We start from the raw sequence: 71,779 nt of genomic DNA on the forward strand, positions 1-71,779 counted from the left end.
GGGCAGGCAGGGCCCAGTGTGGATCTGGCTCTGTCCACTCACCCACGGAAGACGGGCAGGCAGGGCGCAGTGCGGATCTGGCTGTGTCCACTCTCCAACGGGAGACGGGCAGGGAAGGCACAGTGCGGATCAGGCTGTGTCCACTCACCCACGGGAGACGGGCAGGCAGGGCGCAGTGTGGATCTGGCTGTGTCCACTCACCCACGGCAGATGGTCAGGCAGGGCGCAGTGCGGATCTGGCTGTGTCCACTCACCCACGGGAGACGGGCAGGCAGGGCGCAGTGTGGATCTGGCTGTGTCCACTCACCCACGGAAGACGGGCAGGCAGGGCGCAGTGCGGATCTGGCTGTGTCCACTCTCCAACGGGAGACGGGCAGGGAAGGCACAGTGCGGATCTGGCTGTGTCCTCTCACCCTTGGGAGACGGGCAGGCAGGGCGCAGTGCGGATCTGGATGTGTCCACTCACCCACGGGAGACGGGCAGGCAGGGCGCAGTGTGGATCTGGCTGTGTCCACTCACCCACGGGAGACGGGCAGGCAGGGCGCAGTGTGGATCTGGCTGTGTCCACTCACCCACGGAAGACGGGCAGGCAGGGCGCAGTGCGGATCTGGCTGTGTCCACTCTCCAACGGGAGACGGGCAGGGAAGGCACAGTGCGGATCTGGCTGTGTCCTCTCACCCTTGGGAGACGGGCAGGCAGGGCGCAGTGCGGATCTGGCTGTGTCCACTCACCCACGGGAGACGGGCAGGCAGGGCGCAGTGCGGATCTGGCTGTGTCCACTCACCCACGGGAGACGGGCAGAGAGGGTGCTGTGTGGATATGGCTATGTCCACTGACCCAGGGCAGACGGGCAGGCAGGGCGCAGTGCGGATCTGGCTTTGTCCACTCACCCACGGCAGAAGGTCTGGCAGGGTGCAGTGCGGATATGGCTATGTCCACTGACCCACGGCAGACGGGCCGGCAGGGCGCAGTGCGGATCTGGCTGTGTCAACTCACCCACGGCAGACGGTCAGGCAGGGTGCAGTGCGGATCTGGCTGTGTCCACTCACCCACGGCAGACGGGCAGGCAGGGCGCAGTGCGGATCTGGCTGTGTCCACTCATCCACGGCAGATGGTCAGGCAGGGCGCAGTGCGGATCTGGCTGTGTCCACTCACCCACGGCAGACGGGCAGGCAGGGAGCAGTGCAGATCTGGCTTTGTCCACTCACCCACGGCAGACGGTCAGGCAGGGAGCAGTGCAGATCTGGCTGTGTCCACTCACCCACGGCAGACGGGCTGGCAGGGCGCAGTGCGGATCTGGCTGTGTCCACTCACCCATGGCAGATGGTCAGGCAGGGCGCAGTGCGGATCTGGCTGTGTCAACTCGCCCACGGGAGACGGGCAGGCAGGGCGCAGTGCGGATCTGGCTGTCTCCACTCACCCATAGCAGTCCGTCAGGCAGGGTGCAGTGCGGATCTGGCTGTGTCCACTCACCCATGGCAGACCGTCAGGCAGGGCACAGTGCGGATGTGGCTTTGTCCACTCACCCACGGCAGACGGTCAGGCAGGGTGCAGTGCGGATATGGCTATGTCCACTGACCCACGGCAGACGGGCAGGCAGGGCGCAGTGCGGATCTGGCTTTGTCCACTCACCCATGGCAGACGGTCAGGCAGGGTGCAGTGCGGATCTGGCTGTGTCCACTCACCCACGGCAGACGGGCAGGCAGGGCGCAGTGCGGATCTGGCTGTGTCCGCTCACCCACGGCAGACGGGCAGGCAGGGCGCAGTGCGGATCTGGCTGTGTCCACTCGCCCACGGGAGACGGGCAGGCAGGGCGCAGTGCGGATCTGGCTGTCTCCACTCACCCATAGCAGGCCGTCAGGCAGGGCGCAGTGCGGATCTGGCTGTGTCCACTCACCCAAGGCAGACGGTCAGGCAGGGCGCAGTGCATATCTGGCTGTGTCCACTCACCCACGGAAGACGGGCAGGCAGGGCGCAGTGTGGATCTGGCTGTGTCCACTCACCCACGGCAGACGGTCAGGCAGGGCGCAGTGCGGATCTGGCTGTGTCCACTCACCCACGGCAGACGGGCAGGCAGGGCGCTGTGCGGATCTGGCTTTGTCCACTCGCCCACGGGAGACGGGCAGACAGGGCGCAGTGCGGATCTGCTGTGTCCACTCACCCACGGGACACGGGCAGGGAAGGTGCAGTGCGGATCTGCCTGTGTCCACTCACCCACGGGAGATAGGCAGGCAGCGCGCAGTGCGGATCCGGCTGTGTACACTCACCCACTAACCCTAACCCTAACCCTAACCCTAACCCTAACCCTAACCCCCTAACCCTAACCCTAACCCTAACGCTAACCCTAACCCTAACCCTCTAACCCTAACCCTAACCTTAACCCTAAACCTAACCCTAACCCTAACCCTAACCCTAACCCTCTAACCCTAACCCTAACCCTAATCCTAACCCTAACCCTAACCCTAACCCTAAACCTAACCCTATACCCTACGGCAGACGGGCAGGCAGGGCGCAGTGCGGATCTGGCTGTGTCCACTCACCCACGGCAGACGGTCAGGCAGGACACAGTGCGGATCTTGCTGTGTCCACTCACCCACAGGAGACGGGCAGGCAAGGCGCAGTGCGGATCTGCCTGTGTCCACTCACCCACGGGAGACGGGCAGGCAGGGCGCAGTGCGGATCTGGCTGTGTCCACTCGCCCACGGGAGACGGGCAGGCAGGGCGCAGTGAGGATCTGGCTGTGTCCACTCACCCACGAGAGACGGCCAGAGAGGGTGCTGTGTGGATATGGCTATGTCCACTGACCCACGGTAGACGGGCAGGCAGGGCGCAGTGCGGATCTGGCTGTGTCCACTCACCCACGGCAGACGGTCAGGCAGGGTGCAGTGCGGATCTGGCTGTGTCCACTCACTGACGGGAGATGGGCAGGCAGGGCGCAGTGCGGATCTGGCTGTGTCCACTCACCACCGTGAGACGGGCAGGCAAGGCGCAGTGCGGATCTGGCTGTGTCCACTCACCCACGGGAGACGGGCAGGCAGGGCGCAGTACGTATCTGGCTGTGTCCACTCACCCACGGCAGGCGGTCAGGCTGGGCGCAGTGTGGATCTGGCTGTGTCCACTCACCCACGGCAGGCGGTCAAGAAGGGCGCAGTGCGGATCTGGCTGTGTCCACTCACCCACGGCAGAAGGGCAGGCAGGTCGTAGTGCAGATCTGGCTGTGTCCACTCGCCCACGGGAGACGGGCAGGCAGGGCGCAGTGCGGATCTAGCTGTTTCCACTCGCCCACGGGAGCCGGGCAGGCAGGGCGCAGTGCGGATCTGGCTGTGTCCACTCTCCGACGGGAGACGGGCAGGCAAGGGGCAGTGCGGATCTGGCTGTGTCCTCTCACCCACGGGAGACGGGCAGGCAGGGCGCAGTGCTGATCTGGCTGTGTCCACTCACCCACGGGAGACGGGCCGGCAGGGCGCAGTGCGGATATGGCTGTGTCCACTCACCCACGGCAGACGGTCAGGTAGTGCGCAGTCCGGATGTGGCTGTGTCCACTCACCCACGGCAGACGGGCAGGCAGGGCGCAGTGCGGATCTGGCTGTGACCACTGGCCCATGGGAGACGGGCAGGCAGGGCGCAGTGCGGATACGGCTGTGTCCACTCACCCACGGAGGATGGGCAGAGACGGTGCTGTGTGGATCTGGCTATGTCCACTGACCTACGGCAGACGGGCAGGCAGGGCGCAGTGCGGAGCTGGCTATGTCCACTCACACACGGCAGTCGGTCAGGCAGGGCGCAGTGCGGATCTGGCTGTGTCCACTCACCCACGGCAGACGGGCAGGCAGGGCGCAGTGCGGATCTGGCTGTGTCCGCTCACCCACGGCAGACGGGCAGGCAGGGCGCAGTGCGGATCTGGCTGTGTCCACTCGCCCACGGGAGACGGGCAGGCAGGGCGCAGTGCGGATCTGGCTGTCTCCACTCACCCATAGCAGGCCGTCAGGCAGGGCGCAGTGCGGATCTGGCTGTGTCCACTCACCCAAGGCAGACGGTCAGGCAGGGCGCAGTGCATATCTGGCTGTGTCCAATCACCCACGGAAGACGGGCAGGCAGGGCGCAGTGTGGATCTGGCTGTGTCCACTCACCCACGGCAGACGGTCAGGCAGGGCGCAGTGCGGATCTGGCTGTGTCCACTCACCCACGGCAGACGGGCAGGCAGGGCGCTGTGCGGATCTGGCTTTGTCCACTCGCCCACGGGAGACGGGCAGGCAGGGCGCAGTGCGGATCTGCTGTGTCCACTCACCCACGGGACACGGGCAGGGAAGGTGCAGTGCGGATCTGCCTGTGTCCACTCACCCACGGGAGATAGGCAGGCAGCGCGCAGTGCGGATCCGGCTGTGTACACTCACCCACTAACCCTAACCCTAACCCTAACCCTAACCCTAACCCTAACCCTAACCCCCTAACCCTAACCCTAACCCTAACGCTAACCCTAACCCTAACCCTCTAACCCTAACCCTAACCTTAACCCTAAACCTAACCCTAACCCTAACCCTAACCCTAACCCTCTAACCCTAACCCTAACCCTAATCCTAACCCTAACCCTAACCCTAACCCTAAACCTAACCCTAACCCTACGGCAGACGGGCAGGCAGGGCGCAGTGCGGATCTGGCTGTGTCCACTCACCCACGGCAGACGGTCAGGCAGGACACAGTGCGGATCTTGCTGTGTCCACTCACCCACAGGAGACGGGCAGGCAAGGCGCAGTGCGGATCTGCCTGTGTCCACTCACCCACGGGAGACGGGCAGGCAGGGCGCAGTGCGGATCTGGCTGTGTCCACTCGCCCACGGGAGACGGGCAGGCAGGGCGCAGTGAGGATCTGGCTGTGTCCACTCACCCACGGGAGACGGCCAGAGAGGGTGCTGTGTGGATATGGCTATGTCCACTCACCCACGGGAGACGGGCAGGCAGGGCGCAGTGCGGAACTGGCTGTGTCCACTCACCAACGGCAGACGGTCAGATAGGGTGCAGTGCGGATCTGGCTGTGTCCACTCACCCATGGGAGACGGGCAGGCAGGGCGCAGTGCGGATCTGGCTGTGTCCACTCACCCACGTGAGACGGGCAGGCAAGGCACAGTGCGGATCTGGCTGTGTCCACTCACCCACGGGAGACGGGCAGGCAGGGCGCAGTGCGGATCCGGCTGTGTCCACTCACCCACGGGAGATGGGCAGAGACGGTGCTGTATGGATCTGGCTATGTCCACTGACCCACGGCACACGGGCAGGCAGGGCACAGTATGGATCTGGCTGTGTCCACTCACCCACGGCAGGCGGTCAGTCAGGGCGTAGTGCGGATCTGACTGTGTCCACTCACCAACGGCAGACGGTCAGGCAGGGCGCAGTGCGGATCTGGCTGTGTCCACTCACCCACGGCAGACGGGCAGGCAGGGCGCAGTGCGGATCTGGCTGTGTCCACTCACCCACGGCAGGCGGTCACGCAGGGCGCAGTGCGAATCTGGCTGTGTCCACTCACCCACGGGAGACGGGCAGGCAGGGCGCAGTGCGGATCCGGCTGTGTCCACTCACCCACGGGAGATGGGCAGAGACGGTGCTGTGTGGATCTGGCTATGTCCACTGACCCACGGCAGACGGGCAGGCAGGGCCAAAACGGATCTGGCTGTGTCCACTCACCCACGGCAGGCGGTCAGGCAGGGCGCAGTGCAGATCTGGCTGTGTACACTCACCCACAGCAGGCTGTCAGGCAGGGCGCAGTGCGGATCTGGCTGTGTCCACTCACCCACGGCAGACGGTCAGGCACTGCCCAGTGCGGATCTGGCTGTGTCCAATCACCCACGGCAGACGGGCAGGCAGGGCGCAGTGTGGATCTGGCTGTGTCCACTCACCCACGGCAGATGGTCAGGCAGGGCGCACTGCGGATCTGGCTGTGTCCACTCACCCAGGGGAGACGGGCAGGCAGGGCCCAGTGTGGATCTGGCTCTGTCCACTCACCCACGGAAGACGGGCAGGCAGGGCGCAGTGCGGATCTGGCTGTGTCCACTCTCCAACGGGAGACGGGCAGGGAAGGCACAGTGCGGATCAGGCTGTGTCCACTCACCCACGGGAGACGGGCAGGCAGGGCGCAGTGTGGATCTGGCTGTGTCCACTCACCCACGGCAGATGGTCAGGCAGGGCGCAGTGCGGATCTGGCTGTGTCCACTCACCCACGGGAGACGGGCAGGCAGGGCGCAGTGCGGATCCGGCTGTGTCCACTCACCCACGGGAGATGGGCGGAGACGGTGCTGTATGGATCTGGCTATGTCCACTGACCCACGGCACACGGGCAGGCAGGGCGCAGTGCGGATCTGGCTGTGTTCACATACCCATGGCAGACGGGCAGGCAGGGCGCAGTGCAGATCTGGCTGTGTCCACTCACCCACGGGAGACGGGCAGGCAAGGCGCAGTGTGGATCTGGTTGTGTCCACTCACCCACGGGAGACGGGCAGAGAGGGTGCTGTGTGGATCTGGCTATGTCCACTGACCCACGGCAGACGGGCAGGCAGGGCGCAGTGCGGAGCTGGCTATGTCCACTCACACACGGCAGGCGGTCAGGCAGGGCTTAGTGCGGATCTGGCTGTGTCCACTCACCCACGGCAGACGTTCAGGCAGGGTGCAGTGCGGATCTGGCTGTGTCCACTCACCACCGTGAGACGGGCAGGCAAGGCGCAGTGCGGATCTGGCTGTGTCCACTCGCCCACGGGAGCCGGGCAGGCAGGGCGCAGTGCGGATCCGGCTGTGTCCACTCACCCACGGCAGACGTTCAGGCAGGGTGCAGTGCGGATCTGGCTGTGTCCACTCACCCATGGGAGACGGGCAGGCAGGGCGCAGTGCGGATCTGGCTGTTTCCACTCACCCACGGGAGACGGGCAGGCAGGGCGCAGTGCGGATCTGGCTGTGTCCACTCACTGACGGGAGATGGGCAGGCAGGGCGCAGTGCGGATCTGGCTGTGTCCACTCACCACCGTGAGACGGGCAGGCAAGGCGCAGTGCGGATCTGGCTGTGTCCACTCACCCACGGGAGACGGGCAGGCAGGGCGCAGTGCGGATCCGGCTGTGTCCACTAACCCACGGGAGATGGGCAGAGACGGTGCTGTGTGGATCTGGCTGTGTCCACTGACCCACGGCAGACGGGCAGGCAGGGCGCAGTACGTATCTGGCTGTGTCCACTCACCCATGGCAGGCGGTCAGGCTGGGCGCAGTGTGGATCTGGCTGTGTCCACTCACCCACGGCAGGCGGTCAAGAAGGGCGCAGTGCGGATCTGGCTGTGTCCACTCACCCACGGGAGACGGGCAGGCAGGGCGCAGTGCGGATCCGGCTGTGTCCACTCACCCACGGGAGATGGGCAGAGACGGTGCTGAGTGGATCTTGCTATGTCCACTGACCCACGGCAGACGGGCAGGCAGGGCCAAAACGGATCTGGCTGTGTCCACTCACCCACGTGAGACGGGCAGGCAAGGCGCAGTGCAGATCTGGCTGTGTCCACTCACCCACGGGAAACGGGCAGGCAGGGGGCAGGGCGGATCTGGCTGTGTCCACTCACCCACGGGAGATGGGCAGAGACGGTGCTGTGTGGATCTGGCTATGTCCACTTACCCATGGCAGACGGGCAGGCAGGGCGCAGTACGGATCTGGCCGTGTCCACTCACCCACGGGAGACGGGCAGGCGGGGCGCAGTGCGGATCTGGCTGTGTCCACTCACCCACGGGAGACGGGCAGGCAAGGCACAGTGTGGATCTGGCTGTGTCCACTCACCCACAGGAGACGAGCATAGAGGATGCTGTGTGGATATGGCTATGTCCACTGACCCACGGCAGACGGGCAGGCAGCGCTCAGTGCGGATTCGGCTGTCTCCACTCACCCACGGGAGATGGGCAGAGACGGTGCTGTGTGGATCTGGCTATGTCAACTGACCTACGGCAGACGGGCAGGCAGGGCGCAGTGCGGATCTGGCTGTGTCCACTCACCCACAGCAGGCTGTCAGGCAGGGCGCAGTGCGGATCTGGCTGTGTCCACTCACCCACGGCAGATGGTCAGGCACGGCCCAGTGCGGATCTGGCTGTGTCCAACCACCCACGGCAGACGGGCAGGCAGGGCGCAGTGTGGATCTGGCTGTGTCCACTCACCCACGGCAGATGGTCAGGTAGGGCGCACTGCGGATCTGGCTGTGTCCACTAACCCACGGGAGACGGGCAGGCAGGGCCCAGTGTGGATCTGGCTCTGTCCACTCACCCACGGAAGACGGGCAGGCAGGGCGCAGTGCGGATCTGGCTGTGTCCACTCTCCAACGGGAGACGGGCAGGGAAGGCACAGTGTGGATCAGGCTGTGTCCACTCACCCACGGGAGACGGGCAGGCAGGGCGCAGTGTGGATCTGGCTGTGTCCACTCACCCACGGCAGATGGTCAGGCAGGGCGCAGTGCGGATCTGGCTGTGTCCACTCACCCAAAAAAGACGGGCAGGCAGGGCGCAGTGCGGATCTGGCTGTCTCCACTCACCCACGGAAGACGGGCAGGCAGGGCGCAGTGCGGATCTGGCTGTGTCCACTCTCCAACGGGAGACGGGCAGGGAAGGCACAGTGCGGATCTGGCTGTGTCCTCTCACCCTTGGGAGACGGGCAGGCAGGGCGCAGTGCGGATCTGGCTGTGTCCACTCACCCACGGGAGACGGGCAGGCAGGGCCCAGTGTGGATCTGGCTCTGTCCACTCACCCACGGAAGACGGGCAGGCAGGGCGCAGTGCGGATCTGGCTGTGTCCACTCTCCAACGGGAGACGGGCAGGGAAGGCACAGTGCGGATCAGGCTGTGTCCACTCACCCACGGGAGACGGGCAGGCAGGGCGCAGTGTGGATCTGGCTGTGTCCACTCACCCACGGCAGATGGTCAGGCAGGGCGCAGTGCGGATCTGGCTGTGTCCACTCACCCACGGGAGACGGGCAGGCAGGGCGCAGTGTGGATCTGGCTGTGTCCACTCAACCACGGAAGACGGGCAGGCAGGGCGCAGTGCTGATCTGGCTGTGTCCACTCTCCAACGGGAGACGGGCAGGGAAGGCACAGTGCGGATCTGGCTGTGTCCTCTCACCCTTGGGAGACGGGCAGGCAGGGCGCAGTGCGGATCTGGCTGTGTCCACTCACCCACGGGAGACGGGCAGGCAGGGCGCAGTGTGGATCTGGCTGTGTCAAATCACCCACGGCAGACGGTCAGGCAGGGTGCAGTGCGGATCTGGCTGTGTCCACTCACCCACGGCTGACGGGCAGGCAGGGCGCAGTGCGGATCTGGCTGTGTCCACTCACCGACGGGAGACGGGCAGGCAAGGCGCAGTGCGGATCTGGCTGTGTCCACTCACCCACCGGAGACGAGCAGGTAGGGCGCAGTGCGGATCTGGCTGTGTCCACTCACCCACGGGAGACGGGCAGGCAGGGCGCAGTGCGGATCAGGCTGTGTCCACTCACCCACGGGAGACGGGCAGGCAGGGCGCAGTGCGGATCTGGCTGTGTCCACTCATCAGGGGAGACGGGCAGGCAAGGCGCAGTGTGGATCTGGCTGTGTCCACTCACCCACGGGAGACGGGCAGAGAGGGTGCTGTGTGGATATGGCTATGTCCACTGACCCACGGTAGACGGGCAGGCAGGGCGCAGTGCGGATCTGGCTGTGTCCACTCACCCACGGCAGACGGTCAGGCAGGGTGCAGTGCGGATCTGGCTGTGTCCACTCACCCACGGGAGACGGGCAGGTAGGGCGCAGTGTGGATCTGGCTGTGTCCACTCACCCACGTGAGACGGACAGGCAAGGCGCAGTGCAGATCTGGCTGTGTCCACTCACCCACGGGAAACGGGCAGGCAGGGCGCAGGGCGGATCTGGCTGTGTCCACTCACCCACGGGAGATGGGCAGAGACGGTGCTGTGTGGATCTGGCTATGTCCACTGACCCATGGCAGACGGGCAGGCAGGGCGCAGTACGGATCTGGCCGTGACCACTCACCCACGGGAGACGGGCAGGCGGGGCGCAGTGCGGATCTGGCTGTGTCCACTCACCCACGGGAGACGGGCAGGCAAGGCACAGTGTGGATCTGGCTGTGTCCACTCACCCACAGGAGACGAGCAGAGAGGATGCTGTGTGGATATGGCTATGTCCACTGACCCACGGCAGACGGGCAGGCAGCGCTCAGTGCGGATTCGGCTGTGTCCACTCACCCACGGGAGATGGGCAGAGACGGTGCTGTGTGGATCTGGCTATGTCAACTGACCTACGGCAGACGGGCAGGCAGGGCGCAGTGCGGATCTGGCTGTGTCCACTCACCCACGGCAGGCGGTCAGGCAGGGCGCAGTGCGAATCTGGCTGTGTCCACTCACCCACGGGAGACGGGCAGGCAGGGCGCAGTGCGGATCCGGCTGTGTCCACTCACCCACGGGAGATGGGCAGAGACGGTGCTGTGTGGATCTGGCTATGTCCAATGACCCACGGCAGACGGGCAGGCAGGGCCAAAACGGATCTGGCTGTGTCCACTCACCCACGGCAGGCTGTCAGGCAGGGCGCAGTGCGGATCTGGCTGTGTCCACTCACCCACGGCAGACGGTCAGGCACGGCCCAGTGCGGATCTGGCTGTGTCCAATCACCCACGGCAGACGGACAGGAGGGGCGCAGTGTGGATCTGGCTGTGTCCACTCACCCACGGCAGATGGTCAGGCAGGGTGCACTGCGGATCTGGCTGTGTCCACTCACCCACGGGAGACGGGCAGGCAGGGCCCAGTGTGGATCTGGCTCTGTCCACTCACCCACGGAAGACGGGCAGGCAGGGCGCAGTGCGGATCTGGCTGTGTCCACTCTCCAACGGGAGACGGGCAGGGAAGGCACAGTGCGGATCAGGCTGTGTCCACTCACCCACGGGAGACGGGCAGGCAGGGCGCAGTGTGGATCTGGCTGTGTCCACTCACCCACGGCAGATGGTCAGGCAGGGCGCAGTGCGGATCTGGCTGTGTCCACTCACCCACGGGAGACGGGCAGGCAGGGCGCAGTGTGGATCTGGCTGTGTCCACTCACCCACGGAAGACGGGCAGGCAGGGCGCAGTGCGGATCTGGCTGTGTCCACTCTCCAACGGGAGACGGGCAGGGAAGGCACAGTGCGGATCTGGCTGTGTCCTCTCACCCTTGGGAGACGGGCAGGCAGGGCGCAGTGCGGATCTGGATGTGTCCACTCACCCACGGGAGACGGGCAGGCAGGGCGCAGTGTGGATCTGGCTGTGTCCACTCACCCACGGGAGACGGGCAGGCAGGGCGCAGTGTGGATCTGGCTGTGTCCACTCACCCACGGAAGACGGGCAGGCAGGGCGCAGTGCGGATCTGGCTGTGTCCACTCTCCAACGGGAGACGGGCAGGGAAGGCACAGTGCGGATCTGGCTGTGTCCTCTCACCCTTGGGAGACGGGGAGGCAGGGCGCAGTGCGGATCTGGCTGTGTCCACTCACCCACGGGAGACGGGCAGGCAGGGCGCAGTGCGGATCTGGCTGTGTCCACTCACCCACGGGAGACGGGCAGAGAGGGTGCTGTGTGGATATGGCTATGTCCACTGACCCAGGGCAGACGGGCAGGCAGGGCGCAGTGCGGATCTGGCTTTGTCCACTCACCCACGGCAGACGGTCTGGCAGGGTGCAGTGCGGATATGGCTATGTCCACTGACCCACGGCAGACGGGCCGGCAGGGCGCAGTGCGGATCTGGCTGTGTCAACTCACCCACGGCAGACGGTCAGGCAGGGTGCAGTGCGGATCTGGCTGTGTCCACTCACCCACGGCAGACGGGCAGGCAGGGCGCAGTGCGGATCTGGCTGTGTCCACTCATCCACGGCAGATGGTCAGGCAGGGCGCAGTGCGGATCTGGCTGTGTCCACTCACCCACGGCAGACGGGCAGGCAGGGCGCAGTGCGGATCTGGCTGTGTCCACTCGCCCACGGGAGACGGGCAGAGAGGGTGCTGTGTGGATAAGGCTATGTCCACTGACCCAAGGTAGACGGGCAGGCAGGGCGCAGTGCGGATCTGGCTTTGTCCACTCGCCCACGGCAGACGGTCAGGCAGGGTGCAGTGCGGATATGGCTATGTCCACTGACCCACGGCCGACGGGCAGGCAGGGCGCAGTGCGGATCTGGCTTTGTCCACTCACCCACGGCAGACGGTCAGGCAGGGAGCAGTGCAGATCTGGCTGTGTCCACTCACCCACGGCAGACGGGCTGGCAGGGCGCAGTGCGGATCTGGCTGTGTCCACTCACCCATGGCAGATGGTCAGGCAGGGCGCAGTGCGGATCTGGCTGTGTCAACTCGCCCACGGGAGACGGGCAGGCAGGGCGCAGTGCGGATCTGGCTGTCTCCACTCACCCATAGCAGTCCGTCAGGCAGGGTGCAGTGCGGATCTGGCTGTGTCCACTCACCCATGGCAGACCGTCAGGCAGGGCACAGTGCGGATGTGGCTTTGTCCACTCACCCACGGCAGACGGTCAGGCAGGGTGCAGTGCGGATATGGCTATGTCCACTGACCCACGGCAGACGGGCAGGCAGGGCGCAGTGCGGATCTGGCTTTGTCCACTCACCCATGGCAGACGGTCAGGCAGGGTGCAGTGCGGATCTGGCTGTGTCCACTCACCCACGGCAGACGGGCAGGCAGGGCGCAGTGCGGATCTGGCTGTGTCCGCTCACCCACGGCAGACGGGCAGGCAGGGCGCAGTGCGGATCTGGCTGTGTCCACTCGCCCACGGGAGACGGGCAGGCAGGGCGCAGTGCGGATCTGGCTGTCTCCACTCACCCATAGCAGGCCGTCAGGCAGGGCGCAGTGCGGATCTGGCTGTGTCCACTCACCCAAGGCAGACGGTCAGGCAGGGCGCAGTGCATATCTGGCTGTGTCCACTCACCCACGGAAGACGGGCAGGCAGGGCGCAGTGTGGATCTGGCTGTGTCCACTCACCCACGGCAGACGGTCAGGCAGGGCGCAGTGCGGATCTGGCTGTGTCCACTCACCCACGGCAGACGGGCAGGCAGGGCGCTGTGCGGATCTGGCTTTGTCCACTCGCCCACGGGAGACGGGCAGGCAGGGCGCAGTGCGGATCTGCTGTGTCCACTCACCCACGGGACACGGGCAGGGAAGGTGCAGTGCGGATCTGCCTGTGTCCACTCACCCACGGGAGATAGGCAGGCAGCGCGCAGTGCGGATCCGGCTGTGTACACTCACCCACTAACCCTAACCCTAACCCTAACCCTAACCCTAACCCTAACCCTAACCCCCTAACCCTAACCCTAACCCTAACGCTAACCCTAACCCTAACCCTCTAACCCTAACCCTAACCTTAACCCTAAACCTAACCCTAACCCTAACCCTAACCCTAACCCTCTAACCCTAACCCTAACCCTAATCCTAACCCTAACCCTAACCCTAACCCTAAACCTAACCCTATACCCTACGGCAGACGGGCAGGCAGGGCGCAGTGCGGATCTGGCTGTGTCCACTCACCCACGGCAGACGGTCAGGCAGGACACAGTGCGGATCTTGCTGTGTCCACTCACCCACAGGAGACGGGCAGGCAAGGCGCAGTGCGGATCTGCCTGTGTCCACTCACCCACGGGAGACGGGCAGGCAGGGCGCAGTGCGGATCTGGCTGTGTCCACTCGCCCACGGGAGACGGGCAGGCAGGGCGCAGTGAGGATCTGGCTGTGTCCACTCACCCACGGGAGACGGCCAGAGAGGGTGCTGTGTGGATATGGCTATGTCCACTGACCCACGGTAGACGGGCAGGCAGGGCGCAGTGCGGATCTGGCTGTGTCCACTCACCCACGGCAGACGGTCAGGCAGGGTGCAGTGCGGATCTGGCTGTGTCCACTCACTGACGGGAGATGGGCAGGCAGGGCGCAGTGCGGATCTGGCTGTGTCCACTCACCACCGTGAGACGGGCAGGCAAGGCGCAGTGCGGATCTGGCTGTGTCCACTCACCCACGGGAGACGGGCAGGCAGGGCGCAGTGCGGATCCGGCTGTGTCCACTAACCCACGGGAGATGGGCAGAGACGGTGCTGTGTGGATCTGGCTGTGTCCACTGACCCACGGCAGACGGGCAGGCAGGGCGCAGTACGTATCTGGCTGTGTCCACTCACCCACGGCAGGCGGTCAGGCTGGGCGCAGTGTGGATCTGGCTGTGTCCACTCACCCACGGCAGGCGGTCAAGAAGGGCGCAGTGCGGATCTGGCTGTGTCCACTCACCCACGGCAGAAGGGCAGGCAGGGCGCAGTGCAGATCTGGCTGTGTCCACTCGCCCACGGGAGACGGGCAGGCAGGGCGCAGTGCGGATCTAGCTGTTTCCACTCGCCCACGGGAGCCGGGCAGGCAGGGCGCAGTGCGGATCTGGCTGTGTCCACTCTCCGACGGGAGACGGGCAGGCAAGGGGCAGTGCGGATCTGGCTGTGTCCTCTCACCCACGGGAGACGGGCAGGCAGGGCGCAGTGTTGATCTGGCTGTGTCCACTCACCCACGGGAGACGGGCCGGCAGGGCGCAGTGCGGATCTGGCTGTGTCCACTCACCCACGGCAGACGGTCAGGTAGTGCGCAGTGCGGATGTGGCTGTGTCCACTCACCCACGGCAGACGGGCAGGCAGGGCGCAGTGCGGATCTGGCTGTGACCACTGGCCCATGGGAGACGGGCAGGCAGGGCGCAGTGCGGATCCGGCTGTGTCCACTCACCCACGGAGGATGGGCAGAGACGGTGCTGTGTGGATCTGGCTATGTCCACTGACCCACGGCAGACGGGCAGGCAGGGCGCAGTGCGGAGCTGGCTATGTCCACTCACACACGGCAGTCGGTCAGGCAGGGCGCAGTGCGGATCTGGCTGTGTCCACTCACCCACGGCAGACGTTCAGGCAGGGTGCAGTGCGGATCTGGCTGTGTCCACTCACCCACGGGAGACGGGCAGGCAGGGCGCAGTGCGGATCTGGCTGTGTCCACTCACCCACGGGAGACGGGCAGGCAGGGCGCAGTGCGGATCTGGCTGTGTCCACTCACTGACGGGAGATGGGCAGACAGGGTGCAGTGCGGATCTGGCTGTGTCCACTCACCACTGTGAGACGGGCAGGCAAGGCGCAGTGCGGATGTGGCTGTGTCCACTAACCCACGGGAGACGGGCAGAGAGGGTGCTGTGTGGATATGGATATGTCCAATGACCCACGGCAGACGGGCAGGCAGGGCGCAGTGCGGATCTGGCTGTGTCCACTAACCCACGGGAGACAGGCAGAGAGGGTGCTGTGTGGATCTGCCTATGTCCACTGACCCACGGCAGATGGGCAGGCAGGGCGCAGTGCGGATCTGGCTGTGTCCACTCACCAACGGGATTCGGGCAGGCAGGGCGCAGTGCGGATCTGGCTGTGTCGACACACCCACGGGAGACGGGCCGGCAGGGCGCAGTGCGGATCTCGCTGTGTCCACTCACCCAGGAGAGACGGGCAGGCAAGGCGCAGTGCGGATCTGGCTGTGTCCACTCACCCACGGCAGACGGTCAAGCAGGGTGCAGTGCGGATCTGGCTGTGTCCACTCACCCACGGGTGACGGGCAGGCAGGGCGCAGTGCGGATCTGGCTGTGACCACTCACCCACGTGAGACGGGAAGGCAGGGCGCAGTGCGGATCTGGCTGTGTCCACTCACCCACGGCTGGCGGTCAGGCAGGGCGCAGTGCGGATCTGGCTGTGTCCACTCACCCACGAGAGACGGGCCGGCAGGGCGCAGTGCGGATCTGGCTGTGTCCACTCACCCACGGCAGACGGTCAGGTAGTGCGCAGTGCGGATCTGGCTGTGTCCACTCACCCACGGCAGACGGGCAGGCAGGGCGCAGTGCGGATCTGGCTGTGTCCACTGGCCCATGGGAGACGGGCAGACAGGGCGCAGTGCGGATCCGGCTGTGTCCACTCACCTACGGAGGATGGGCAGAGACGGTGCTGTGTGGATCTGGCTATGTCCACTGACCCACGGCAGACGGGCAGGCAGGGCGCAGTGCGGAGCTGGCTATGTCCACTCACACACGGCAGTCGGTCAGGCAGGGCGCAGTGCGGATCTGGCTGTGTCCACTCACCCACGGCAGACGTTCAGGCAGGGTGCAGTGCGGATCTGGCTGTGTCCACTCACCCACGGGAGACGGGAAGGCAGGGCGCAATGCGGATCTGGCTGTGTCCACTCACTGACGGGAGATGGGCAGGCAGGGCACAGTGCGGATCTGGCTGTGTCCACTCACCACCGTGAGACGGGCAGGCAACGCGCAGTGCGGATCTGGCTGTGTCCACTCACCCACGGGAGACGGGCAGGCAGGGCGCAGTGCGGATCCGGCTGTGTCCACTAACCCACGGGAGATGGGCAGAGACGGTGCTGTGTGGATCTGGCTGTGTCCACTGACCCACGGCAGACGGGCAGGAAGGGCGCAGTACGTATCTGGCTGTGTCCACTCACCCACGGCAGGCGGTCAGGCTGGGCGCAGTGCGGATCTGGCTGTGTCCACTCACCCACGGCAGGCGGTCAAGGAGGGCGCAGTGCGGATCTGGCTGTGTCCACTCGCCCACGGGAGCCGGGCAGGCAGGGCTCAGTGCGGATCTGGCTGTGTCCACTCTCCGACGGGAGACGGGCAGGCAAGGGGCAGTGCGGATCTGGCTGTGTCCTCTCACCCACGGGAGACGGGCAGGCAGGGCGCAGTGCGGATCTGGCTGTGTCCACTCACCCACGGCAGATGGTCAGGCAGGGCGCACTGCGGATCTGGCTGTGTCCACTCACCCACGGGAGACGGGCAGGCAGGGCCCAGTGTGGATCTGGCTGTGTCCACTCACCCACGGAAAGTGGGCAGGCAGGGCGCAGTGCGGATCTGGCTGTGTCCACTCTCCAACGGGAGACGGGCAGGGAAGGCACAGTGCGGATCAGGCTGTGTCCACTCACCCACGGGAGTCGGGCAGGCAGGGCGCAGTGTGGATCTGGCTGTGTCCACTCACCCACGGCAGATGGTCAGGCAGGGCGCAGTGCGGATCTGGCTGTGTCCACTCACCCACGGGACACGGGAAGGCAGGGCGCAGTGTGGATCTGGCTGTGTCCACTCACCCACGGAAGACGGGCAGGCAGGGCGCCTTGCGGATCTGGCTGTGTCCACTCTCCAACGGGAGACGGGCAGGGAAGGCACAGTGCGGATCTGGCTGTGTCCACTCACCCACGGGAGACGGGCCGGCAGGGCGCAGTGCGGATCTGGCTGTGTCCTCTCACCCTTGGGAGACGGACAGGAAGGGCGCAGTGCGGATCTGGCTGTGTCCACTCACCCACGGGAGACGGGCAGGCAGGGCGCAGTGTGGATCTGGCTGTGTCCACTCACCCACGGGAGACGGGCAGGCAGGGCGCAGTGCGGATCTGGCTGTGTCCACTCACCCACGGGAGACGGGCAGGCAGGGCGCAGTGAGGATCTGGCTGTGTCCACTCACCCACGGGAGACGGGCAGGCAGGGCGCAGTGCGGATCTGGCTGTGTCCACTCACCCACGGGAGACGGGCAGGCAGGGCGCAGTGCGGATCTGGCTTTGTCCACTCGCCCACGGGAGACGGGCAGGCAGGGCGCAGTGCGGATCTGGCTGTGTCCACTCACCCACGGCAGACGGTCAGGCAGGGTGCAATGCGGATCTGGCTGTGTCCACTCACTGACGGGAGACGGGCAGGCAAGGCGCAGTGCGGATCTGGCTGTGTCCACTCACCCACGGGAGACGGGCAGGCAGGGCGCAGTGCGGATCTGGCTGTGTCCACTCACCCACGGCAGACGGGCAGGCAGGGCACAGTGCGGATCTGGCTTTGTTCACTCGCCCACGGGAGTCGGGCAGGCAGGGCGCAGTGCGGATCTGGCTGTGTCCACTCACCCACGGCAGACGGTCAGGCAGGGTGCAGTGCGGATCTGGCTGTGTGCACTCACCCACGGGAGACGGGCAGGCAGGGCGCAGTGCGGATCTGGCTGTGTCCACTCACCCACGGAAGACGGGCAGAGAGGGTGCTGTGTGGATATGGCTATGTCCACTGACCCACGGCAGACGGGCAGGCAGGGCGCAGTGCGGATCTGGCTTTGTCCACTCACCCACGGCAGACGGTCTGGCAGGGTGCAGTGCGGATATGGCTATGTCCACTGACCCACGGCAGACGGGCAGGCAGGGCGCAGTGCGGATCTGGCTTTGTCCACTCACCCACGGCAGACGGTCAGGCAGGGCGCAGTGCGGATCTGGCTGTGTCCACTCGCCCACGGGAGACGGGCAGGCAGGGCGCAGTGCGGATCTGGCTGTCTCCACTCACCCATAGCAGTCCGTCAGGCAGGGTGCAGTGCGGATCTGGCTGTGTCCACTCACCCACAGCAGACGGGCAGGCAGGGCGCTGTGCGGATCTGGCTTTGTCCACTCGCCAACGGGAGACGGGCAGGCAGGGCGCAGTGCGGATCTGGCTGTGTCCACTCACCCATGGCAGACGGTCAGGCAGGGTGCAGTGCGGATCTGGCTGTGTCCACTCACCCACGGGACACGGGCAGGGAAGGCGCAGTGCGGATCTGCCTGTGTCCACTCACCCACCGGAGATAGGCAGGCAGCGCGCAGTGCGGATCTGGCTGTGTCCACTCACCCACGGGACACGGGCAGGGAAGGCGCAGTGCGGATCTGCCTGTGTCCACTCACCCACGGGAGATAGGCAGGCCGCGCGCAGTGCGGATCCGGCTGTGTCCACTCACCCACTAACCCTAACCCTAACCCTAACCTTAACCCTAACCCTAACCCTAATCCTAACCCTAACCCTAACCCTAACCCTAAACCTAACCCTAACCCTACGGCAGACGGGCAGGCAGGGCGCAGTGCGGATCTGGCTGTGTCCACTCACCCACGGCAGACGGTCACGCAGGACACAGTGCGGATTTGGCTGTGTCCACTCACCCACAGGAGACGGGCAGGCAAGGCGCAGTGCGGATCTGCCTGTGTCCACTCACCCACGGGAGACGGGCAGGCAGGGCGCAGTGCGGATCTGGCTGTGTCCACTCGCCCACGGGAGACGGGCAGGCAGGGCGCAGTGAGGATCTGGCTGTGTCCACTCACCCACGGGAGACGGGCAGGCAGGGCGCAGTGCGGATCTGGCTTTGTCCACTCGCCCAAGGGAGACGGGCAGGCAGGGCGCAGTGCGGATCTGGCTGTGTCCACTCACCCACGGCAGACGGTCAGGCAGGGTGCAGTGCGGATCTGGCTGTGTCCACTCACCCACGGGAGACGGGCAGAGAGGGTGCTGTGTGGATCTGGCTATGTCCACTGACCCACGGCAGACGGGCAGGCAGGGCGCAGTGCGGAGCTGGCTATGTCCACTCACACACGGCAGGCGGTCAGGCAGGGCTCAGTGCGGATCTGGCTGTGTCCACTCACCCACGGCAGACGTTCAGGCAGGGTGCAGTGCGGATCTGGCTGTGTCCACTCACCCACGGGAGACGGGCAGGCAGGGCACAGTGCGGATCTGGCTGTGTCCACTCACCCACGGGAGACGGGCAGGCAGGGCGCAGTGCGGATCTGGCTGTGTCCACTCACTGACGGGAGATGGGCAGGCAGGGCGCAGTGCGGATCTGGCTGTGTCCACTCGCCCACGGGAGCCGGGCAGGCAGGGCGCAGTGCGGATCCGGCTGTGTCCACTCACCCACGGCAGACGTTCAGGCAGGGTGCAGTGCGGATCTGGCTGTGTCCACTCACCCATGGGAGACGGGCAGGCAGGGCGCAGTGCGGATCTGGCTGTTTCCACTCACCCACGGGAGACGGGCAGGCAGGGCGCAGTGCGGATCTGGCTGTGTCCACTCACTGACGGGAGATGGGCAGGCAGGGCGCAGTGCGGATCTGGCTGTGTCCACTCACCACCGTGAGACGGGCAGGCAAGGCGCAGTGCGGATCTGGCTGTGTCCACTCACCCACGGGAGACGGGCAGGCAGGGCGCAGGGCGGATCCGGCTGTGTCCACTAACCCACGGGAGATGGGCAGAGACGGTGCTGTGTGGATCTGGCTGTGTCCACTGACCCACGGCAGACGGGCAGGCAGGGCGCAGTACGTATCTGGCTGTGTCCACTCACCCACGGCAGGCGGTCAGGCTGGGCGCAGTGTGGATCTGGCTGTGTCCACTCACCCACGGGAGACGGGCAGAGAGGGTGCTGTGTGGATATGGATATGTCCAATGACCCACGGCAGACGGGCAGGCAGGGCGCAGTGCGGATCTGGCTGTGTCCACTAACCCACGGGAGACGGGCAGAGAGGGTGCTGTGTGGATCTGCCTATGTCCACTGACCCACGGCAGATGGGCAGGCAGGGCGCAGTGCGGATCTGGCTGTGTCCACTCACCAACGGGATTCGGGCAGGCAAGGCGCAGTGCGGATCTGGCTGTGTCGACACACCCACGGGAGACGGGCCGGCAGGGCGCAGTGCGGATCTCGCTGTGTCCACTCACCCAGGAGAGACGGGCAGGCAAGGCGCAGTGCGGATCTGGCTGTGTCCACTCACCCACGGCAGACGGTCAAGCAGGGTGCAGTGCGGATCTGGCTGTGTCCACTCACCCACGGGTGACGGGCAGGCAGGACGCAGTGCGGATCTGGCTGTGACCACTCACCCACGTGAGTCGGGAAGGCAGGGCGCAGTGCGGATCTGGCTGTGTCCACTCACCCACGGCTGGCGGTCAGGCAGGGCGCAGTGCGGATCTGGCTGTGTCCACTCACCCACGAGAGACGGGCCGGCAGGGCGCAGTGCGGATCTGGCTGTGTCCACTCACCCACGGCAGACGGTCAGGTAGTGCGCAGTGCGGATCTGGCTGTGTCCACTCACCCACGGCAGACGGGCAGGCAGGGCGCAGTGCGGATCTGGCTGTGTCCACTGGCCCATGGGAGACGGGCAGACAGGGCGCAGTGCGGATCCGGCTGTGTCCACTCACCTACGGAGGATGGGCAGAGACGGTGCTGTGTGGATCTGGCTATGTCCACTGACCCACGGCAGACGGGCAGGCAGGGCGCAGTGCGGAGCTGGCTATGTCCACTCACACACGGCAGTCGGTCAGGCAGGGCGCAGTGCGGATCTGGCTGTGTCCACTCACCCACGGCAGACGTTCAGGCAGGGTGCAGTGCGGATCTGGCTGTGTCCACTCACCCACGGGAGACGGGCAGGCAGGGCGCAGTGCGGATCTGGCTGTGTCCACTCACCCACGGGAGACGGGCAGGCAGGGCGCAGTGCAGATCTGGCTGTGTCCACTCACTGACGGGAGATGGGCAGGCAGGGCGCAGTGCGGATCTGGCTGTGTCCACTCACCACCGTGAGACGGGCAGGCAACGCGCAGTGCGGATCTGGCTGTGTCCACTCACCCACGGGAGACGGGCAGGCAGGGCGCAGTGCAGATCCGGCTGTGTCCACTAACCCACGGGAGATGGGCAGAGACGGTGCTGTGTGGATCTGGCTGTGTCCACTGACCCACGGCAGACGGGCAGGAAGGGCGCAGTACGTATCTGGCTGTGTCCACTCACCCACGGCAGGCGGTCAGGCTGGGCGCAGTGCGGATCTGGCTGTGTGCACTCACCCACGGAAGACGGGCAGGCAGGGCGCAGTGCGGATCTGGCTGTGTCCACTCACCCACGGAAGACGGGCAGGCAGGGCGCAGTGCGGATCTGGCTGTGTCCACTCTCCAACGGGAGACGGGCAGGGAAGGCACAGTGCGGATCTGGCTGTGTCCACTCACCCACGGGAGACGGGCCGGCAGGGCGCAGTGCGGATCTGGCTGTGTCCTCTCACCCTTGGGAGACGGACAGGAAGGGCGCAGTGCGGATCTGGCTGTGTCCACTCACCCACGGGAGACGGGCAGGCAGGGCGCAGTGTGGATCTGGCTGTGTCCACTCACCCACGGCAGACGGGCAGGCAGGGTGCAGTGCGGATCTGGCTGTGTCCACTCACCCACGGGAGACGGGCAGGCAGGGCGCAGTGAGGATCTGGCTGTGTCCACTCACCCTCGGGAGACGGGCAGGCAGGGCGCAGTGCGGATCTGGCTGTGTCCACTCACCCACGGGAGACGGGCAGGCAGGGCGCAGTGCGGATCTGGCTGTGTCCACTCACCCACGGCAGACGGGCAGGCAGGGCACAGTGCGGATCTGGCTTTGTTCACTCGCCCACTGGAGACGGGCAGGCAGGGCGCAGTGCGAATCTGGCTGTGTCCACTCACCCACGGCAGACGGTCAGGCAGGGTGCAGTGCGGATCTGGCTGTGTGCACTCACCCACGGGAGACGGGCAGGCAGGGCGCAGTGCGGATCTGGCTGTGTCCACTCACCCACGGAAGACGGGCAGAGAGGGTGCTGTGTGGATATGGCTATGTCCACTGACCCACGGCAGACGGGCAGGCAGGGCGCAGTGCGGATCTGGCTTTGTCCACTCACCCACGGCAGACGGTCTGGCAGGGTGCAGTGCGGATATGGCTATGTCCACTGACCCACGGCAGACGGGCAGGCAGGGCGCAGTGCGGATCTGGCTTTGTCCACTCACCCACGGCAGACGGTCAGGCAGGGCGCAGTGCGGATCTGGCTGTGTCCACTCGCCCACGGGAGACGGGCAGGCAGGGCGCAGTGCGGATCTGGCTGTCTCCACTCACCCATAGCAGTCCGTCAGGCAGGGTGCAGTGCGGATCTGGCTGTGTCCACTCACCCACGGCAGACGGTCAGGCAGTGCGCAGTGCGGATGTGGCTTTGTCCACTCACCCACGGCAGACGGTCAGGCAGGGTGCAGTGCGGATATGGATATGTCCACTGACCCACGGCAGAGGGGCAGGCAGGGCGCAGTGCGGATCTGGCTTTGTCCACTCACCCACGGCAGACGGTCAGGCAGGGTGCAGTGCGGATCTGGCTGTGTCCACTCACCCACGGCAGACGGGCAGGCAGGGCGCAGTGCGGATCTGGCTGTGTCCACTCACCCACGGCAGATGGTCAGGCAGGGCGCAGTGCGGATCTGGCTGTGTCCGCTCACCCACGGCAGACGGGCAGGCAGGGCGCAGTGCGGATCTGGCTGTGTCCACTCGCCCACGGGAGACGGGCAGGCAGGGTGCAGTGCGGATCTGGCTGTCTCCACTCACCCATAGCAGGCCGTCAGGCAGGGCGCAGTGCGGATCTTGCTGTGTCCACTCACCCAAGGCAGACGGTCTGGGTGGGCGCAGTGCGGTTCTGGCTGTGTCCACTCACCCACGGAAGACGGGCAGGCAGGGCGCAGTGTGGATCTGGCTGTGTCCACTCACCCACGGCAGACGGTCAGGCAGGGCGCAGTGCGGATCTGGCTGTGTCCACTCACCCACGGCAGACGGGCAGGCAGGGCGCTGTGCGGATCTGGCTTTGTCCACTAGCAAACGGGAGACGGGCAGGCAGGGCGCAGTGCGGATCTGGCTGTGTCCACTCACCCATGGCAGACGGTCAGGCAGGGTGCAGTGCGGATCTGGCTGTGTCCACTCACCCACGGGACACGGGCAGGGAAGGCGCAGTGCGGATCTGCCTGTGTCCACTCACCCACCGGAGATAGGCAGGTAGCGCGCAGTGCGGATCTGGCTGTGTCCACTCACCCACGGGACACGGGAAGGGAAGGCGCAGTGCGGATCTGCCTGTGTCCACTCACCCACGGGAGATAGGCAGGCAGCGCGCAGTGCGGATCCGGCTGTGTCCACTCACCCACTAACCCTAACCCTAACCCTAACCCTAACCCTAACCCTAATCCTAACCCTAACCCTAACCCTAACCCTAAACCTAACCCTAACCCTACGGCAGACGGGCAGGCAGGGCGCAGTGCGGATCTGGCTGTGTCCACTCACCCACGGCAGACGGTCACGCAGGACACAGTGCGGATTTGGCTGTGTCCACTCACCCACGGGAGACGGGCAGGCAAGGCGCAGTGCGGATCTGCCTGTGTCCACTCACCCACGGGAGACGGGCAGGCAGGGCGCAGTGCGGATCTGGCTGTGTCCACTCGCCCACGGGAGACGGGCAGGCAGGGCGCAGTGAGGATCTGGCTGTGTCCACTCACCCACGGGAGACGGGCAGGCAGGGCGCAGTGCGGATCTGGCTTTGTCCACTCGCCCAAGGGAGACGGGCAGGCAGGGCGCAGTGCGGATCTGGCTGTGTCCACTCACCCACGGCAGACGGTCAGGCAGGGTGCAGTGCGGATCTGGCTGTGTCCACTCACCCACGGGAGACGGGCAGAGAGGGTGCTGTGTGGATCTGGCTATGTCCACTGACCCACGGCAGACGGGCAGGCAGGGCGCAGTGCGGAGCTGGCTATGTCCACTCACACACGGCAGGCGGTCAGGCAGGGCTCAGTGCGGATCTGGCTGTGTCCACTCACCCACGGCAGACGTTCAGGCAGGGTGCAGTGCGGATCTGGCTGTGTCCACTCACCCACGGGAGACGGGCAGGCAGGGCACAGTGCGGATCTGGCTGTGTCCACTCACCCACGGGAGACGGGCAGGCAGGGCGCAGTGCGGATCTGGCTGTGTCCACTCACTGACGGGAGATGGGCAGGCAGGGCGCAGTGCGGATCTGGCTGTGTCCACTCACCACCGTGAGACGGGCAGGCAAGGCGCAGTGCGGATCTGGCTGTGTCCACTCACCCACGGGAGACGGGCAGGCAGGGCGCAGTGCGGATCCGGCTGTGTCCACTAACCCACGGGAGATGGGCAGAGACGGTGCTGTGTGGATCTGGCTGTGTCCACTGACCCACGGCAGACGGGCAGGCAGGGCGCAGTACGTATCTGGCTGTGTCCACTCACCCACGGCAGGCGGTCAGGCTGGGCGCAGTGTGGATCTGGCTGTGTCCACTCACCCACGGCAGGTGGTCAAGAAGGGCGCAGTGCGGATCTGGCTGTGTCCACTCACCCACGGCAGAAGGGCAGGCAGGGCGCAGTGCAGATCTGGCTGTGTCCACTCCCCCACGGGAGACGGGCAGGCAGGGCGCAGTGCGGATCTAGCTGTGTCCACTCGCCCACGGGAGCCGGGCAGGCAGGGCGCAGTGCGGATCTGGCTGTGTCCACTCTCCGACGGGAGACGGGCAGGCAAGGGGCAGTGCGGATCTGGCTGTGTCCTCTCACCCACGGGAGACGGGCAGGCAGGGCGCAGTGCTGATCTGGCTGTGTCCACTCACCCACGGGAGACGGGCCGGCAGGGCGCAGTGCGGATCTGGCTGTGTCCACTCACCCACGGCAGACGGTCAGGTAGTGCGCAGTGCGGATCTGGCTGTGTCCACTCACCCACGGCAGACGGGCAGGCAAGGCGCAGTGCGGATCTGGCTGTGTCCACTGGCCCATGGGAGACGGGCAGGCAGGGCGCAGTGCGGATCCGGCTGTGTCCACTCACCCACGGCAGGCGGTCAGGCAGGGCGCAGTGCGGATCTGGCTGTGTCCACTCACCCACGGCAAACGGTCAGTCAGGGCGCAGTGCGGATCTGGCTGTGTCCACTCACCCACGGCAGACGGGCAGGCAGGGCGCAGTGTGGATCTGGCTGTGTTCACTCACCCACGGCAGACGGTCAGGCAGGGCGCAGTGCGGATCTGGCTGTGTCCACTCACCCACGGCAGACGGGTAGGCAAGGCGCAGGGCGGATCTGGCTGTGTCCACTCACCCACGGGAGATGGGCAGAGACGGTGCTGTGTGGATCTGGCTATGTCCACTGACCCACGGTAGACGGGCAGGCAGGGCGCAGTGCGGATCTGGCTGTGTCCACTCACCCACGGCAGACGGGCAGGCAGGGCGCAGTGCGGATCTGGCTGTGTCCACTCGCCCACGGGAGACGGGCAGGCACGGTGCAGTGCGGATCTGCCTGTGTCCACTCACCCACGGGAGACGGGCAGGCAGGGCGCAGTGCGGATCTGGCTGTGTCCACTCGCCCACGGGAGACGGGCAGGCAGGGCGCAGTGAGGATCTGGCTGTGTCCACTCACCCACGGGAGACGGGCAGGCAGGGCGCAGTGCGGATCTGGCTTTGTCCACTCGCCCAAGGGAGACGGGCAGGCAGGGCGCAGTGCGGATCTGGCTGTGTCCACTCACACACGGCAGACGGTCAGGCAGGGTGCAGTGCGGATCTGGCTGTGTCCGCTCACCCACGGGAGACGGGCAGAGAGGGTGCTGTGTGGATCTGGCTATGTCCACTGACCCACGGCAGACGGGCAGGCAGGGCGCAGTGCGGATCTGGCTGTGTCCACTCACCCACGGCAGACGTTCAGGCAGGGTGCAGTGCGGATCTGGCTGTGTCCACTCAGCCACGGGAGACGGGCAGGCAGGGCACAGTGCGGATCTGGCTGTGTCCACTCACCCACGGGAGACGGGCAGGCAGGGCGCAGTGCGGATCTGGCTGTGTCCACTCACTGACGGGAGATGGGCAGGCAGGGCGCAGTGCGGATCTGGCTGTGTCCACTCACCACCGTGAGACGGGCAGGCAAGGCGCAGTGCGGATCTGGCTGTGTCCACTCACCCACGGGAGACGGGCAGGCAGGGCGCAGTGCGGATCCGGCTGTGTCCACTAACCCACGGGAGATGGGCAGAGACGGTGCTGTGTGGATCTGGCTGTGTCCACTGACCCACGGCAGACGGGCAGGCAGGGCGCAGTTCGTATCTGGCTGTGTCCACTCACCCACGGCAGGCGGTCAGGCTGGGCGCAGTGTGGATCTGGCTGTGTCCACTCACCCACGGCAGGTGGTCCAGAAGGGCGCAGTGCGGATCTGGCTGTGTCCACTCACCCACGGCAGAAGGGCAGGCAGGGCGCAGTGCAGATCTGGCTGTGTCCACTCCCCCACGGGAGACGGGCAGGCAGGGCGCAGTGCGGATCTAGCTGTGTCCACTCGCCCACGGGAGCCGGGCAGGCAGGGCGCAGTGCGGATCTGGCTGTGTCCACTCTCCGACAAGAGACGGGCAGGCAAGGGGCAGTGCGGATCTGGCTGTGTCCTCTCACCCACGGGAGACGGGCAGGCAGGGCGCAGTGCTGATCTGGCTGTGTCCACTCACCCACGGGAGACGGGCCGGCAGGGCGCAGTGCGGATATGGCTGTGTCCACTCACCCACGGCAGACGGTCAGGTAGTGCGCAGTGCGGATCTGGCTGTGTCCACTCACCCACGGCAGACGGGCAGGCAGGGCGCAGTGCGGATCTGGCTGTGTCCACTGGCCCATGGGAGACGGGCAGGCAGGGCGCAGTGCGGATCCGGCTGTGTCCACTCACCCACGGCAGGCGGTCAGGCAGGGCGCAGTGCGGATCTGGCTGTGTCCACTCACCCACGGCAAACGGTCAGTCAGGGCGCAGTGCGGATCTGGCTGTGTCCACTCACCCACGGCAGACGGGCAGGCAGGGCGCAGTGTGGATCTGGCTGTGTTCACTCACCCACGGCAGACGGTCAGGCAGGGCGCAGTGCGGATCTGGCTGTGTCCACTCACCGACGGCAGACGGGCAGGCAAGGCGCAGGGCGGATCTGGCTGTGTCCACTCACCCACGGGAGATGGGCAGAGACGGTGCTGTGTGGATCTGGCTATGTCCACTGACCCACGGTAGACGGGCAGGCAGGGCGCAGTGCGGATCTGGCTGTGTCCACTCACCCACGGCAGACGGGCAGGCAGGGCGCAGTGCGGATCTGGCTGTGTCCACTCGCCCACGGGAGACGGGCAGGCACGGTGCAGTGCGGATCGGGCTGTGTCCACTCACCCATGGGAGATGGGCAGGCAGGGCGCAGTACGGATCTGGCTGTGTCCACTCACGCAGGGGAGAAGGGCAGACAAGGCGCAGTGTGGATCTGGCTGTGTCCACTCACCCACGGGAGACGGGCAGAGTGGGTGATGTGTGGATCTGGCTATGTCCACTGACCCACGGCAGACGGGCAGGCAGGGCGCAGTGCGGATCTGGCTGTGTCCACTCACCCACGGCAGACGGGCAGGCAGGGCGCAGTGCGGATCTGGCTGTGTCCACTCACCCACGGGAGGCGGTCATCCAAGGCGCAGTGGGGATCTGGCTGTGTCCACTCACCCACGGGACACGGGCAGAGAGGGTGCTGTGTGGATCTGGCTATGTCCACTGATCCACGGCAGACGGTCAGGCAGGGTGCAGTGCAGATCTGGCTGTGTCCACTCACCCACGGGACACGGGCAGGCAAGGCGCAGTGCGGATCTGGCTGTGTGCACTCACCCACGGGAGATAGGCAAGCAGCGCGCAGTGCGGATCCGGCTGTGTCCACTCACCCACTAACCCTAACCCTAACCCTAACCCTAACCCTAACCCAAACCCTAACCCTAACCCTCTAACCCTAACCCTAACCCTAACCCTAACCCTAACCCTAACCCTAACCCTCTATCACTAACCCTAACCCTAACCCTAACCCTAACCCTAACCCTAACCCTAACAACCCTAACCCTAACCCTAACCCTAACCCTAACCCTAACCGTAACCCTAACCCTAACCCTACGGCAGACGGGCAGGCAGGGCGCAGTGCGGATCTGGCTGTGTCCACTAACCCACGGCAGACGGGCAGAGAGGGTGCTGTGTGGATCTGGCTATGTCCACTGACCCACGACAGACGGGCAGGCAGGGCGCAGTGCGGATCTGGCTGTGTCCACTCACCCACGGGAGACGGGCAGGCAGGGCGAAGTGCGGATCTGGCTGTGTCCACTCACCCACGGGAGACGGGCAGGCAGGGCGAAGTGCGGATCTGGCTGTGTCCACTCACCCACGGGAGACGGGCAGGCAAGGCGCAGTGCGGATCTGGCTGTGTCCACTCACCCACGGGAGACGGGCAGGCACTGCGCAGTGCAGATCTGGCTGTGTCCACTCACCCATGGGAGATGGGCAGGCAGGGCGCAGTGCGGATCTGGCTGTGTCCACTCACGCAGGGGAGACGGGCAGGCAAGGCGCAGTGTGGATCTGGCTGTGTCCACTCACCAACGGGAGACGGGCAGAGTGGGTGCTGTGTGGATATGGCTATGTCCACTGACCCACGGCAGACGGGCAGGCAGGGCGCAGTGCGGATCTGGCTGTGTCCACTCACCCACGGGAGACGGGCAGGCAGGGCGCAGTGCGGATCTGGCTGTGTCCACTCACCCACGGGAGACGGGCAGGCAAGGCGCTGTGTGGATCTTATTCTGTACACTCACCCAGCGGAGATGGGCAGAGAGGGTGCTGTGTGGATCTGGCTATGTCCACTGACCCACGGCAGACGGCCAGGCAGGGCGCAGTGCGGATCTGGTTGTGTCCACTCACCCACGGGAGACAGGCAGGCAGGGCACAGTCTGGATCTAGCTGTGTCCACTCACCCACGGGAGACAAGTAGGCAGGGCGCCGTGTGGATCTGGCTGTGTCCACACACCCACGGGAGATGGGCAGTGAGGGCCAAGTGTGGATCTGACTGTGTCCACTCACCCACGGGAGACCAGCAGTGAGGGCTCAGTGTGGATCTGGCTGTGTCCACCCTCCCACGGGAGACAGGCAGGCAGGGCGCAGTGCGGATCTGGCTGTGTCCAATCACCCACGGGAGACGGGCAGGCAGGGCGCAGTGAGTATCTGGCTGTGTCCACTCGCACACCGGAGACGGGCAGGCAGGGTGCAGTGCGGATCTGGCTGTCTCCACTCACCCATAGCAGGCCGTCAGGCAGGGCGCAGTGCGGATCTTGCTGTGTCCACTCACCCAAGGCAGACGGTCTGGGTGGGCGCAGTGCGGATCTGGCTGTGTCCACTCACCCACGGAAGACGGGCAGGCAGGGCGCAGTGTGGATCTGGCTGTGTCCACTCACCCACGGCAGACGGTCAGGCAGGGCGCAGTGCGGATCTGGCTGTGTCCACTCACCCACGGCAGACGGGCAGGCAGGGCGCTGTGCGGATCTGGCTTTGTCCACTCGCCAACGGGAGACGGGCAGGCAGGGCGCAGTGCGGATCTGGCTGTGTCCACTCACCCATGGCAGACGGTCAGGCAGGGTGCAGTGCGGATCTGGCTGTGTCCACTCACCCACGGGACACGGGCAGGGAAGGCGCAGTGCGGATCTGCCTGTGTCCACTCACCCACCGGAGATAGGCAGGTAGCGCGCAGTGCGGATCTGGCTGTGTCCACTCACCCACGGGACACGGGCAGGGAAGGCGCAGTGCGGATCTGCCTGTGTCCACTCACCCACGGGAGATAGGCAGGCAGCGCGCAGTGCGGATCCGGCTGTGTCCACTCACCCACTAACCCTAACCCTAACCCTAACCCTAACCCTAACCCTAATCCTAACCCTAACCCTAACCCTAACCCTAAACCTAACCCTAACCCTACGGCAGACGGGCAGGCAGGGCGCAGTGCGGATCTGGCTGTGTCCACTCACCCACGGCAGACGGTCACGCAGGACACAGTGCGGATTTGGCTGTGTCCACTCACCCACAGGAGACGGGCAGGCAAGGCGCAGTGCGGATCTGCCTGTGTCCACTCACCCACGGGAGACGGGCAGGCAGGGCGCAGTGCGGATCTGGCTGTGTCCACTCGCCCACGGGAGACGGGCAGGCAGGGCGCAGTGAGGATCTGGCTGTGTCCACTCACCCACGGGAGACGGGCAGGCAGGGCGCAGTGCGGATCTGGCTTTGTCCACTCGCCCAAGGGAGACGGGCAGGCAGGGCGCAGTGCGGATCTGGCTGTGTCCACTCACCCACGGCAGACGGTCAGGCAGGGTGCAGTGCGGATCTGGCTGTGTCCACTCACCCACGGGAGACGGGCAGAGAGGGTGCTGTGTGGATCTGGCTATGTCCATCGACCCACGGCAGACGGGCAGGCAGGGTGCAGTGCGGAGCTGGCTATGTCCACTCACACACGGCAGGCGGTCAGGCAGGGCTCAGTGCGGATCTGGCTGTGTCCACTCACCCACGGCAGACGTTCAGGCAGAGTGCAGTGCGGATCTGGCTGTGTCCACTCACCCACGGGAGACGGGCAGGCAGGGCACAGTGCGGATCTGGCTGTGTCCACTCACCCATGGGAGACGGGCAGGCAGGGCGCAGTGCGGATCTGGCTGTGTCCACTCACTGACGGGAGATGGGCAGGCAGGGCGCAGTGCGGATCTGGCTGTGTCCACTCACCCACGGGAGACGGGCAGGCAGGGCGCAGTGCGGATCCGGCTATGTCCACTAACCCACGGGAGATGGGCAGAGACGGTGCTGTGTGGATCTGGCTGTGTCCACTGACCCACGGCAGACGGGCAGGCAGGGCGCAGTACGTATCTGGCTGTGTCCACTCACCCACGGCAGGCGGTCAGGCTGGGCGCAGTGTGGATCTGGCTGTGTCCACTCACCCACGGCAGGTGGTCAAGAAGGGCGCAGTGCGGATCTGGCTGTGTCCACTCACCCACGGCAGAAGGGCAGGCAGGGCGCAGTGCAGATCTGGCTGTGTCCACTCCCCCACGGGAGACGGGCAGGCAGGGCGCAGTGCGGATCTAGCTGTGTCCACTCGCCCACGGGAGCCGGGCAGGCAGGGCGCAGTGCGGATCTGGCTGTGTCCACTCTCCGACGGGAGACGGGCAGGCAAGGGGCAGTGCGGATCTGGCTGTGTCCTCTCACCCACGGGAGACGGGCAGGCAGGGCGCAGTGCTGATCTGGCTGTGTCCACTCACCCACGGGAGACGGGCCGGCAGGGCGCAGTGCGGATCTGGCTGTGTCCACTCACCCACGGCAGACGGTCAGGTAGTGCGCAGTGCGGATCTGGCTGTGTCCACTCACCCACGGCAGACGGGCAGGCAGGGCGCAGTGCGGATCTGGCTGTGTCCACTGGCCCATGGGAGACGGGCAGGCAGGGCGCAGTGCGGATCCGGCTGTGTCCACTCACCCACGGCAGGCGGTCAGGCAGGGCGCAGTGCGGATCTGGCTGTGTCCACTCACCCACGGCAAACGGTCAGTCAGGGCGCAGTGCGGATCTGGCTGTGTCCACTCACCCACGGCAGACGGGCAGGCAGGGCGCAGTGTGGATCTGGCTGTGTTCACTCACCCACGGCAGACGGTCAGGCAGGGCGCAGTGCGGATCTGGCTGTGTCCACTCACCGACGGCAGACGGGCAGGCAAGGCGCAGGGCGGATCTGGCTGTGTCCACTCACCCACGGGAGATGGGCAGAGACGGTGCTGTGTGGATCTGGCTATGTCCACTGACCCACGGTAGACGGGCAGGCAGGGCGCAGTGCGGATCTGGCTGTGTCCACTCACCCACGGCAGACGGGCAGGCAGGGCGCAGTGCGGATCTGGCTGTGTCCACTCGCCCACGGGAGACGGGCAGGCACGGTGCAGTGCGGATCGGGCTGTGTCCACTCACCCATGGGAGATGGGCAGGCAGGGCGCAGTACGGATCTGGCTGTGTCCACTCACGCAGGGGAGAAGGGCAGACAAGGCGCAGTGTGGATCTGGCTGTGTCCACTCACCCACGGGAGACGGGCAGAGTGGGTGATATGTGGATCTGGCTATGTCCACTGACCCACGGCAGACGGGCAGGCAGGGCGCAGTGCGGATCTGGCTGTGTCCACTCACCCACGGCAGACGGGCAGGCAGGGCGCAGTGCGGATCTGGCTGTGTCCACTCACCCACGGGAGGCGGTCATCCAAGGCGCAGTGGGGATCTGGCTGTGTCCACTCACCCACGGGACACGGGCAGAGAGGGTGCTGTGTGGATCTGGCTATGTCCACTGATCCACGGCAGACGGTCAGGCAGGGTGCAGTGCAGATCTGGCTGTGTCCACTCACCCACGGGACACGGGCAGGCAAGGCGCAGTGCGGATCTGGCTGTGTGCACTCACCCACGGGAGATAGGCAAGCAGCGCGCAGTGCGGATCCGGCTGTGTCCACTCACCCACTAACCCTAACCCTAACCCTAACCCTAACCCAAACCCTAACCCTAACCCTCTAACCCTAACCCTAACCCTAACCCTAACCCTAACCCTAACCCTCTATCACTAACCCTAACCCTAACCCTAACCCTAACCCTAACCCTAACCCTAACCCTAACAACCCTAACCCTAACCCTAACCCTAACCCTAACCCTAACCGTAACCCTAACCCTAACCCTACGGCAGACGGGCAGGCAGGGCGCAGTGCGGATCTGGCTGTGTCCACTCACCCACGGCAGAGGGGCAGAGAGGGTGCTTTGTGGATCTGGCTATGTCCACTGACCCACGGCAGACGGGCAGGCAGGGCGCAGTGCGGATCTGGCTGTGTCCACTCACCCACGGGAGACGGGCAGGCAGGGCGAAGTGCGGATCTGGCTGTGTACACTCACCCACGGGAGACGGGCAGGCAAGGCGCAGTGCGGATCTGGCTGTGTCCACTCACCCACGGGAGATGGGCAGGCACTGCGCAGTGCGGATCTGGCTGTGTCCACTCACCCATGGGAGATGGGCAGGCAGGGCGCAGTGCGGATCTGGCTGTGTCCACTCACGCAGGGGAGACGGGCAGGCAAGGCGCAGTGTGGATCTGGCTGTGTCCACTCACCAACGGGAGACGGGCAGAGTGGGTGCTGTGTGGATATGGCTATGTCCACTGACCCACGGCAGACGGGCAGGCAGGGCGCAGTGCAGATCTGGCTGTGTCCAATCACCCACGGCAGTCGGGCTGGCAGGGTACAGTGAGGATCTGGCTGTGTCCACTCACCCACGGCAGACGGGCAGGCAGGGCGCAGTGCGGATCTGGCTGTGTCCACTCACCCACGGGAGACGGGCAGGCAAGGCGCTGTGTGGATCTTATTCTGTACACTCACCCAGCGGAGATGGGCAGAGAGGGTGCTGTGTGGATCTGGCTATGTCCACTGACCCACGGCAGACGGCCAGGCAGGGCGCAGTGCGGATCTGGTTGTGTCCACTCACCCACGGGAGACAGGCAGGCAGGGCACAGTCTGGATCTAGCTGTGTCCACTCACCCACGGGAGACAAGTAGGCAGGGCGCCGTGTGGATCTGGCTGTGTCCACACACCCACGGGAGATGGGCAGTGAGGGCCAAGTGTGGATCTGACTGTGTCCACTCACCCACGGGAGACCGGCAGTGAGGGCTCAGTGCGGATCTGGCTGTGTCCACAAACGCAGGGGTGACGGGCAGGCAAGGCGCAGTGTGGATCTGGCTGTGTCCACTCACCAACGGGAGACGGGCAGAGTGGGTGCTGTGTGGATATGGCTATGTCCACTGACCCACGGCAGACGGGCAGGCAGGGCGCAGTGCGGATCTGGCTGTGTCCAATCACCCACGGGAGACGGGCAGGCAGGGCGCAGTGTGTATCTGGCTGTGTCCACTCACCCACGGGAGACAGGCAGGCAGGGCGCAGTGCGGATCTGGCTGTGTCCACTCACCCATGGCAGGCGGTCAGGCAGGGCGCAGTGCGGATCTGGCTGTGTCCACTCACCCACGGCAGACGGTCAGGCAGGGCGCAGTGCGTATCTGGCTGTGTCCACTCACCTACGGCAGACGGGCAGGCAGAGCGCAGTGCGGATCTGGCTGTGTCCACTCACCCACGGTAGACGGGCAGGCAAGGCGCAGTGCGGATCTGGCTGTGTCCACTCACCCACGGGAGACGGGCAGGCACTGCGCAGTGCGGATCTGGCTGTGTCCACTCACCCATGGCAGGCGGTCAGGCAGGGCGCAGTACGGATCTGGCTGTGTCCACTCACGCAGGGGAGACGGGCAGGCAAGGCGCAGTGTGGATCTGGCTGTGTCCACTCACCAACGGGAGACGGGCAGAGTGGGTGCTGTGTGGATATGGCTATGTCCACTGACCCACGGCAGACGGGCAGGCAGGGCGCAGTGCGGATCTGGCTGTGTCCACTCACCCATGGCGGACGGGCAGGCAGGGCGCAGTGCGGATCTGGCTGTGTCCACTCACGCACGGGAGGCGGTCAGGCAAGGCGCAGTGGGGATCTGGCTGTGTCCACTCACCCACGGGAGATGGGCAGAGAGGGTGCTGTGTGGATCTGGCTATGTCCACTGACCCACGGGAGATGGGCAGGCAGGGCGCAGTGCGGATCTGGCTGTGTCCACTCACCCACGGCAGACGGGCAGGCAGGGCGCAGTGCGGATCTGGCTGTGTCCACTCACCCACGGGAGACGGGCAGGCAGGGCGAAGTGCGGATCAGGCTGTGTCCACTCACCCAACGAAGACGGGCAGGCAAGGCGTAGTGTGGATCTGGTTGTGTCCACTCACCCACGGGAGACGGGCAGAGAGGGTGCTGTGTGGATCTGGCTATGTCCACTGACCAACGGCAGACGGGCAGGCAGGGCGCAGTGCAGATCTGGCTGTGTCCACTCACCCACGGCAGACGGGCAGGCAGGGCGCAGTGCGGATCTGGCTGTGTCCACTCACCCACGGGAGACGGGCAGGCAAGGCGCTGTGTGGATCTTATTCTGTACACTCACCCAGCGGAGATGGGCAGAGAGGGTGCTGTGTGGATCTGGCTATGTCCACTGACCCACGGCAGACGGCCAGGCAGGGCGCAGTGCGGATCTGGCTGTGTCCACTTACCCACGGGAGACAGGCAGGCAGGGCGCAGTGCGGATCTGGCTGTGTCCACTCACCCATGGCGGACGGGCAGGCAGGGCGCAGTGCGGATCAGGCTGTGTCCACTCACGCACGGGAGGCGGTCAGGCAAGGCGCAGTGGGGATCTGGCTGTGTCCACTCACCCACGGGAGATGGGCAGAGAGGGTGCTGTGTGGATCTGGCTATGTCCACTGACCCACGGGAGACGGGCAGGCAGGGCGCAGTGCGGATCTGGCTGTGTCCACTCACCCACGGCAGACGGGCAGGCAGGGCGCAGTGCGGATCTGGCTGTGTCCACTCACCCACGGGAGACGGGCAGGCAGGGCGAAGTGCGGATCAGGCTGTGTCAACTCACCCACCGGAGACGGGCAGGCAAGGAGTAGTGTGGATCTTGTTGTGTCCACTCACCCACGGGAGACGCGCAGAGAGTGTGCTGTGTGGATCTGGCTATGTCCACTGACCCACGGCAGACGGGCAGGCAGGGCGCAGTGCAGATCTGGCTGTGTCCAATCACCCACGGCAGTCGGGCAGGCAGGGTACAGTGAGGATCTGGCTGTGTCCACTCACCCACGGCAGACGGGCAGGCAGGGCGCAGTGCGGATCTGGCTGTGTCCACTCACCCACGGGAGACGGGCAGGCAAGGCGCTGTGTGGATCTTATTCTGTACACTCACCCAGCGGAGATGGGCAGAGAGGGTGCTGTGTGGATCTGGCTATGTCCACTGACCCACGGCAGACGGCCAGGCAGGGCGCAGTGCGGATCTGGCTGTGTCCACTCACCCACGGGAGACAGGCAGGCAGGGCACAGTCTGGATCTAGCTGTGTCCACTCACCCACGGGAGACAAGTAGGCAGGGCGCCGTGTGGATCTGGCTGTGTCCACACACCCACGGAAGATGGGCAGTGAGGGCCCAGTGTGGATCTGACTGTGTCCACTCACCCACGGGAGACCGGCACTGAGGGCTCAGTGTGGATCTGGCTGTGTCCACCCTCTCACGGGAGACAGGCAGGCAGGGCGCAGTGCGGATCTGGCTGTGTCCAATCACCCACGGGAGACGGGCAGGCAGGGCGCAGTGAGTATCTGGCTGTGTCCACTCACCCACGGGAGACGGGCAGGCAGGGCGCAGAGCGGATCTGGCTGTGTCCACTCACCCACGGCAGGCGGTCAGGCAGGGCGCAGTGCGGATCTGGCTGTGTCCACTCACCCACGGCAGACGGTCAGGCAGGGCGCAGTGCGTATCTGGCTGTGTCCACTCACCCACTGCAGACGGGCAGGAAGAGCGCAGTGCGGATCTGGCTGTGTCCACTCACCCACGGCAGACGGTCAGGCAGGGCGCAGTGCGGATCTGGCTGTGTCCACTCACCCACGGCAGACGGGCAGGCAGGGCGCAGTGCGGATCTGGCTGTGTCCACTCGCCCACGGGAGATGGGCAGGCAGGACGCAGTGCGGATCCGGCTGTGTCCACTCACCGATGGGAGACGGGCAGGCAAGGCGCAGTGCGAATCTGGCTGTGTCTACTCACCCACGGGAGACGGGCAGGCAGGGCACAGTGCGGATCTGGCTGTGTCCACTCACCCACGGGACACGGGCAGGCAAGGCGCAGTGCGGATCTGGCTGTGTGCACTCACCCACGGGAGATAGGCAGGCAGCGCGCAGTGCGGATCCGGCTGTGTCCACTCACCCACTAACCCTAACCCTAACCCTAACCCTAACCCTAACCCTAACCCTAACCCTCTAACACTAACCCTAACCCTAACCCTAACCCTAAGCCTAACCCTAACCCTAACCCTAACAACTCTAACCCTAACCCTAACCCTAACCCTAACCCTAACCCTAACCCTAACCGTAACCCTAACCCTAACCCTACGGCAGACGGGCAGGCACTGCGCAGTGCGGATCTGGCTGTGTCCACTCACCCATGGGAGATGGGCAGGCAGGGCGCAGTGCGGATCTGGCTGTGTCCACTCACGCAGGGGAGACGGGCAGGCAAGGCGCAGTGTGGATCTGGCTGTGTCCACTCACCCACGGGAGACGGGCAGAGAGGGTGCTGTGTGGATCTGGCTATGTCCACTGACCCACGGCAGACGGGCAGGCAGGGCGCAGTGCGGATCTGGCTGTGTCCAATCACCCACGGGAGACAGGCAGGCAGGGCACAGTGAGTATCTGGCTGTGTCCACTCACCCACGGGAGACGGGCAGGCAGGGCGCAGTGCGGATCTGGCTGTGTCCACTCACCCACGGCAGGCGGTCAGGCAGGGCGCAGTGCGGATCTGGCTGTGTCCACTCACCCACGGCAGACGGTCAGGCAGGGCGCAGTGCGTATCTGGCTATGTCCACTCACCCACGGCAGACGGGCAGGCAGAGCGCAGTGCGGATCTCGCTGTGTCCACTCACCCACGGCAGACGGGCAGGCAGGGTGCAGTGCGGATCTGGCTGTGTCCACTCACCCACGGCAGACGGGCAGGCAGGGCGCAGTACGGATCTGTCTGTGTCCACTCGTCCACGGGAGATAGGCAGGCAGCGCGCAGTGCGGATCTGGCTGTGTCCACTCACCCACTAACCCTAACCCTAACCCTAACCCTAACCCTAACCCTAACCCTCTAACCCTAACCTTAACCCTAACCCTAACCTTAACCCTAACCCTCTAACACTAACCCTAACCCTAACCCTACCGTAACCCTAACCCTAACCCTAACCCTAACCCTAACCCTAACAACCCTAACCCTAACCCTAACCCTAACCCTAACCGTAACCCTAACCCTAACCCTACGGCAGACGGGCAGGCAGGGTGCAGTGCAGATCTGGCTGTGTCCACTCACCCACGGGACAGGGGCAGGCAAGGCGCAGTGCGGATCTGGCTGTGTGCACTCACCCACGGGAGATAGGCAGGCAGCGCGCAGTGCGGATCCGGCTGTGTCCACTCACCCACTAACCCTAACCCTAACCCTAACCCTAACCCTAACCCTAACCCTAACCCTAACCCTCTAACACTAACCCTAACCCTAACCCTAACCCTAACCCTAACAACCCTAACCCTAACCCTAACCCTAACCCTAACCCTAACCCTAACCCTAACCCTAACCCTAACAACCCTAACCCTAACCCTAACCCTAACCCTAACCGTAACCCTAACCCTAACCCTACGGCAGACGGGCAGGCAGGGCGCAGTGCGGATCTGGCTGTGTCCACTCACCCACGGCAGACGGGCAGAGAGGGTGCTGTGTGGATCTGGCTATGTCCACTGACCCACAGCAGACGGGCAGGCAGGGCGCAGTGCGGATCTGGCTGTGTCCACTCACCCAAGGGAGACGGGCAGGCAGGGCGAAGTGCGGATCTGGCTGTGTCCACTCACCCACGGGAGACGGGCAGGCAAGGCGCAGTGCGGATCTGGCTGTGTCCAATCACCCACGGGAGACGGGCAGGCACTGCGCAGTGCGGATCTGGCTGTGTCCACTCACCCATGGGAGATGGGCAGGCAGGGCGCAGTGCGGATCTGGCTGTGTCCACTCAAGCAGGGGAGACGGGCAGGCAAGGCGCAGTGTGGATCTGGCTGTGTCCACTCACCAACGGGAGACGGGCAGACTGGGTGCTGTGTGGATATGGCTATGTCCACTGACCCACGGCAGACAGGCAGGCAGGGCGCAGTGCGGATCTGGCTGTGTCCACTCACCCATGGCGGACGGGCAGGCAGGGCGCAGTGCGGATCTGGCTGTGTCCACTCACGCACGGGAGGCGGTCAGGCAAGGCGCAGTGGGGATCTGGCTGTGTCCACTCACCCACGGGAGATGGGCAGAGAGGGTGCTGTGTGGATCTGGCTATGTCCACTGACCCACGGGAGACGGGCAGGCAGGGCGCAGTGCGGATCTGGCTGTGTCCACTCACCCACGGCAGACGGGCAGGCAGGGCGCAGTGCGGATCTGGCTGTGTCCACTCACCCACGGGGGACGGGCAGGCAGGGCGAAGTGCGGATCAGGCTGTGTCCACTCACCCACCGGAGACGGGCAGGCAAGGAGTAGTGTGGATCTTGTTGTGTCCACTCACCCACGGGAGACGGGCAGAGAGGGTGCTGTGTGGATCTGGCTATGTCCACTGACCCACGGCAGACGGGCAGGCAGGGCGCAGTGCAGATCTGGCTGTGTCCAATCACCCACGGCAGTCGGGCAGGCAGGGTACAGTGAGGATCTGGCTGTGTCCACTCACCCACGGCAGACGGGCAGGCAGGGCGCAGTGCGGATCTGGCTGTGTCCACTCACCCACGGGAGACGGGCAGGCAAGGCGCTGTGTGGATCTTATTCTGTACACTCACCCAGCGGAGATGGGCAGAGAGGGTGCTGTGTGGATCTGGCTATGTCCACTGACCCACGGCAGACGGCCAGGCAGGGCGCAGTGCGGATCTGGCTGTGTCCACTCACCCACGGGAGACAGGCAGGCAGGGCACAGTCTGGATCTAGCTGTGTCCACTCACCCACGGGAGACAAGTAGGCAGGGCGCCGTGTGGATCTGGCTGTGTCCACACACCCACGGGAGATGGGCAGTGAGGGCCCAGTGTGGATCTGACTGTGTCCACTCACCCACGGGAGACCGGCACTGAGGGCTCAGTGTGGATCTGGCTGTGTCCACCCTCTCACGGGAGACAGGCAGGCAGGGCGCAGTGCGGATCTGGCTGTGTCCAATCACCCACGGGAGACGGGCAGGCAGGGCGCAGTGAGTATCTGGCTGTGTCCACTCACCCACGGGGGACGGGCAGGCAGGGCGCAGAGCGGATCTGGCTGTGTCCACTCACCCACGGCAGGCGGTCAGGCAGGGCGCAGTGCGGATCTGGCTGTGTCCACTCACCCACGGCAGACGGTCAGGCAGGGCGCAGTGCGTATCTGGCTGTGTCCACTCACCCACGGCAGACGGGCAGGAAGAGCGCAGTGCGGATCTGGCTGTGTCCACTCACCCACGGCAGACGGTCAGGCAGGGCGCAGTGCGGATCTGGCTGTGTCCACTCACCCACGGCAGACGGGCAGGCAGGGCGCAGTGCGGATCTGGCTGTGTCCACTCGCCCACGGGAGATGGGCAGGCAGGACGCAGTGCGGATCCGGCTGTGTCCACTCACCGACGGGAGACGGGCAGGCAAGGCGCAGTGCGAATCTGGCTGTGTCTACTCACCCACGGGAGACGGGCAGGCAGGGCACAGTGCGGATCTGGCTGTGTCCACTCACCCACGGGACACGGGCAGGCAAGGCGCAGTGCGGATCTGGCTGTGTGCACTCACCCACGGGAGATAGGCAGGCAGCGCGCAGTGCGGATCCGGCTGTGTCCACTCACCCACTAACCCTAACCCTAACCCTAACCCTAACCCTAACCCTAACCCTAACCCTCTAACACTAACCCTAACCCTAACCCTAACCCTAACCCTAACCCTAACCCTAACCCTTACAACCCTAACCCTAACCCTAACCCTAACCCTAACCCTAACCCTAACCCTAACCGTAACCCTAACCCTAACCCTACGGCAGACGGGCAGGCACTGCGCAGTGCGGATCTGGCTGTGTCCACTCACCCATGGGAGATGGGCAGGCAGGGCGCAGTGCGGATCTGGCTGTGTCCACTCACGCAGGGGAGACGGGCAGGCAAGGCGCAGTGTGGATCTGGCTGTGTCCACTCACCCACGGGAGACGGGCAGAGAGGGTGCTGTGTGGATCTGGCTATGTCCACTGACCCACGGCAGACGGGCAGGCAGGGCGCAGTGCGGATCTGGCTGTGTCCAATCACCCACGGGAGACAGGCAGGCAGGGCGCAGTGAGTATCTGGCTGTGTCCACTCACCCACGGGAGACGGGCAGGCAGGGCGCAGTGCGGATCTGGCTGTGTCCACTCACCCACGGCAGGCGGTCAGGCAGGGCGCAGTGCGGATCTGGCTGTGTCCACTCACCCACGGCAGACGGTCAGGCAGGGCGCAGTGCGTATCTGGCTGTGTCCACTCACCCACGGCAGACGGGCAGGCAGAGCGCAGTGCGGATCTCGCTGTGTCCACTCACCCACGGCAGACGGTCAGGCAGGGTGCAGTGCGGATCTGGCTGTGTCCACTCACCCACGGCAGACGGGCAGGCAGGGCGCAGTACGGATCTGTCTGTGTCCACTCGTCCACGGGAGATAGGCAGGCAGCGCGCAGTGCGGATCCGACTGTGTCCACTCACCCACTAACCCTAACCCTAACCCTAACCCTAACCCTAACCCTAACCCTAACCCTAACCCTCTAACCCTAACCTTAACCCTAACCCTAACCCTAACCCTAACCCTCTAACACTAACCCTAACCCTAACCCTAACCCTAACCCTAACCCTAACCCTAACCCTAACCCTAACAACCCTAACCCTAACCCTAACCCTAACCCTAACCGTAACCCTAACCCTAACCCTACGGCAGACGGGCAGGCAGGGTGCAGTGCAGATCTGGCTGTGTCCACTCACCCACGGGACACGGGCAGGCAAGGCGCAGTGCGGATCTGGCTGTGTGCACTCACCCACGGGAGATAGGCAGGCAGCGCGCAGTGCGGATCCGGCTGTGTCCACTCACCCACTAACCCTAACCCTAACCCTAACCCTAACCCTAACCCTAACCCTCTAACACTAACCCTAACCCTAACCCTAACCCTAACCCTAACAACCCTAACCCTAACCCTAACCCTAACCCTAACCCTAACACTAACCCTAACCCTAACCCTCTAACAATAACCCTAACCCTAACCCTAACCCTAACCCTAACCCTAACCCTAACCCTAACCCTAACAACCCTAACCCTAACCCTAACCCTAACCCTAACCGAAACCCTAACCCAAAACCTACGGCAGACGGGCAGGCAGGGCGCAGTGCGGATCTGGCTGTGTCCACTCACCCACGGCAGACGGGCAGAGAGGGTGCTGTGTGGATCTGGCTATGTCCACTGACCCACGACAGACGGGCAGGCAGGGCGCAGTGCGGATCTGGCTGTGTCCACTCACCCACGGGAGACGGGCAGGCAGGGCGAAGTGCGGATCTGGCTGTGTCCACTCACCCACGGGAGACGGGCAGGCAAGGCGCAGTGCGGATCTGGCTGTGTCCACTCACCCACGGGAGACGGGCAGGCACTGCGCAGTGCGGATCTGGCTGTGTCCACTCACCCATGGGAGATGGGCAGGCAGGGCGCAGTGCGGATCTGGCTGTGTCCACTCACGCAGGGGAGACGGGCAGGCAAGGCGCAGTGTGGATCTGGCTGTGTCCACTCACCAACGGGAGACGGGCAGAGTGGTTGCTGTGTGGATATGGCTATGTCCACTGACCCACGGCAGACGGGCTGGCAGGGCGCAGTGCGGATCTGGCTGTGTCCACTCACCCACGGCAGACGGGCAGGCAGGGCGCAGTGCGGATCTGGCTGTGTCCACTCACCCACGGGAGACGGGCAGGCAAGGCGTAGTGTGGATCTGGTTGTGTCCACTCACCCATGGGAGACGGGCAGGCAGGGCGCAGTGCAGATCTGGCTGTGTCCTTTCACCCACGGCAGTCGGGCAGGCAGGGTACAGTGAGGATCTGGCTGTGTCCACTCACCCACGGCAGACGGGCAGGCAGGGCGCAGTGCGGATCTGGCTGTGTCCACTCACCCACGGGAGACGGGCAGGCAAGGCGCTGTGTGGATCTTATTCTGTACACTTACCCAGCGGAGATGGGCAGAGAGGGAGCTGTGTGGATCTGGCTATGTCCACTGACCCACGGCAGACGGCCAGGCAGGGCGCAGTGCGGATCTGGCTGTGTCCACTCACACACGGGAGACGGGCAGGCAGGGCGCAGTGCGGATCTGGCTGTGTCCACTCACCCACGGCAGACGGTCAGGCAGGGCGCAGTGCGGATCTGGCTGTGTCCACTCACCGACGGGAGACGGGCAGGCAAGGCGCAGTGCGGATCTGGCTGTGTCCACTCACCCACCGGAGACGAGCAGGTAGGGCGCAGTGCGGATCTGGCTGAGTCCACTCACCCACGGGAGACGGGCAGGCAAGGCGCAGTGTGGATCTGGCCCTGTCCACTCACCTACGGGAGACGGGCAGAGAGTGTGCTGTGTGGATATGGCTATGTCCACTGACCCATGCCAGACGGGCATGCAGGGCGCAGTGCAGATCTGGCTGTGTCCAATCACCCACGGCCGTCGGGCAGGCAGGGTACAGTGAGGATCTGTCTGTGTCCACTCACCCACGGCAGACGGGCAGGCAGGGCGCAGTGCAGATCTGGGTGTGTCCACTCACCCACGGGAGACGGGCAGGCAAGGCGCAGTGTGGATCTTATTCTGTACACTCACCCACCGGAGACGAGCAGGTAGGGCGCAGTGCGGATCTGGCTGTGTCCACTCACCCACGGGAGACGGGCAGGCAAGGCGCAGTGTGGATCTGGCTATGTCCACTGACCCACGGCAGACGGCCAGGCAGGGCGCAGTGAGTATCTGGCTGTGTCCACTCACCCACGGGAGACGGGCAGGCAGGGCGCAGTGCGGATCTGGCTGTGTCCACTCACCCACGGCAGACGGTCAGGCAGGGCGCAGTGCGGATCTGGCTGTGTCCACTCACCCACGGCAGACAGGCAGGCAGGGCGCAGTACGGATCTGGCTGTGTCCACTCACCCACGGGAGATGGGCAGGCAGGACGCAGTGAGGATCTGGCTGTGTCCACTCACCCACGGCAGACGGGCAGGCAGGGCGCAGTGCGGATGTGGCTGTGTCCACTCACCCACGGGACACGGGCAGGCAAGGCGCAGTGCGGATCTGGCTGTGTGCACTCACCCACGGGAGATAGGCAGGCAGCGCGCAGTGCGGATCCGGCTGTGTCCACTCACCCACTAACCCTAACCCTAACCCTAACCCTAACCCTAACCCTAACCCTCTAACCCTAACCCTAACCCTAACCCTAACCCTAACACTCTAACACTAACCCTAAACCTAACCCTAACCCTAACCCTAACCCTAACCCAAACCCTAACCCTAACCCTAACCCTAACCCTACGGCAGACGGGCAGGCAGGGCGCAGTGCGGATCTGGCTGTGTCCACTCACCCACGGCAGACGGGCAGAGAGGGTGCTGTGTGGATCTGGCTATGTCCACTGACCCACGGCAGACGGGCAGGCAGGGCGCAGTGCGGATCTGGCTGTGTCCACTCACCCACGGGAGACGGGCAGGCAGGGCGAAGTGCGGATCTGGCTGTGTCCACTCACCCACGGGAGACGGGCAGGAAAGGCACAGTGCGGATCTGGCTGTGTCCACTCACCCACGGGAGACGGGCAGGCTCTGCGCAGTGCGGATCTGGCTGTGTCCACTCACCCATGGGAGATGGGCAGGCAGGGCGCAGTGCGGATCTGGCTGTGTCCACTCACGCAGGGGAGACGGGCAGGCAAGGCGCAGTGTGGATCTGGCTGTGTCCACTCACCAACGGGAGACGGGCAGAGTGGGTGCTGTGTGGATATGGCTATGTCCACTGACCCATGGCAGACGGGCAGGCAGGGCGCAGTGCGGATCTGGCTGTGTCCACTCACCCACGGCGGACGGGCAGGCAGGGCGCAGTGCGGATCTGGCTGTGTCCACTCACCCACGGGAGGCGGTCAGGCAGGGCGCAGTGTGGATCTGGCTGTGTCCACTCACCCACGGCAGACGGGCAGGCAGGGCGCAGTGTGGATATGGCTGTGATCACTCACCCACGGCAGACGGTCAGGCAGGGCGCAGTGCGGATCTGGCTGTGTCCACTCACCCAAGGCGGACGGGCAGGCAGGGCGCAGTGCGGATCTGGCTGTGTCCACTCACCCACGGGAGGCGGTCAGGCAAGGCGCAGTGGGGATCTGGCTGTGTCCACTCACCCACGGGAGACGGGCAGAGAGGGTGCTGTGTGGATCTGGCTATCTCCACTGACCCACGGCAGACGGGAAGGCAGGGCGCAGTGCGGATCTGGCTGTGTCCACTCACCCACGGCAGACGGGCAGGCAGGGCGCAGTGCGGATCTGGCTGTATCCACTCACCCACGGGAGATGGGCAGGCAGGACGCAGTGCGGATCTGGCTGTGTCCACTCACCGACGGGAGACGGGCAGGCAAGGCGCAGTGCGGATCTGGCTGTGTCCACTCACCCACGGGAGACGGGCAGGCAGGGCGCAGTGCGGATCTGGCTGTGTCCACTCACCCACGGGAGACGGGCAAGCGGGGCGCAGTGCTGATCCGGCTGTGTCCACTCACCCAGGGGAGATGGGCAGGCAAGGTGCAGTGTGGATCTGGCTGTGTCCACTCACCCACGGCAGACGGGCAGGCAGGGCGCAGTGCGGATCTGGCTGTGTCCACTCGCCCACGGCAGACGGGCAGGCAGGGTGCAGTGCGGATCTGGCTGTGTCCACTCACCCACGGGAGACGGGCAGGCAGGGCGCAGTGCGGATCTGGCTGTGTCCACTCACCCACGGGGGACGGGCAGGGAAGGCCCAGTGCCGATCTGTCTGTGTCCACTCACCCACGAGAGACGGGCAGGCAGGGCGCAGTGCGGTTCTGGCTGTGTCCACTCACCCACGGAAGACGGGCAGGCAGGGCGCAGTGCGGATCTGGCTGTGTCCACTCACCCACGGCAGACGGGCAGGCAGGGCGCAGTACGGATCTGTCTGTGTCCACTCGTCCACGGGAGATAGGCAGGCAGCGCGCAGTGCGGATCCGGCTGTGTCCACTCACCCACTAACCCTAACCCTAACCCTAACCCTAACCCTAACCCTAACCCTAACCGTAACCCTAACCCTAACCCTACGGCAGACGGGCAGGCAGGGTGCAGTGCAGATCTGGCTGTGTCCACTCACCCACGGGACACGGGCAGGCAAGGCGCAGTGCGGATCTGGCTGTGTGCACTCACCCACGGGAGATAGGCAGGCAGCGCGCAGTGCGGATCCGGCTGTGTCCACTCACCCACTAACCCTAACCCTAACCCTAACCCTAACCCTAACCCTAACCCTCTAACACTAACCCTAACCCTAACCCTAACCCTAACCCTAACAACCCTAACCCTAACCCTAACCCTAACCCTAACCCTAACCCTAACCCTAACCCTCTAACACTAACCCTAACCCTAACCCTAACCCTAACCCTAACCCTAACCCTAACCCTAACAACCCTAACCCTAACCCTAACCCTAACCCTAACCGAAACCCTAACCCAAAACCTACGGCAGACGGGCAGGCAGGGCGCAGTACGGATCTGGCTGTGTCCACTCACCCACGGCAGACGGGCAGAGAGGGTGCTGTGTGGATCTGGCTATGTCCACTGACCAACGACAGACGGGCAGGCAGGGCGCAGTGCGGATCTGGCTGTGTCCACTCACCCACGGGAGACGGGCAGGCAGGGCGAAGTGCGGATCTGGCTGTGTCCACTCACCCACGGGAGACGGGCAGGCAAGGCGCAGTGCGGATCTGGCTGTGTCCACTCACCCACGGGAGACGGGCAGGCACTGCGCAGTGCGGATCTGGCTGTGTCCACTCACCCATGGGAGATGGGCAGGCAGGGCGCAGTGCGGATCTGGCTGTGTCCACTCACGCAGGGGAGACGGGCAGGCAAGGCGCAGTGTGGATCTGGCTGTGTCCACTCACCAACGGGAGACGGGCAGAGTGGTTGCTGTGTGGATATGGCTATGTCCACTGACCCACGGCAGACGGGCTGGCAGGGCGCAGTGCGGATCTGGCTGTGTCCACTCACCCACGGCAGACGGGCAGGCAGGGCGCAGTGCGGATCTGGCTGTGTCCACTCACCCACGGGAGACGGGCAGGCAGGGCGAAGTGCGGAACAGGCTGTGTCCACTCACCCACCGGAGACGGGCAGGCAAGGCGTAGTGTGGATCTGGTTGTGTCCACTCACCCATGGGAGACGGGCAGGCAGGGCGCAGTGCAGATCTGGCTGTGTCCTTTCACCCACGGCAGTCGGGCAGGCAGGGTACAGTGAGGATCTGGCTGTGTCCACTCACCCACGGCAGACGGGCAGGCAGGGCGCAGTGCGGATCTGGCTGTGTCCACTCACCCACGGGAGACGGGCAGGCAAGGCGCTGTGTGGATCTTATTCTGTACACTTACCCAGCGGAGATGGGCAGAGAGGGAGCTGTGTGGATCTGGCTATGTCCACTGACCCACGGCAGACGGCCAGGCAGGGCGCAGTGCGGATCTGGCTGTGTCCACTCACCCACGGGAGACGGGCAGGCAGGGCGCAGTGCGGATCTGGCTGTGTCCACTCACCCACGGCAGACGGTCAGGCAGGGCGCAGTGCGGATCCGGCTGTGTCCACTCACCCACGGGAGACGGGCAGGCAGGGCGCAGTGCGGATCTGGCTGTGTCCACTCACCCACGGGAGACGGGCAGGCAGGGCGCAGTGCGGATCTGGCTGTGTCCACTCACCCACGGGAGACGGGCAGGCAGGGCGCAGTGCGGATCTGGCTGTGTCCACTCACCCACGGGAGACGGGCAGGCAGGGCGCAGTGCGGATCTGGCTGTGTCCACTGACCAAGGGGAGACGGGCAGGCAGTGCGCAGTGTGGATCTGGTTGTGTCCACTCACCCACGGGAGACGGGCAGGCAGGGCGCAGTGCGGATCTGGCTGTGTCCACTCACCCACGGGAGACGGGCAAGCAGGGCGCAGTGCGGATCTGGCTGTGTCCACTGACCAAGGTGAGACGGGCAGGCAGGGCGCAGTGAGGATCTGGCTGTGTCCACTCGCCCACAGGAGACGGGCAGAGAGTCTGCTGTGTGGATCTGGCTATGTCCACTGACCCACGGCAGACGGGTAGGCAGGGCGCAGTGCGGATCTGGCTTGTCCACTCACCCACGGCAGACGGTCAGGCAGGGCGCAATGCGGATCTGGCTGTGTCCACTCACCCACGGCAGACGGGCAGGCAGGGCGCAGTGCGCATCTGGCTGTGTCCACTCACCCACGGGAGACTGTCAGGCAGGGCGCAGTGCGGATCTGGCTGTGTCCACTCACCCACGGCAGACGGGCAGGCAGGGCGCAGTGCGGATCAGGCTGTGTCCACTCACCCACGGGAGACGGGCAGGCAGGGCACAGTGCGGATCTGGCTGTGTCCACTCACCCACGGGAGACGGGCAGGCAGGGCGCAGTGCGCATCTGGCTGTGTCCACTCACCCACGGGAGACGGGCAGGCAGGGCGCAGTGCGGATCTGGCTGTGTCCACTCGCCCACAGGAGACGGGCAGAGAGTCTGCTGTGTGGATCTGGCTATGTCCACTGACCCACGGCAGACGGGTAGGCAGGGCGCAGTGCGGATCTGGCTTGTCCACTCACCCACGGCAGACGGTAAGGCAGGGCGCAATGCGGATCTGGCTGTGTCCACTCACCCACGGCAGACGGGCAGGCAGGGCGCAGTGCGCATCTGGCTGTGTCCACTCACCCACGGGAGACTGTCAGGCAGGGCGCAGTGCGGATCTGGCTGTGTCCACTCACCCACGGCAGACGGGCAGGCAGGGCGCAGTGCGGATCAGGCTGTGTCCACTCACCCACGGGAGACGGGCAGGCAGGGCACAGTGCGGATCTGGCTGTGTCCACTCACCCACGGGAGACGGGCAGAGAGGCTGCTGTGTGGATCTGGCTATGTCCACTGACCCACGGCAGACGGGTAGGCAGGGCGCAGTGCGGATCTGGCTTGTCCACACACCCACGGCAGACGGGCAGGCAGGGCGCAGTGCGTATCTGGCTGTGTCCACTCACCCACGTGAGACGGGCAGGCAGGGCGCAGTGCGGATCTGGCTGGGTCCACTCACCCACGGGAGACGGGCAGGCAAGGCGCAGTGCGGATCTGGCTGTGTCCACTCACCCACGGCAGACGGGCAGGCAGGGCGCAGTGCGGATCTGGCTGTGTCCACTCACCCACGGCAGACGGGCAGGCAGGGCGCAGTGCAGATCTGGCTGTGTCCACTCACCCACGGGAGACGGGCAGGCAGGGCACAGTGCGGATCAGGCTGTGTCCACTCACCCATGGGAGATGGGCAGGCAGGGCGCAGTGCGGATCTGGCTGTGTCCACTCACCCACGGGAGACGGGCAGGCAGGGCGCAGTGCGCATCTGGCTGTGTCCACTCACCCACGGGAGACGGGCAGGCAGGGCGCAGTGCGGATCTGGCTGTGTCCACTGACCAAGGGGAGACGGGCAGGCAGGGCGCAGTGTGGATCTGGCTGTGTCCACTCACCCACGGGAGACGGGCAGAGAGGCTGCTGTGTGGATCTGACTATGTCCACTGACCCACGGCAGACGGGCAGGCAGGGCGCAGTGCGGATCTGGCTGTGTCCACTCACCCACGGCAGACGGGCAGGCAGGGCGCAGTGCGGATCTGGCTGTGTCCACTCACCCACTGGAGACGGGCAGGCAGGGCGCAGTGCGGATCTGGCTGTGTCCACTCACCCACGGGAGACGGGCAGGCAGGGCGCAGTGCGGATCTGGCTGTGTCCACTGACCAAGGGGAGACGGGCAGGCAGTGCGCAGTGTGGATCTGGTTGTGTCCACTCACCCACGGGAGACGGGCAGGCAGGGCGCAGTGCGGATCTGGCTGTGTCCACTCACCCACGGGAGACGGGCAGGCAGGGCGCAGTGCGGATCTGGCTGTGTCCACTCACCCACGGGAGACGGGCAAGCAGGGCGCAGTGCGGATCTGGCTGTGTCCACTGACCAAGGTGAGACGGGCAGGCAGGGCGCAGTGAGGATCTGGCTGTGTCCACTCGCCCACAGGAGACGGGCAGAGAGTCTGCTGTGTGGATCTGGCTATGTCCACTGACCCACGGCAGACGGGTAGGCAGGGCGCAGTGCGGATCTGGCTTGTCCACTCACCCACGGCAGACGGTCAGGCAGGGCGCAATGCGGATCTGGCTGTGTCCACTCACCCACGGCAGACGGGCAGGCAGGGCGCAGTGCGCATCTGGCTGTGTCCACTCACCCACGGGAGACTGTCAGGCAGGGCGCAGTGCGGATCTGGCTGTGTCCACTCACCCACGGCAGACGGGCAGGCAGGGCGCAGTGCGGATCAGGCTGTGTCCACTCACCCACGGGAGACGGGCAGGCAGGGCACAGTGCGGATCTGGCTGTGTCCACTCACCCACGGGAGACGGGCAGGCAGGGCGCAGTGCGCATCTGGCTGTGTCCACTCACCCACGGGAGACGGGCAGGCAGGGCGCAGTGCGGATCTGGCTGTGTCCACTCGCCCACAGGAGACGGGCAGAGAGTCTGCTGTGTGGATCTGGCTATGTCCACTGACCCACGGCAGACGGGTAGGCAGGGCGCAGTGCGGATCTGGCTTGTCCACTCACCCACGGCAGACGGTAAGGCAGGGCGCAATGCGGATCTGGCTGTGTCCACTCACCCACGGCAGACGGGCAGGCAGGGCGCAGTGCGCATCTGGCTGTGTCCACTCACCCACGGGAGACTGTCAGGCAGGGCGCAGTGCGGATCTGGCTGTGTCCACTCACCCACGGCAGACGGGCAGGCAGGGCGCAGTGCGGATCAGGCTGTGTCCACTCACCCACGGGAGACGGGCAGGCAGGGCAGAGTGCGGATCTGGCTGTGTCCACTCACCCACGGGAGACGGGCAGAGAGGCTGCTGTGTGGATCTGGCTATGTCCACTGACCCACGGCAGACGGGTAGGCAGGGCGCAGTGCGGATCTGGCTTGTCCACACACCCACGGCAGACGGGCAGGCAGGGCGCAGTGCGTATCTGGCTGTGTCCACTCACCCACGTGAGACGGGCAGGCAGGGCGCAGTGCGGATCTGGCTGGGTCCACTCACCCACGGGAGACGGGCAGGCAAGGCGCAGTGCGGATCTGGCTGTGTCCACTCACCCACGGCAGACGGGCAGGCAGGGCGCAGTGCGGATCTGGCTGTGTCCACTCACCCACGGCAGACGGGCAGGCAGGGCGCAGTGCAGATCTGGCTGTGTCCACTCACCCACGGGAGACGGGCAGGCAGGGCACAGTGCGGATCAGGCTGTGTCCACTCACCCATGGGAGATGGGCAGGCAGGGCGCAGTGCGGATCTGGCTGTGTCCACTCACCCACGGGAGACGGGCAGGCAGGGCGCAGTGCGCATCTGGCTGTGTCCACTCACCCACGGGAGACGGGCAGGCAGGGCGCAGTGCGGATCTGGCTGTGTCCACTGACCAAGGGGAGACGGGCAGGCAGGGCGCAGTGTGGATCTGGCTGTGTCCACTCACCCACGGGAGACGGGCAGAGAGGCTGCTGTGTGGATCTGACTATGTCCACTGACCCACGGCAGACGGGCAGGCAGGGCGCAGTGCGGATCTGGCTGTGTCCACTCACCCACGGCAGACGGGCAGGCAGGGCGCAGTGCGGATCTGGCTGTGTCCACTCACCCACTGGAGACGGGCAGGCAGGGCGCAGTGCGGATCTGGCTGTGTCCACTCACCCACGGGAGACGGGCAGGCAGGGCGCAGTGCGGATCTGGCTGTGTCCACTCAACCACGGGAGACGGGCAGGCAGGGCGCAATGCGGATCTGGCTGTGTCCACTCACCCACGGTCGACGGGCAGGCAGGGCGCAGTGCGGATCTGGCTGTGTCCACTGACCAAGGGGAGACGGGCAGGCAGGGCGCAGTGTGGATCTGGCTGTGTCCACTCGCCCACAGGAGACGGGCAGAGAGGCTGCTGTGTGGATCTGGCTATGTCCACTGACCCACGGCAGACGGGTAGGCAGGGCGCAGTGCGGATCTGGCTTGTCCACTCACCCACGGCAGACGGTCAGGCAGGGCGCAGTGCAGATCTGGCTGTGTCCACTCACCCACGGGAGACGGGCAGGCAGGGCACAGTGCGGATCTGGCTGTGTCCACTCACCCACGGGGGACGGGCAGGGAAGGCCCAGTGCCGATCTGTCTGTGTCCACTCACCCACGAGAGACGGGCAGGCAGGGCGCAGTGCGGTTCTGGCTGTGTCCACTCACCCACGGAAGACGGGCAGGCAGGGCGCAGTGCGGATCTGGCTGTGTCCACTCACCCACGGCAGACGGGCAGGCAGGGCGCAGTACGGATCTGTCTGTGTCCACTCGTCCACGGGAGATAGGCAGGCAGCGCGCAGTGCGGATCCGGCTGTGTCCACTCACCCACTAACCCTAACCCTAACCCTAACCCTAACCCTAACCCTAACCCTAACCGTAACCCTAACCCTAACCCTACGGCAGACGGGCAGGCAGGGTGCAGTGCAGATCTGGCTGTGTCCACTCACCCACGGGACACGGGCAGGCAAGGCGCAGTGCGGATCTGGCTGTGTGCACTCACCCACGGGAGATAGGCAGGCAGCGCGCAGTGCGGATCCGGCTGTGTCCACTCACCCACTAACCCTAACCCTAACCCTAACCCTAACCCTAACCCTAACCCTCTAACACTAACCCTAACCCTAACCCTAACCCTAACCCTAACAACCCTAACCCTAACCCTAACCCTAACCCTAACCCTAACCCTAACCCTAACCCTAACCCTCTAACACTAACCCTAACCCTAACCCTAACCCTAACCCTAACCCTAACCCTAACCCTAACAACCCTAACCCTAACCCTAACCCTAACCCTAACCGAAACCCTAACCCAAAACCTACGGCAGACGGGCAGGCAGGGCGCAGTACGGATCTGGCTGTGTCCACTCACCCACGGCAGACGGGCAGAGAGGGTGCTGTGTGGATCTGGCTATGTCCACTGACCAACGACAGACGGGCAGGCAGGGCGCAGTGCGGATCTGGCTGTGTCCACTCACCCACGGGAGACGGGCAGGCAGGGCGAAGTGCGGATCTGGCTGTGTCCACTCACCCACGGGAGACGGGCAGGCAAGGCGCAGTGCGGATCTGGCTGTGTCCACTCACCCACGGGAGACGGGCAGGCACTGCGCAGTGCGGATCTGGCTGTGTCCACTCACCCATGGGAGATGGGCAGGCAGGGCGCAGTGCGGATCTGGCTGTGTCCACTCACGCAGGGGAGACGGGCAGGCAAGGCGCAGTGTGGATCTGGCTGTGTCCACTCACCAACGGGAGACGGGCAGAGTGGTTGCTGTGTGGATATGGCTATGTCCACTGACCCACGGCAGACGGGCTGGCAGGGCGCAGTGCGGATCTGGCTGTGTCCACTCACCCACGGCAGACGGGCAGGCAGGGCGCAGTGCGGATCTGGCTGTGTCCACTCACCCACGGGAGACGGGCAGGCAGGGCGAAGTGCGGAACAGGCTGTGTCCACTCACCCACCGGAGACGGGCAGGCAAGGCGTAGTGTGGATCTGGTTGTGTCCACTCACCCATGGGAGACGGGCAGGCAGGGCGCAGTGCAGATCTGGCTGTGTCCTTTCACCCACGGCAGTCGGGCAGGCAGGGTACAGTGAGGATCTGGCTGTGTCCACTCACCCACGGCAGACGGGCAGGCAGGGCGCAGTGCGGATCTGGCTGTGTCCACTCACCCACGGGAGACGGGCAGGCAAGGCGCTGTGTGGATCTTATTCTGTACACTTACCCAGCGGAGATGGGCAGAGAGGGAGCTGTGTGGATCTGGCTATGTCCACTGACCCACGGCAGACGGCCAGGCAGGGCGCAGTGCGGATCTGGCTGTGTCCACTCACCCACGGGAGACGGGCAGGCAGGGCGCAGTGCGGATCTGGCTGTGTCCACTCACCCACGGCAGACGGTCAGGCAGGGCGCAGTGCGGATCCGGCTGTGTCCACTCACCCACGGGAGACGGGCAGGCAGGGCGCAGTGCGGATCTGGCTGTGTCCACTCACCCACGGGAGACGGGCAGGCAGGGCGCAGTGCGGATCTGGCTGTGTCCACTCACCCACGGGAGACGGGCAGGCAGGGCGCAGTGCGGATCTGGCTGTGTCCACTCACCCACGGGAGACGGGCAGGCAGGGCGCAGTGCGGATCTGGCTGTGTCCACTGACCAAGGGGAGACGGGCAGGCAGTGCGCAGTGTGGATCTGGTTGTGTCCACTCACCCACGGGAGACGGGCAGGCAGGGCGCAGTGCGGATCTGGCTGTGTCCACTCACCCACGGGAGACGGGCAGGCAGGGCGCAGTGCGGATCTGGCTGTGTCCACTCACGCACGGGAGACGGGCAAGCAGGGCGCAGTGCGGATCTGGCTGTGTCCACTGACCAAGGTGAGACGGGCAGGCAGGGCGCAGTGAGGATCTGGCTGTGTCCACTCGCCCACAGGAGACGGGCAGAGAGTCTGCTGTGTGGATCTGGCTATGTCCACTGACCCACGGCAGACGGGTAGGCAGGGCGCAGTGCGGATCTGGCTTGTCCACTCACCCACGGCAGACGGTCAGGCAGGGCGCAATGCGGATCTGGCTGTGTCCACTCACCCACGGCAGACGGGCAGGCAGGGCGCAGTGCGCATCTGGCTGTGTCCACTCACCCACGGGAGACTGTCAGGCAGGGCGCAGTGCGGATCTGGCTGTGTCCACTCACCCACGGCAGACGGGCAGGCAGGGCGCAGTGCGGATCAGGCTGTGTCCACTCACCCACGGGAGACGGGCAGGCAGGGCACAGTGCGGATCTGGCTGTGTCCACTCACCCACGGGAGACGGGCAGGCAGGGCGCAGTGCGCATCTGGCTGTGTCGACTCACCCACGGGAGACGGGCAGGCAGGGCGCAGTGCGGATCTGGCTGTGTCCACTCGCCCACAGGAGACGGGCAGAGAGTCTGCTGTGTGGATCTGGCTATGTCCACTGACCCACGGCAGACGGGTAGGCAGGGCGCAGTGCGGATCTGGCTTGTCCACTCACCCACGGCAGACGGTAAGGCAGGGCGCAATGCGGATCTGGCTGTGTCCACTCACCCACGGCAGACGGGCAGGCAGGGCGCAGTGCGCATCTGGCTGTGTCCACTCACCCACGGGAGACTGTCAGGCAGGGCGCAGTGCGGATCTGGCTGTGTCCACTCACCCACGGCAGACGGGCAGGCAGGGCGCAGTGCGGATCAGGCTGTGTCCACTCACCCACGGGAGACGGGCAGGCAGGGCACAGTGCGGATCTGGCTGTGTCCACTCACCCACGGGAGACGGGCAGAGAGGCTGCTGTGTGGATCTGGCTATGTCCACTGACCCACGGCAGACGGGTAGGCAGGGCGCAGTGCGGATCTGGCTGTGTCCACTGACCAAGGGGAGACGGGCAGGCAGGGCGCAGTGTGGATCTGGCTGTGTCCACTCGCCCACAGGAGACGGGCAGAGAGGCTGCTGTGTGGATCTGGCTATGTCCACTGACCCACGGCAGACGGGTAGGCAGGGCGCAGTGCGGATCTGGCTTGTCCACTCACCCACGGCAGACGGTCAGGCAGGGCGCAGTGCAGATCTGGCTGTGTCCACTCACCCACGGGAGACGGGCAGGCAGGGCACAGTGCGGATCAGGCTGTGTCCACTCACCCATGGGAGATGGGCAGGCAGGGCGCAGTGCGGATCTGGCTGTGTCCACTCACCCACGGGAGACGGGCAGGCAGGGCGCAGTGCGCATCTGGCTGTGTCCACTCACCCACGGGAGACGGGCAGGCAGGGCGCAGTGCGGATCTGGCTGTGTCCACTGACCAAGGGGAGACGGGCAGGCAGGGCGCAGTGTGGATCTGGCTGTGTCCACTCACCCACGGGAGACGGGCAGAGAGGCTGCTGTGTGGATCTGACTATGTCCACTGACCCACGGCAGACGGGCAGGCAGGGCGCAGTGCGGATCTGGCTGTGTCCACTCACCCACGGCAGACGGGCAGGCAGGGCGCAGTGCGGATCTGGCTGTGTCCACTCACCCACTGGAGACGGGCAGGCAGGGCGCAGTGCGGATCTGGCTGTGTCCACTCACCCACGGGAGACGGGCAGGCAGGGCGCAGTGCGGATCTGGCTGTGTCCACTCAACCACGGGAGACGGGCAGGCAGGGCGCAATGCGGATCTGGCTGTGTCCACTCACCCACGGTCGACGGGCAGGCAGGGCGCAGTGCGGATCTGGCTGTGTCCACTGACCAAGGGGAGACGGGCAGGCAGGGCGCAGTGTGGATCTGGCTGTGTCCACTCGCCCACAGGAGACGGGCAGAGAGGCTGCTGTGTGGATCTGGCTATGTCCACTGACCCACGGCAGACGGGTAGGCAGGGCGCAGTGCGGATCTGGCTTGTCCACTCACCCACGGCAGACGGTCAGGCAGGGCGCAGTGCGGATCTGGCTGTGTCCACTCACCCACGGCAGACGGGCAGGCAGGGCGCAGTGCGGATCTGGCTGTGTCCACTCACCCACGGGAGACTGTCAGGCAGGGCGCAGTGCGGATCTGGCTGTGTCCACTCACCCACGGCAGACGGGCAGGCAGGGCGCAGTGCGGATCAGGCTGTGTCCACTCACCCACCGGAGACGGGCAGGCAGGGCACAGTGCGGATCTGGCTGTGTCCACTCACCCACGGGAGACGGGCAGGCAGGGCGCAGTGCGCATCTGGCTGTGTCCACTCACCCACGGGAGACGGGCAGGCAGGGCGCAGTGCGGATCTGGCTGTGTCCACTCACCCACGGGAGACGGGCAGGCAGGGCGCAGTGCGGATCTGGCTGTTTCCACTGACCAAGGGGAGACGGGCAGGCAGGGCACAGTGTGGATCTGGTTGTGTCCACTCACCCACGGGAGACGGGCAGAGAGGCTGCTGTGTGGATCTGGCTATGTCCACTGACCCACGGCAGACGGGTAGGCAGGGCGCAGTGCGGATCTGGCTGTGTCCACTCACCCCCGGCAGACGGGCAGGCAGGGCGCAGTGCGTATCTGGCTGTGTCCAATCACCCACGGGAGACGGGCAGGCAGGGCGCAGTGCGGATCTGGCTGTGTCCACTCACCCACGGGAGACGGGCAGGCAGGGCGCAGTGCGCATCTGGCTGTGTCCACTCACCCACGGGAGACGGGCAGGCAGGGCGCTGTGCGGATCTGGCTGTGTCCACTGACCAAGGGGAGACGGGCAGGCAGGGCGCAGTGTGGATCTGGCTGTGTCCACTCACCCACGGGAGACGGGCAGAGAGGCTGCTGTGTGGATCTGACTATGTCCACTGACCCACGGCAGACGGGCAGGCAGGGCGCAGTGCGGATCTGGCTGTGTCCACTCACCCACGGCAGACGGGCAGGCAGGGCGCAGTGCGGATCTGGCTGTGTCCACTCACCCACTGGAGACGGGCAGGCAGGGCGCAGTGCGGATCTGGCTGTGTCCACTCACCCACGGGAGACGGGCAGGCAGGGCGCAGTGCGGATCTGGCTGTGTCCACTCAACCACGGGAGACGGGCAGGCAGGGCGCAGTGCGGATCTGGCTGTGTCCACTCACCCACGGTCGACGGGCAGGCAGGGCGCAGTGCGGATCTGGCTCTGTCCACTGACCAAGGGGAGACGGGCAGGCAGGGCGCAGTGTGGATCTGGCTGTGCCCACTACCCACGGGAGACGGGCAGAGAGGCTGCTGTGTGGATCTGGCTATGTCCACTGACCCACGGCAGACGGGTAGGCAGGGCGCAGTGCGGATCTGGCTTGTCCACTCACCCACGGCAGACGGTCAGGCAGGGCGCAGTGCGGATCTGTCTGTGTCCACTCACCCACGGCAGACGGGCAGGCAGGGCGCAGTGCGGATCTGGCTGTGTCCACTCACCCACGGGAGTCGGGCAGGCAGGGCGCAGTGTGGATCTGGCTGTGTCCACTCACCCACGGCAGACGGGCAGGCAGGGCGAAGTGCGGATCAGGCTGTGTCCACTCACCCACGGGAGACGGGCAGGCAGGGCACAGTGCGGATCTGGCTGTGTCCATTCACGCACGGGAGACGGGCAGGCAGGGCGCAGTGCGGATCTGGCTGTGTCCACTGACAAAGGTGGGACGGGCAGGCAGGGCGCAGTGCGGATCTGGCTGTGTCCACTGACCAAGGGGAGACGGGCAGGCAGGGCGCAGTGTGGATCTGGCTGTGTCCACTCACCCACGGGAGACGGGCAGAGAGGCTGCTGTGTGGATCTGACTATGTCCACTGACCCACGGCAGACGGGCAGGCAGGGCGCAGTGCGGATCTGGCTGTGTCCACTCACCCACGGGGGACGGGCAGGGAAGGCCCAGTGCCGATCTGTCTGTGTCCACTCACCCACGAGAGACGGGCAGGCAGGGCGCAGTGCGGTTCTGGCTGTGTCCACTCACCCACGGAAGACGGGCAGGCAGGGCGCAGTGCGGATCTGGCTGTGTCCACTCACCCACGGCAGACGGGCAGGCAGGGCGCAGTACGGATCTGTCTGTGTCCACTCGTCCACGGGAGATAGGCAGGCAGCGCGCAGTGCGGATCCGGCTGTGGCCACTCACCCACTAACCCTAACCCTAACCCTAACCCTAACCCTAACCCTAACCCTAACCCTAACCCTCTAACCCTAACCTTAACCCTAACCCTAACCCTAACCCTAACCCTCTAACACTAACCCTAACCCTAACCCTAACCCTAACCCTAACCCTAACCCTAACCCTAACCCTAACAACCCTAACCCTAACCCTAACCCTAACCCTAACCGTAACCCTAACCCTAACCCTACGGCAGACGGGCAGGCAGGGTGCAGTGCAGATCTGGCTGTGTCCACTCACCCACGGGACACGGGCAGGCAAGGCGCAGTGCGGATCTGGCTGTGTGCACTCACCCACGGGAGATAGGCAGGCAGCGCGCAGTGCGGATCCGGCTGTGTCCACTCACCCACTAACCCTAACCCTAACCCTAACCCTAACCCTAACCCTCTAACACTAACCCTAACCCTAACCCTAACCCTAACCCTAACAACCCTAACCCTAACCCTAACCCTAACCCTAACCCTAACCCTAACCCTAACCCTAACCCTAACCCTCTAACACTAACCCTAACCCTAACCCTAACCCTAACCCTAACCCTAACCCTAACCCTAACAACCCTAACCCTAACCCTAACCCTAACCCTAACCGAAACCCTAACCCAAAACCTACGGCAGACGGGCAGGCAGGGCGCAGTACGGATCTGGCTGTGTCCACTCACCCACGGCAGACGGGCAGAGAGGGTGCTGTGTGGATCTGGCTATGTCCACTGACCAACGACAGACGGGCAGGCAGGGCGCAGTGCGGATCTGGCTGTGTCCACTCACCCACGGGAGACGGGCAGGCAGGGCGAAGTGCGGATCTGGCTGTGTCCACTCACCCACGGGAGACGGGCAGGCAAGGCGCAGTGCGGATCTGGCTGTGTCCACTCACCCACGGGAGACGGGCAGGCACTGCGCAGTGCGGATCTGGCTGTGTCCACTCACCCATGGGAGATGGGCAGGCAGGGCGCAGTGCGGATCTGGCTGTGTCCACTCACGCAGGGGAGACGGGCAGGCAAGGCGCAGTGTGGATCTGGCTGTGTCCACTCACCAACGGGAGACGGGCAGAGTGGTTGCTGTGTGGATATGGCTATGTCCACTGACCCACGGCAGACGGGCTGGCAGGGCGCAGTGCGGATCTGGCTGTGTCCACTCACCCACGGCAGACGGGCAGGCAGGGCGCAGTGCGGATCTGGCTGTGTCCACTCACCCACGGGAGACGGGCAGGCAGGGCGAAGTGCGGAACAGGCTGTGTCCACTCACCCACCGGAGACGGGCAGGCAAGGCGTAGTGTGGATCTGGTTGTGTCCACTCACCCATGGGAGACGGGCAGGCAGGGCGCAGTGCAGATCTGGCTGTGTCCTTTCACCCACGGCAGTCGGGCAGGCAGGGTACAGTGAGGATCTGGCTGTGTCCACTCACCCACGGCAGACGGGCAGGCAGGGCGCAGTGCGGATCTGGCTGTGTCCACTCACCCACGGGAGACGGGCAGGCAAGGCGCTGTGTGGATCTTATTCTGTACACTTACCCAGCGGAGATGGGCAGAGAGGGAGCTGTGTGGATCTGGCTATGTCCACTGACCCACGGCAGACGGCCAGGCAGGGCGCAGTGCGGATCTGGCTGTGTCCACTCACCCACGGGAGACGGGCAGGCAGGGCGCAGTGCGGATCTGGCTGTGTCCACTCACCCACGGCAGACGGTCAGGCAGGGCGCAGTGCGGATCTGGCTGTGTCCACTCACCCACGGGAGACGGGCAGGCAGGGCGCAGTGCGGATCTGGCTGTGTCCACTCACCCACGGGAGACGGGCAGGCAGGGCGCAGTGCGGATCTGGCTGTGTCCACTCACCCACGGGAGACGGGCAGGCAGGGCGCAGTGCGGATCTGGCTGTGTCCACTCACCCACGGGAGACGGGCAGGCAGGGCGCAGTGCGGATCTGGCTGTGTCCACTGACCAAGGGGAGACGGGCAGGCAGTGCGCAGTGTGGATCTGGTTGTGTCCACTCACCCACGGGAGACGGGCAGGCAGGGCGCAGTGCGGATCTGGCTGTGTCCACTCACCCACGGGAGACGGGCAGGCAGGGCGCAGTGCGGATCTGGCTGTGTCCACTCACCCACGGGAGACGGGCAAGCAGGGCGCAGTGCGGATCTGGCTGTGTCCACTGACCAAGGTGAGACGGGCAGGCAGGGCGCAGTGTGGATCTGGCTGTGTCCACTCGCCCACAGGAGACGGGCAGAGAGTCTGCTGTGTGGATCTGGCTATGTCCACTGACCCACGGCAGACGGGTAGGCAGGGCGCAGTGCGGATCTGGCTTGTCCACTCACCCACGGCAGACGGTCAGGCAGGGCGCAATGCGGATCTGGCTGTGTCCACTCACCCACGGCAGACGGGCAGGCAGGGCGCAGTGCGCATCTGGCTGTGTCCACTCACCCACGGGAGACTGTCAGGCAGGGCGCAGTGCGGATCTGGCTGTGTCCACTCACCCACGGCAGACGGGCAGGCAGGGCGCAGTGCGGATCAGGCTGTGTCCACTCACCCACGGGAGACGGGCAGGCAGGGCACAGTGCGGATCTGGCTGTGTCCACTCACCCACGGGAGACGGGCAGGCAGGGCGCAGTGCGCATCTGGCTGTGTCCACTCACCCACGGGAGACGGGCAGGCAGGGCGCAGTGCGGATCTGGCTGTGTCCACTCGCCCACAGGAGACGGGCAGAGAGTCTGCTGTGTGGATCTGGCTATGTCCACTGACCCACGGCAGACGGGTAGGCAGGGCGCAGTGCGGATCTGGCTTGTCCACTCACCCACGGCAGACGGTAAGGCAGGGCGCAATGCGGATCTGGCTGTGTCCACTCACCCACGGCAGACGGGCAGGCAGGGCGCAGTGCGCATCTGGCTGTGTCCACTCACCCACGGGAGACTGTCAGGCAGGGCGCAGTGCGGATCTGGCTGTGTCCACTCACCCAAGGCAGACGGGCAGGCAGGGCGCAGTGCGGATCAGGCTGTGTCCACTCACCCACGGGAGACGGGCAGGCAGGGCACAGTGCGGATCTGGCTGTGTCCACTCACCCACGGGAGACGGGCAGAGAGGCTGCTGTGTGGATCTGGCTATGTCCACTGACCCACGGCAGACGGGTAGGCAGGGCGCAGTGCGGATCTGGCTTGTCCACACACCCACGGCAGACGGGCAGGCAGGGCGCAGTGCGTATCTGGCTGTGTCCACTCACCCACGTGAGACGGGCAGGCAGGGCGCAGTGCGGATCTGGCTGGGTCCACTCACCCACGGGAGACGGGCAGGCAAGGCGCAGTGCGGATCTGGCTGTGTCCACTCACCCACGGCAGACGGGCAGGCAGGGCGCAGTGCGGATCTGGCTGTGTCCACTCACCCACGGCAGACGGGCAGGCAGGGCGCAGTGCAGATCTGGCTGTGTCCACTCACCCACGGGAGACGGGCAGGCAGGGCACAGTGCGGATCAGGCTGTGTCCACTCACCCATGGGAGATGGGCAGGCAGGGCGCAGTGCGGATCTGGCTGTGTCCACTCACCCACGGGAGACGGGCAGGCAGGGCGCAGTGCGCATCTGGCTGTGTCCACTCACCCACGGGAGACGGGCAGGCAGGGCGCAGTGCGGATCTGGCTGTGTCCACTGACCAAGGGGAGACGGGCAGGCAGGGCGCAGTGTGGATCTGGCTGTGTCCACTCACCCACGGGAGACGGGCAGAGAGGCTGCTGTGTGGATCTGACTATGTCCACTGACCCACGGCAGACGGGCAGGCAGGGCGCAGTGCGGATCTGGCTGTGTCCACTCACCCACGGCAGACGGGCAGGCAGGGCGCAGTGCGGATCTGGCTGTGTCCACTCACCCACTGGAGACGGGCAGGCAGGGCGCAGTGCGGATCTGGCTGTGTCCACTCACCCACGGGAGACGGGCAGGCAGGGCGCAGTGCGGATCTGGCTGTGTCCACTCAACCACGGGAGACGGGCAGGCAGGGCGCAATGCGGATCTGGCTGTGTCCACTCACCCACGGTCGACGGGCAGGCAGGGCGCAGTGCGGATCTGGCTGTGTCCACTGACCAAGGGGAGACGGGCAGGCAGGGCGCAGTGTGGATCTGGCTGTGTCCACTCGCCCACAGGAGACGGGCAGAGAGGCTGCTGTGTGGATCTGGCTATGTCCACTGACCCACGGCAGACGGGTAGGCAGGGCGCAGTGCGGATCTGGCTTGTCCACTCACCCACGGCAGACGGTCAGGCAGGGCGCAGTGCAGATCTGGCTGTGTCCACTCACCCACGGGAGACGGGCAGGCAGGGCACAGTGCGGATCAGGCTGTGTCCACTCACCCATGGGAGATGGGCAGGCAGGGCGCAGTGCGGATCTGGCTGTGTCCACTCACCCACGGGAGACGGGCAGGCAGGGCGCAGTGCGCATCTGGCTGTGTCCACTCACCCACGGGAGACGGGCAGGCAGGGCGCAGTGCGGATCTGGCTGTGTCCACTGACCAAGGGGAGACGGGCAGGCAGGGCGCAGTGTGGATCTGGCTGTGTCCACTCACCCACGGGAGACGGGCAGAGAGGCTGCTGTGTGGATCTGACTATGTCCACTGACCCACGGCAGACGGGCAGGCAGGGAGCAGTGCGGATCTGGCTGTGTCCACTCACCCACGGCAGACGGGCAGGCAGGGCGCAGTGCGGATCTGGCTGTGTCCACTCACCCACTGGAGACGGGCAGGCAGGGCGCAGTGCGGATCTGGCTGTGTCCACTCACCCACGGGAGACGGGCAGGCAGGGCGCAGTGCGGATCTGGCTGTGTCCACTCAACCACGGGAGACGGGCAGGCAGGGCGCAATGCGGATCTGGCTGTGTCCACTCACCCACGGTCGACGGGCAGGCAGGGCGCAGTGCGGATCTGGCTGTGTCCACTGACCAAGGGGAGACGGGCAGGCAGGGCGCAGTGTGGATCTGGCTGTGTCCACTCGCCCACAGGAGACGGGCAGAGAGGCTGCTGTGTGGATCTGGCTATGTCCACTGACCCACGGCAGACGGGTAGGCAGGGCGCAGTGCGGATCTGGCTTGTCCACTCACCCACGGCAGACGGTCAGGCAGGGCGCAGTGCGGATCTGGCTGTGTCCACTCACCCACGGCAGACGGGCAGGCAGGGCGCAGTGCGGATCTGGCTGTGTCCACTCACCCACGGGAGACTGTCAGGCAGGGCGCAGTGCGGATCTGGCTGTGTCCACTCACCCACGGCAGACGGGCAGGCAGGGCGCAGTGCGGATCAGGCTGTGTCCACTCACCCACCGGAGACGGGCAGGCAGGGCACAGTGCGGATCTGGCTGTGTCCACTCACCCACGGGAGACGGGCAGGCAGGGCGCAGTGCGCATCTGGCTGTGTCCACTCACCCACGGGAGACGGGCAGGCAGGGCGCAGTGCGGATCTGGCTGTGTCCACTCACCCACGGGAGACGGGCAGGCAGGGCGCAGTGCGGATCTGGCTGTTTCCACTGACCAAGGGGAGACGGGCAGGCAGGGCACAGTGTGGATCTGGTTGTGTCCACTCACCCACGGGAGACGGGCAGAGAGGCTGCTGTGTGGATCTGGCTATGTCCACTGACCCACGGCAGACGGGTAGGCAGGGCGCAGTGCGGATCTGGCTTGTCCACTCACCCCCGGCAGACGGGCAGGCAGGGCGCAGTGCGTATCTGGCTGTGTCCACTCACCCACGGGAGACGGGCAGGCAGGGCGCAGTGCGGATCTGGCTGTGTCCACTCACCCACGGGAGACGGGCAGGCAGGGCGCAGTGCGCATCTGGCTATGTCCACTCACCCACGGGAGACGGGCAGGCAGGGCGCTGTGCGGATCTGGCTGTGTCCACTGACCAAGGGGAGACGGGCAGGCAGGGCGCAGTGTGGATCTGGCTGTGTCCACTCACCCACGGGAGACGGGCAGAGAGGCTGCTGTGTGGATCTGACTATGTCCACTGACCCACGGCAGACGGGCAGGCAGGGCGCAGTGCGGATCTGGCTGTGTCCACTCACCCACGGCAGACGGGCAGGCAGGGCGCAGTGCGGATCTGGCTGTGTCCACTCACCCACTGGAGACGGGCAGGCAGGGCGCAGTGCGGATCTGGCTGTGTCCACTCACCCACGGGAGACGGGCAGGCAGGGCGCAGTGCGGATCTGGCTGTGTCCACTCAACCACGGGAGACGGGCAGGCAGGGCGCAGTGCGGATCTGGCTGTGTCCACTCACCCACGGTCGACGGGCAGGCAGGGCGCAGTGCGGATCTGGCTCTGTCCACTGACCAAGGGGAGACGGGCAGGCAGGGCGCAGTGTGGATCTGGCTGTGCCCACTACCCACGGGAGACGGGCAGAGAGGCTGCTGTGTGGATCTGGCTATGTCCACTGACCCACGGCAGACGGGTAGGCAGGGCGCAGTGCGGATCTGGCTTGTCCACTCACCCACGGCAGACGGTCAGGCAGGGCGCAGTGCGGATCTGTCTGTGTCCACTCACCCACGGCAGACGGGCAGGCAGGGCGCAGTGCGGATCTGGCTGTGTCCACTCACCCACGGGAGACGGGCAGGCAGGGCGCAGTGTGGATCTGGCTGTGTCCACTCACCCACGGCAGACGGGCAGGCAGGGCGAAGTGCGGATCAGGCTGTGTCCACTCACCCACGGGAGACGGGCAGGCAGGGCACAGTGCGGATCTGGCTGTGTCCATTCACGCACGGGAGACGGGCAGGCAGGGCGCAGTGCGGATCTGGCTGTGTCCACTGACAAAGGTGGGACGGGCAGGCAGGGCGCAGTGCGGATCTGGCTGTGTCCACTGACCAAGGGGAGACGGGAAGGCAGGGCGCAGTGTGGATCTGGCTGTGTCCACTCACCCACGGGAGACGGGCAGAGAGGCTGCTGTGTGGATCTGACTATGTCCACTGACCCACGGCAGACGGGCAGGCAGGGCGCAGTGCGGATCTGGCTGTGTCCACTCACCCACGGCAGACGGGCAGGCAGGGCGCAGTGCGGATCTGGCTGTGTCCACTCACCCACTGGAGACGGGCAGGCAGGGCGCAGTGCGGATCTGGCTGTGTCCACTCAACCACGGGAGACGGGCAGGCAGGGCGCAGTGCGGATCTGGCTGTGTCCACTCACCCACGGTCGACGGGCAGGCAGGGCGCAGTGCGGATCTGGCTGTGTCCACTGACCAAGGGGAGACGGGCAGGCAGGGCGCAGTGTGGATCTGGCTGTGTCCACTACCCACGGGAGACGGGCAGAGAGGCTGCTGTGTGGATCTGGCTATGTCCACTGACCCACGGCAGACGGGTAGGCAGGGCGCAGTGCGGATCTGGCTTGTCCACTCACCCACGGCAGACGGTCAGGCAGGGCGCAGTGCGGATCTGGCTGTGTCCACTCACCCACGGGAGACGGGCAGGCAGGGCGCAGTGCGGATCTGGCTGTGTCCACTCAGCCACGGGAGACGGGCAGGCAGGGCGCAGTGCGGATCTGGCTGTGTCCACTCACCCACGGGAGACGGGCAGGCAGGGCGCAGTGCGGATCTGGCTGTGTCCACTGACCAAGGGGAGACGGGCAGGCAGTGCGCAGTGTGGATCTGGTTGTGTCCACTCACCCACGGGAGACGGGCAGGCAGGGCGCAGTGCGGATCTGGCTGTGTCCACTCACCCACGGGAGACGGGCAGGCAGGGCGCAGTGCGGATCTGGCTGTGTCCACTCACCCACGGGAGAGGGGCAGGCAGGGCGCAGTGCGGATCTGGCTGTGTCCACTCACCCACGGGAGACGGGCAGGCAGGGCGCAGTGCGCATCTGGCTGTGTCCACTCACCCACGGGAGACGGGCTGGCAGGGCGCAGTGCGGATCTGGCTGTGTCCACTCACCCACGGGAGACGGGCAGGCAGGGCGCAGTGCGGATCTGGCTGTTTCCACTGACCAAGGGGAGACGGGCAGGCAGGGCACAGTGTGGATCTGGTTGTGTCCACTCACCCACGGGAGACGGGCAGAGAGGCTGCTGTGTGGATCTGGCTATGTCCACTGACCCACGGCAGACAGGTAGGCAGGGCGCAGTGCGGATCTGGCTTGTCCACTCACCCCCGGCAGACGGGCAGGCAGGGCGCTGTGCGTATCTGGCTGTGTCCACTCACCCACGTGAGACGGGCAGGCAGGGCGCAGTGCGGATCTGGCTGTGTCCACTCACCCACGGGAGACGGGCAGGCAAGGCGCAGTGCGGATCTGGCTGTGTCCACTCACCCACGGGAGACGGGCAGGCAGGGCGCAGTGCGGATCTGGCTGTGTCCACTCACCCACGGCAGACGGGCAGGCAGGGCGCAGTGCAGATCTGGCTGTGTCCACTCACCCACGGGAAACGGGCAGGCAGGGCACAGTGCGGATCAGGCTGTGTCCACTCACCCACGGGAGATGGGCAGGCAGGGCGCAGTGCGGATCTGGCTGTGTCCACTTACCCACGGGAGACGGGCAGGCAGTGCGCAGTGCGCATCTGGCTGTGTCCACTCACCCACGGGAGACGGGCAGGCAGGGCGCAGTGCGGATCTGGCTGTGTCAACTGACCAAGGGGAGACGGGCAGGCAGGGCGCAGTGTGGATCTGGCTGTGTCCACTCACCCACGGGAGACGGGCAGAGAGGCTGCTGTGTGGATCTGACTATGTCCACTGACCCACGGCAGACGGGCAGGCAGGGCGCAGTGCGGATCTGGCTGTGTCCACTCACCCACGGCAGACGGGCAGGCAGGGCGCAGTGCGGATCTGGCTGTGTCCACTCACCCACTGGAGACGGGCAGGCAGGGCGCAGTGGGGATCTGGCTGTGTCCACTCACCCACGGGAGACGGGCAGGCAGGGCGCAGTGCGGATCTGGCTGTGTCCACTCACCCACGGTCGACGGGCAGGCAGGGCGCAGTGCGGATCTGGCTGTGTCCACTGACCAAGGGGAGACGGGCAGGCAGGGCGCAGTGTGGATCTGGCTGTGTCCACTACCCACGGGAGACGGGCAGAGAGGCTGCTGTGTGGATCTGGCTATGTCCACTGACCCACGGCAGACGGGTAGGCAGGGCGCAGTGCGGATCTGGCTTGTCCACTCACCCACGGCAGACGGTCAGGCAGGGCGCAGTGCGGATCTGGCTGTGTCCACTCACCCACGGCAGACGGGCAGGCAGGGCGCAGTGCGGATCTGGCTGTGTCCACTCACCCACGGGAGACGGGCAGGCAGGGCGCAGTGCGGATCTGGCTGTGTCCACTCACCCACGGCAGACGGGCAGGCAGGGCGAAGTGCGGATCAGGCTGTGTCCACTCACCCACGGGAGACGGGCAGGCAGGGCACAGTGCGGATCTGGCTGTGTCCACTCACCCACGGGAGACGGGCAGGCAGGGCACAGTGCGGATCTGGCTGTGTCCATTCACGCACGGGAGACGGGCAGGCAGGGCGCAGTGCGGATCTGGCTGTGTCCACTGACCAAGGTGGGACGGGCAGGCAGGGCGCAGTGCGGATCTGGCTGTGTCCACTGACCAAGGGGAGACGGGCAGGCAGGGCGCAGTGTGGATCTGGCTGTGTCCACTCACCCACGGGAGACGGCAGAGAGGCTGCTGTGTGGATCTGACTATGTCCACTGACCCACGGCAGACGGGCAGGCAGGGCGCAGTGCGGATCTGGCTGTGTCCACTCACCCACGGCAGACGGGCAGGCAGGGCGCAGTGCGGATCTGGCTGTGTCCACTCACCCACTGGAGACGGGCAGGCAGGGCGCAGTGCGGATCTGGCTGTGTCCACTCACCCACGGGAGACGGGCAGGCAGGGCACAGTGCGGATCTGGCTGTGTCCACTCAACCACGGGAGACGGGCAGGCAGGGCGCAGTGCGGATCTGGCTGTGTCCACTCACCCACGGTCGACGGGCAGGCAGGGCGCAGTGCGGATCTGGCTGTGTCCACTGACCAAGGGGAGACGGGCAGGCAGGGCGCAGTGTGGATCTGGCTGTGTCCACTACCCACGGGAGACGGGCAGAGAGGCTGCTGTGTGGATCTGGCTATGTCCACTGACCCACGGCAGACGGGTAGGCAGGGCGCAGTGCGGATCTGGCTTGTCCACTCACCCACGGCAGACGGTCAGGCAGGGCGCAGTGCGGATCTGGCTGTGTCCACTCACCCACGGGAGACGGGCAGGCAGGGCGCAGTGCGGATCTGGCTGTGTCCACTCACCCACGGGAGACGGGCAGGCAGGGCGCAGTGCGGATCTGGCTGTGTCCACTCACCCACGGGAGACGGGCAGGCAGGGCACAGTGCGGATCTGGCTGTGTCCACTCACCCACGGGAGACGGGCAGGCAGGGCGCAGTGCGGATCTGGCTGTGTCCACTCACCCACGGGAGACGGGCAGGCAGGGCGCAGTGCGGATCTGGCTGTGTCCACTCACCCACGGGAGACGGGCAGGCAGGGCGCAGTGCGGATCTGGCTGTGTCCACTCACCCACGGGAGACGGGCAGGCAGGGCGCAGTGCGGATCTGGCTGTGTCCACTGACCAAGGGGAGACGGGCAGGCAGTGCGCAGTGTGGATCTGGTTGTGTCCACTCACCCACGGGAGACGGGCAGGCAGGGCGCAGTGCGGATCTGGCTGTGTCCACTCACCCACGGGAGACGGGCAGGCTGGGCGCAGTGCGGATCTGGCTGTGTCCACTCACCCACGGGAGACGGGCAAGCAGGGCGCAGTGCGGATCTGGCTGTGTCCACTGACCAAGGTGAGACGGGCAGGCAGGGCGCAGTGTGGATCTGGCTGTGTCCACTCGCCCACAGGAGACGGGCAGAGAGTCTGCTGTGTGGATCTGGCTATGTCCACTGACCCACGGCAGACGGGTAGGCAGGGCGCAGTGCGGATCTGGCTTGTCCACTCACCCACGGCAGACGGTCAGGCAGGGCGCAATGCGGATCTGGCTGTGTCCACTCACCCACGGCAGACGGGCAGGCAGGGCGCAGTGCGCATCTGGCTGTGTCCACTCACCCACGGGAGACTGTCAGGCAGGGCGCAGTGCGGATCTGGCTGTGTCCACTCACCCACGGCAGACGGGCAGGCAGGGCGCAGTGCGGATCAGGCTGTGTCCACTCACCCACGGGAGACGGGCAGGCAGGGCACAGTGCGGATCTGGCTGTGTCCACTCACCCACGGGAGACGGGCAGGCAGGGCGCAGTGCGCATCTGGCTGTGTCCACTCACCCACGGGAGACGGGCAGGCAGGGCGCAGTGCGGATCTGGCTGTGTCCACTCGCCCACAGGAGACGGGCAGAGAGTCTGCTGTGCGGATCTGGCTATGTCCACTGACCCACGGCAGACGGGTAGGCAGGGCGCAGTGCGGATCTGGCTTGTCCACTCACCCACGGCAGACGGTAAGGCAGGGCGCAATGCGGATCTGGCTGTGTCCACTCACCCACGGCAGACGGGCAGGCAGGGCGCAGTGCGCATCTGGCTGTGTCCACTCACCCACGGGAGACTGTCAGGCAGGGCGCAGTGCGGATCTGGCTGTGTCCACTCACCCACGGCAGACGGGCAGGCAGGGCGCAGTGCGGATCAGGCTGTGTCCACTCACCCACGGGAGACGGGCAGGCAGGGCACAGTGCGGATCTGGCTGTGTCCACTCACCCACGGGAGACGGGCAGGCAGGGCGCAGTGCGCATCTGGCTGTGTCCACTCACCCACGGGAGACGGGCAGGCAGGGCGCAGTGCGGATCTGGCTGTGTCCACTCACCCACGGGAGACGGGCAGGCAGGGCGCAGTGCGGATCTGGCTGTATCCACTGACCAAGGGGAGACGGGCAGGCAGGGCACAGTGTGGATCTGGTTGTGTCCACTCACCCACGGGAGACGGGCAGAGAGGCTGCTGTGTGGATCTGGCTATGTCCACTGACCCACGGCAGACGGGCAGGCAGGGCGCAGTGCGGATCTGGCTGTGTCCACTCACCCACGGCAGACGGGCAGGCAGGGCGCAGTGCGGATCTGGCTGTGTCCACTCACCCACTGGAGACGGGCAGGCAGGGCGCAGTGCGGATCTGGCTGTGTCCACTCACCCACGGGAGACGGGCAGGCAGGGCGCAGTGCGGATCTGGCTGTGTCCACTCAACCACGGGAGACGGGCAGGCAGGGCGCAATGCGGATCTGGCTGTGTCCACTCACCCACGGTCGACGGGCAGGCAGGGCGCAGTGCGGATCTGGCTGTGTCCACTGACCAAGGGGAGACGGGCAGGCAGGGCGCAGTGTGGATCTGGCTGTGTCCACTCGCCCACAGGAGACGGGCAGAGAGGCTGCTGTGTGGATCTGGCTATGTCCACTGACCCACGGCAGACGGGTAGGCAGGGCGCAGTGCGGATCTGGCTTGTCCACTCACCCACGGCAGACGGTCAGGCAGGGCGCAGTGCAGATCTGGCTGTGTCCACTCACCCACGGGAGACGGGCAGGCAGGGCACAGTGCGGATCAGGCTGTGTCCACTCACCCATGGGAGATGGGCAGGCAGGGCGCAGTGCGGATCTGGCTGTGTCCACTCACCCACGGGAGACGGGCAGGCAGGGCGCAGTGCGCATCTGGCTGTGTCCACTCACCCACGGGAGACGGGCAGGCAGGGCGCAGTGCGGATCTGGCTGTGTCCACTGACCAAGGGGAGACGGGCAGGCAGGGCGCAGTGTGGATCTGGCTGTGTCCACTCACCCACGGGAGACGGGCAGAGAGGCTGCTGTGTGGATCTGACTATGTCCACTGACCCACGGCAGACGGGCAGGCAGGGCGCAGTGCGGATCTGGCTGTGTCCACTCACCCACGGCAGACGGGCAGGCAGGGCGCAGTGCGGATCTGGCTGTGTCCACTCACCCACTGGAGACGGGCAGGCAGGGCGCAGTGCGGATCTGGCTGTGTCCA

Source organism: Microcebus murinus, chromosome 10 (genome assembly GCF_040939455.1).
Source record: "Microcebus murinus isolate Inina chromosome 10, M.murinus_Inina_mat1.0, whole genome shotgun sequence".
Taxonomy (NCBI): domain Eukaryota; kingdom Metazoa; phylum Chordata; class Mammalia; order Primates; family Cheirogaleidae; genus Microcebus; species Microcebus murinus.